The sequence below is a fragment of the Lissotriton helveticus genome, chromosome 6 (genome assembly GCF_964261635.1).
Source record: "Lissotriton helveticus chromosome 6, aLisHel1.1, whole genome shotgun sequence".
NCBI classification, from domain to species: Eukaryota; Metazoa; Chordata; class Amphibia; order Caudata; family Salamandridae; genus Lissotriton; species Lissotriton helveticus.
In genome coordinates, this window is record NC_136067.1 from 282,802,585 (window position 1) to 282,874,673 (window position 72,089).

A 72,089-nucleotide genomic window follows, 5' to 3' on the forward strand; every position below is an offset into this window, starting at 1 on the left:
TTTGAAATATGATAGTGAATGAAAAGGCAAGGACTGTTAAATGGTAAAAGTGCTCAAATACATGATAACAACTCAAGGGAGCATACAAGGTGTAGGGAGAAAGTATAGGCATGCAGCATTTTTAAGTTGTAATCGGAATTTGTTTAGGATAGGAAGAAAGTTGTTATTAAACATGGTTAGCAAAGAGAATATTGAGCTGGGGATAGTAAGCAGGTATAGAGCACTTTTGGACAACGCACAGCACTTTCTAGATATTAAACACATAAAATATGCAAGTAACATACTGAATGCATATAGATCCAGCATTAGGGAAAAGGGGGTTATATAGACACTCTAGATATATATCAGTAATGTAGAATGATTGCACAATATAAAGAATAAATTCGGACTGTGACATTAAATGCTAATGGCGTGAATAACAAGGACAAGGCTATCGCAATAGATATATGGGAAAGAGGGCATTCCCTAGATGTGGCCCTTATTCAGGAAACCCTTTATAGTGAGAAAAAGCAATACGATTTTAAAATGTTTAAGTAATGGGCTGGATACCAATGTCTATCATGCGCAAGTGCAGCACATAGAGGTGTCGCAATATATGCTAGTAAACATTTTCCCCTACAAGTCACTTTCTCTCGAACAGATAGAGAGGGAAGATGGGCCTTTATTACTGGTTATCTTAATAACAATAGACTAACTATATATCCCCAATATACGCCCCAATAATTGATGACCCGACCCCAATGGAAGATTTATATCATGCCTTGCTTGATATCCCAGGTTTTTTGATTATGGGGGGCGATTTCAATTTTTTACAATGCCTAGAGGTTGATTCATCCTCAGCGAAACGTAGCCAGAATAAACCACGAATGGCAGCGGTTACATCAGAATTTAAAAGAAGGTTAAGCCTATCAGATATATGGAGGGAAATGTTGCCATATAAATATGAATATTCATGCTATTCTGGCAGGCATGAGTCAGCTGCCAGACTTGGTTTTTTTCTCTCTACTCATAATTTGCAGCTAAAGGCATACTCTCATATTCAAAATGCTTTTTCTGACCACAACTTAGTAGAAATAGAGATAACAGGCATCAAGGTAGAAAGGCAGAAGGATAGGTGAACTTTTAACAAAGTGAATCTCAAAAATGAGGAGTGGTGTAATGAGATACATAGTGAGGCAGCTTACTATTTTCCAATAAACAATAACACAGCAAGTATTGAGAATATATGGGAGGCCTAAAAAGCTACAGTACACAGGTATATCACATCCAGATCACAAAGAGAAAAGAACACTCGTTCTTAAGGGCAGAACTGGACGTAGAGTTAAACTGGGCTAGTGCTGGAGTATGGATCCCACCAGCACTAGCCGATAAGAGCGTTCTTAAGAAAGCTAGATCTAGTATGCAAGCGTATTATTACACACAGGGATATGTAGCCAATCACGCATATTTACAAAAGGTGTTTGAAGAAAGTGAATATGCAGGAACTTTTTTGTCGTGTCAGACGAAAGATCGCCAAGAGAAAAATAAGATTGTATCAATAAAAGATCCAATGACAAAAAGAAGCATAAAGACACACAACAAATTCAAAAGGAATGTTTTAAATATTATGAATCAATATACAGTATCCAAAAAACGGGGAATTTGGGAGTGCTTATTGAGTTTTTAGAAAAACTGGATATCCCAAGGTTAAGACAAGAACAAGCACAAACATTGGTGGCAACATTTACACTTACAGAGATTGAAATAGTTGTAAAGTTGTTAGGGAATGTGGAAGATGGTATTCTGGCAGAATTGTATAAAAAAATTAGCATCAGTATTACATCCTGAATTGCTAAAGTTGGCTAATCATGTTCTGGAGGGAGGTTAAATCCTGACTTAATTTCGTTTGGCAATGGTTGTTGGTTTTTTAAAGGAAGGAAAAGATAAAGAAAATATCAATTTGTATGAGCCTATAAATATTTCACAAGTAGATTATAAGATTATCGCAAAATTACTTGCCACTCGGACCATTCAAGTTATGAGAATGCTAATCCAGCCAGATAAGTTTGGCTTTGTGCCGGGCAGACAGCAATTTTTTAATAAAGTTTTTTTAGCAGAAGCCCTAGATTATTTTGCACAAAAGAATCATACCTGCCTATGTGATGTTTTAGATGCAGAAAAAGTCTTTGACTTGGTAGGTTGAGATAGCCTTTTCATTATTCTTAAAAAAATTGGATTCCCTATAAAATTAATTGATTTAATATCTAGTCTATATAAGGGAGCTAAAGCCCAAATAATCATAAATGTGAAAAATATTGAAAAGTGCAATAAATAGGGAACAAGACAAGGCTGTCCTTTATCACCTATACTCTTCGCTCTTTGTATAGAACCATTGACTATCGCAATCCATACAACACCTAATATAGAGCCGTCTATAAGGGGGATGACTCTTATTAAGTTGTATGCAGATGATATAATGTTTTTGCAGCCCGATTTAGAGAATCAGAAATGGGATTTTTCAATTTTCCAAATATATCAAGACTTGGGGGATATAAGATTAATAAGGCCAAAACAGACACTAACTGCACAGAAGACACTTTGTTACATGAATTTTATCCATGAATTAATTCAAGACCCAAGTGATACTTTGGGGTGTATTTCACAGAGAATGTGGATAACTTATTTCAATTGAACTATACCCCGCTTGTTAGTAAGGTGAAGGCATTATTCACTAGATTAAACAAGTTGCCACTCTCTATAATGGGAGGTATTGATCTAATCAGGATGGACACGCGGAAACTCACCTGCACTGCTGATTTCGGGTGCCATGAGGGGAAAGGCCAGCATTTCTGCCATCGGGTGCCGTGAGGGGAACGGCTGGGTGCTCTCCTGCACGCTGTGAGGGAAATGGAAAACGGTAATTTGTTTATCTGAATGGCGCCAGTTTGTGGTTTGAAGGCGAGACACATCGATAATGGAGTAAGAAAAGATCTGATTCGTGAGGGCCATTATTTACTCGCGATTGAGGAGCCTGAGCCCTGTGAGGACTTTCCCATTTTCCTCCCTCACCTAAACCCCGAATTTGCTTGGAATAACGAAGACACTTGTTCGTTAAGGTTTGATCAAGATAGTGAGGCATAGCCATAGGTTGCCATTGGAGTAGCGATAGGAGTATCTAATCACCCAGTCCTGAGGAGGCCAGATTGGTTGGAAGGCCGAAACGCGACCGCCTCGACACTTTCATTCCGGAGGAGTCTTTTATGTTATCTTGTTTTGGAATTTGTATCCATGTGACACGATCCCATTGTAGGTTCTGTATAATTTTCTCTTAGAACCACTTGTGTCTGACTACCTCCAAGTGTATCTTCTAGATTGAATAGGAGGACACTAAAACTGTATTTTTTGTTGGGTGAACAAGACAATCCTTGTACATTGTTTTGTGTATAAACTGTGGTGGGGTTTTGTATATAATTGTATATAATTGTGTATATAGGAATGTATAATTGTGTATAGTGTGAAAAAAAAATTGATAAAGAAAAACAAAGTACTTGCGGAAAAATAACCGGTTGGTGATTACAGTAAATAAAACTTGTTATCACGTCCTCTATGTCTAGTGATGGCTTTGTGAAATAAACAGTAGTAACAGTGGACTAAGGCCACCTAAATAGGAGAATTAACAGTCACCTATTTGTTAAATATTTTGGTTATTTGTTCCTCCTTTTTCCAAAATTCCTTTTTGCGCTTTTTGAGGGAAATGGCCAGCGCGAGGATCACTACAACCCCCAGCAGCCCCCAGGGACTCAGGGCGCACCTTTGACGCTCCAGTCTGCGCCCGGAGGCGCTACAAATTGGGCGAGCACCCCGTGTAGCGCGGGACGCGCGCGGGTGGCGCCTGGCCAAAGCACGGGCCAAGGGCGGGCCCGTCTTTGCCCGTCAGTGACTGGGCTAGGCTGGGCCACCCCCCTTGGCTGGAAAATCGCGCCTAGTGAGAAGTGAGAGGAAGTGAGGGTTTCTGCACTGGGGTCTGGCAACGAAGAAGCAGGAGTGACTAACCACTACACCTGTAAGTCCTACCATTTACTTTGCCAACGCAAGTTGTTTCTGTGGGCTTGTCGTCATTGTTAGTATTAAGAAAGCCCCCACAATTGTAGCCAACACCACAGGGATGAGTATGGGCAAACAAACTGTAAAAGCCTTATGCCATGCCCCCCTCCTTGTTCCACCCCTCAACTTCTTCCCCAGACATCAATTGATCGGATGTTACAAAGGGCGATAGGAGTGGTGGCCACGGAAATCCAGCAAACTGAGTGCCGACTGTCTATAACTCCGGACCTTCCCCATGCCTTGTCACCATCCAACCTTTCCCTTCCCCTTGAAAGGGGTGACAGTATACAAAGTCAGGATTCAACGCCTAAGTCGCCTGTTCCAACTACAGAAGCTACACGCAGTGCAACCACTAGAAGTAAAGGGTGCACTAAAACCACAGCTAACGCAAGTGCGGCCAATCATCATCTTCAACCCAAAAAAGTGGAGCCAAAAAGAGGAAAATAATCAATGGAATGATGCCCCTAATCTAGCAAACAAGAGTATACCAGTAATGATGTTTGCAGACGACACCTTGCTTCTCTCAAAATCCCTTATGGGCCTGCAAAAAATCCTGGATGCCTTTTGTGAATTTTGTTGGGGTAGGGTTTAGAAATAAATATACAAAAAACAAAATGTATGGCTTTTAACCCCAGTAAGAATGTCCGTTCTAATCTCTGCATGAATGGTGTACCGTTGGAAAGGGTTTCAGAATTTGATTACCTAGGTCTTACCCTAAATGAAAATATGACATGGAAACCCCAAATGGCCAAATCTAATTTGAAACCTATCCAGAGAGCTGGGGGTTTGGCTAAACATTATAGAAAGTCCTTCCACAAACCCCTGACCCCACTCCGATGTTCATGTTTTTTTTATTTTTATTAAAACTACCCTTATCTTATTCCCTACGATTCCTAATTAAATATCTACCTTCTTACCTTACCTTACCTTATGCAGTTTGTTGTGTCCCTCTAGGCACACAGGAGGACAACCAACTGACTGTCGGAGTCTAATTATTTGTCCTTGGTACAATTAGGAGTGAGAACAGCCCTTTAGGTCTCTTCACGGGTGTCAAACAGCAGCGGCAGTCCTTAACTGTTCTTGCCCTCTAATTAATCTATATCTGTTTTTAAACTCTATAGTAACATTTTTATATAGTTCATTATGTATATTCAAATTTTCTATAGCTGTCAAACTATGCTGGTATCATCATTAGTTAATGGATGCCAATTATGTGTACACAAATTTGTTTAAATGTAACATATAGCTATATTACAAATATGGCAACAATGAAAACAAAAAGCAAATATTATTTTAAAATATTATGTCATGACATAATAACAATAGATATAAACGTCTAATACACTTCTCAAGCTCTATGCTACACTTTTCTAAGCTACCAATAACTACTACATCAAGCTAATACCTAAATATCTACATTTTAACATTTATAAACACATATAATCAGATCCTACATTAAAATCATCTGATAAGCATTTACTAACACATATATACATGCATATAATTTAACACATTAACCCAACACCCACTAATATATAACTATCTAAAAATTCTATTTTATCTAAAATAAAACCAACTACTATCTGCAACTTACATCTATAATAAAACATGATAATATCCACACAAATATGTGCAATTGTACTATATTATATAAACATCACATACAAATAAACATAGGTAGCATTATATTTGCATACAGTGCTATACAGTGGGTCTTTACAGTCATGTAAAGGTGATTATTTCTTCTCAGTTCTTTGAGGATATCTCTGTTCAATTTACATAGTTTCCTAAGCATGTTATTGTTTTTGGAAAGCAGTTTATATGTCTTCAAATTGCCTTTCTTTTTTGTGATTTGGCTGCTGCTCTGTAACTTCCACGTTGTTGTGGTAGTGGAATAACACATGGGCCCTTTTCTATAAGTTGTGGGGTACGGAATCTAGTTGAGCTTGATGATTTGTGGGCTTTTACTTGTTTTTGCTTCTCCTCATATACTACAACTATCTTCCTAAATCCTCTTGGTATTGACTTCAGCCGATCATAACGAGCCTTTCTGCTGCCATACATTTTTTCCAACCTCATTAAGATTATCTATAGTAAGAAAGTAGAAGTACATTATTGTCATAAATCATTAAAAGAAAATTCCTGTACAATATTAGTAAAACACATTTTAACAAATGTGGCTAAACTGAGATTCTGTTAGTGTTATAAGATAGTAATACAACTTGGGATTCCTTTTTGAATAGTAAACCTTGCATTGCTGTGTAACAGCTCTTGCTTGTTACAAAACTATTTTATTGACTTATAATGATTATCACTAGGACCAAGCTGAAGAGCCACATGTCATAGAAGAAATTGTGACTTTTCATCTCTTTTCCATTAGCTCAACACAGCACAGCTACTTTATTTGCTGCCCTGTGTTGAATGGAAATATGGCATCTGTTGTGACTTGAGTTGTTGCTATGCACCCTTTCCTTAGTAATACCCTCCCAGCTGCTAAACCCGGATGAGTGCTTGGTGATTTAGAGGAGTGCTGGAGTGCTTCGTGAGGTAATAGAATGCCTGAGTGTCTGATGAGGTGGGGCGTGTCAGTTGGAGAGTGTGGGCTGAGCAGCAAGGAGGCTGCTCCTGTTATGTACTTACCAACTATTTACCTGAATCTTACCATTGTAATAACCTGTAACTAAGTCATAATAAGTCTTATCCTACAACCTACTCTATGATGGTTGGACTTCTTTCTATTACAACTCTGGTGATGAGGATGGGATGTACTTACCAGCTATTTACCTGAAACCTACCATCTTAATAACTTGTAACTGAGTCATAATAAACCTTCTTCTACAACCTACTCCATGGCCATTGAACTTCCTTCCCTTAGAACACTGGTGACGATTTGGAGAAAGAACCTATGTGTTGTAAGAAACTGAAGCGAATCTGAACCTGCTGAAGAAACTGAAGTAAAGAAATCTGAAGCTTGAAGGAAGAGAAACGCCATGGTAGCCCAACTAGTGTCCCTTATTATCTGTACAGCATGCAGTCTGTGGTGTTTGACATTCTTTACATAAATGGACCTAATGAGCTGATTCCAACAAGCTTGCTTGCCTGTTTGCTATTAACAACAACGGGAGAGGGGTCCAAACATGCTGAACTGTGGCAACCCTTTTTGTCCCTCTTGGCCTCTGAGTTCCAAGAGGTCACTTGTCCCTATACCTCCGCCTATTGCGCCTCTCGGATGCACGACAGTCAGAGAGGTGAGTAGGGGCAAATACAGTATTATGTAGGTTAGTTATTAGTGGACATGGAACACGGGTGGGGGGCGGTGGGGGAGGGCTGGGCGGAGGGGTTTACAACACTTTTTCCCCTTTTCCTTTTTAACTCCATTACGTGGAAAGTTTTCCTGTTTTGGAACAAGCCCAATATTATGGTTGCAGACCTGACCTGGTCCTTTAAGCCCCATGCTATGCAATGTTGATGGTACAACAGCTAAACCTGCATGATTGTAATTGTGTTTGTTTGAAATTACAAGAAAGAGATTTAAACCAAAAATATGTGTGGGGGCACAAGGAGTAGCCTGCAGTCATATGAATTTTAGAAAAATTAATTTGAAGGCACGTTGATGGATCGTGCTATTGACTGCAGTTACAGAAGTCAATAGGAGAGAACTAGCACCTGTGATCAGCAGAACTGGATTGGTACCAACTTAGGGGCCTATTACGATTGCAGATTTCCCGCATCCTCCGGACCGGTGGAAGTCACCGCCGGCCCGGAGGATGCGGGAAAACCGCTGCGGAGGCTTGAAAGACCCACCGCCAAATTAGGATGGCTGGTGCGTCTTGCAATCTGTCCTCCGCTTTTCCGCCGCGGTCGCCTTCCGACCGCAGTGGAAAAGCATTAACATGGCTGGCAGTGTCTATCAGACACCGCCAGCCATATTAGGATGGAGTAGAAAGTATGCTTTTCCACGGCGGCTTTTCCGCCGTGGAAAAGCATACGGACCTTCACTTCGGGGGCCCGTTGCGGGCCCCCTGGGTGAAGGGGGTGTGGGGGTGCACATGGGGGGTACCTATGGTACCCCCCTGCATTTGCGTGCACAAAGCGGCAGGCACCGCGCGGTGCCTGCTGCTTTGTGCACGCAAATGCCGTGCATGCATTTTTAACATTGCTTGAAGCTGCATCCGCCGCAATGTTAAAGATAGCGGATGTGACCGCCACCCTGGCGGTCACATCCTAATCTGCACGGAGGGACCGCCGCTGCCCCTGCGGATGGTCCCTCCTGCTCTATGGTGGCGGACGAACTCAGGTCCGTCCGGCATCATAATCGGCCCCTTAATTTTGTTCTAGATTAATATCTATGTAAACAGGCCTGGATGTTGGTGAAATTGTTGACATGACCCCCCACCCCGCTTGACTGTGAGACAACACGGTGAGTGTCTTTACATTTACATCCTGTTTTGGGAGGCGGCATGCACAGGAGCTTGAAACGCATGCATGTGCTTTTCAGCCTGTCCAGCTTTTGTATTTGAAATTGCCTGGGCGGCTGTGCGGCTTTGCCAATGGAGGCAATGATCGAGCCTCGGCAGCGCAGGTTAAAGGGAGGCTTAAGTCACGGATCTTCATGGGCACACCAGTTGAGTGGATTTGAAATGTTTAAATATGCGCTCCCACCTTCAAAAGCAGAACCTCGGAAGATAAAATTGCTTTGGAGGAACTGCTGTGATGTCATGAAAGGCAGGTGGCATTCTGTGCACCCAAGCGGAGGTGGCTAGATGCCAGGAGAGCCGTCATCTCTGCATTATTTCCTACCTTGTAGAAGGTGTGCATGCATGCGCATGTGGAATGTCACAGTTCATTGATTCGGCAGGTTTGTGATGTGTCGTTGATGATTAGAATGTTGATCTGTCTGTGAGCCTTTGTTGTGATGCAATGTGCTGTTGGAAACCATGGAGTGTATTGACAACAATGTGGAACAGCAGGTCTATTGTGTCGCTTCATGTTGAAGGAGACCTTGGCAGTGCAAGCGTCTATGTTTTTTGATTTTAGTTACCAGATATTCTGTTGGATGCGTGGGGCAACGGTGAGTTCATGCTATTTCAGACATTCCAGGCCTCATGGTGGTTGAGGCTGGTGTGCACTATAAGGGAACGTCTGATACTGATTACCAAAGCATTTGCTGTGCAGTGCAAGTCTGTATGTATTACTGAGGGAGAAGTGGATTTAATGCACATTTTTACTGTCATACCATATTTTTTCTCTAGTTGCTGGTGATTTTCGAGCAATGTTGTCTCAAAGATAGCTCGCTAGGGGAACTTGAAGTGTTTTTGTGACTTTTAATACTTACCATCCCATGTTTGCTGATGACACTTCATTAGGTTTAATTTTTTATTTTTTTGTCATTCTGCCGCCATGTTTGTTTCATGCAATATGCAGTTTCTGCCCATGTTGGTTTGTGCAAGTATGATTTCTTGTTTGTGTTATCCTCTGTTGGTGGTGTATGGGGGGTATGCAAAGCTGAGTTTTTAAAAAATAATTTTTATTTGTTTTTTACCAAGAGTCAGAATAATCAATAACATTATTTGCTGCGGTTGGGGAGCTGAGGAGGCGGCGATGTATGGCGAGCACACTCAAATTTGGGGGCCAAAGTCATCAGGCATAATATCCACCCCTCGCAACACTGACCCACACTCAAAGGCATTCTGGGACTTGTAGTAACCAGACGACCGGTTACTAGCAGGAAGTGTATGCTGGGACTACTCACCTTGGGGGCGGACCTATGCATCATTTAACAGGATGGGGCAGGGCATTTATCCCCAGATGGACATCCTGTTTCATACCCCCGGCGCTGAAGAAGGCGTCATGGACGCCGAAATGCATTCGCAATAGGTGTGTTGCTGCTGAATAAAGGTGCCTCCACTGTTCTCCCCTGCTGTGGCCTCTATTTCTTCATTCGCTTGGAGGAGTTCTATTCATTTATCAGCGCGAGTTCCAGAGTCGCGCTTTTGGAGGTCCCCGCAGCACAAAGTCGGCTTCAGCAACTACTGGTCTCTGCTTCGGTGGAATCGTGTATTCCGTGGTAACGGAAGGACTGAAACCCACCTCTGTGCCTGGGAAAAGAAGAGGCGGTGTTGTTCTCATTGAGGGCACCCTGGGCTAGTTGGACTTCCGACCCGCCCCCGCCAAAGACTGACCCGGGTCAAGGAGGTTGCTGCGGTTGGGGAGCTGAGGAGGCGGCGATGTATGGCGAGCACACTCAAATTTGGGGGCCAAAGTCATCAGGCATAATATCCACCCCTCGCAACACTGACCCACACTCAAAGGCATTCTGGGACTTGTAGTAACCAGACGACCGGTTACTAGCAGGAAGTGTATGCTGGGACTACTCACCTTGGGGGCGGACCTATGCATCATTTAACAGGATGGGGCAGGGCATTTATCCCCAGATGGACATCCTGTTTCATACCCCCGGCGCTGAAGAAGGCGTCATGGACGCCGAAATGCATTCGCAATAGGTGTGTTGCTGCTGAATAAAGGTGCCTCCACTGTTCTCCCCTGCTGTGGCCTCTATTTCTTCATTCGCTTGGAGGAGTTCTATTCATTTATCAGCGCGAGTTCCAGAGTCGCGCTTTTGGAGGTCCCCGCAGCACAAAGTCGGCTTCAGCAACTACTGGTCTCTGCTTCGGTGGAATCGTGTATTCCGTGGTAACGGAAGGACTGAAACCCACCTCTGTGCCTGGGAAAAGAAGAGGCGGTGTTGTTCTCATTGAGGGCACCCTGGGCTAGTTGGACTTCCGACCCGCCCCCGCCAAAGACTGACCCGGGTCAAGGAGGTTGCTGCGGTTGGGGAGCTGAGGAGGCGGCGATGTATGGCGAGCACACTCAAATTTGGGGGCCAAAGTCATCAGGCATAATATCCACCCCTCGCAACACTGACCCACACTCAAAGGCATTCTGGGACTTGTAGTAACCAGACGACCGGTTACTAGCAGGAAGTGTATGCTGGGACTACTCACCTTGGGGGCGGACCTATGCATCATTTAACAGGATGGGGCAGGGCATTTATCCCCAGATGGACATCCTGTTTCATACCCCCGGCGCTGAAGAAGGCGTCATGGACGCCGAAATGCATTCGCAATAGGTGTGTTGCTGCTGAATAAAGGTGCCTCCACTGTTCTCCCCTGCTGTGGCCTCTATTTCTTCATTCGCTTGGAGGAGTTCTATTCATTTATCAGCGCGAGTTCCAGAGTCGCGCTTTTGGAGGTCCCCGCAGCACAAAGTCGGCTTCAGCAACTACTGGTCTCTGCTTCGGTGGAATCGTGTATTCCGTGGTAACGGAAGGACTGAAACCCACCTCTGTGCCTGGGAAAAGAAGAGGCGGTGTTGTTCTCATTGAGGGCACCCTGGGCTAGTTGGACTTCCGACCCGCCCCCGCCAAAGACTGACCCGGGTCAAGGAGGTTGCTGCGGTTGGGGAGCTGAGGAGGCGGCGATGTATGGCGAGCACACTCAAATTTGGGGGCCAAAGTCATCAGGCATAATATCCACCCCTCGCAACACTGACCCACACTCAAAGGCATTCTGGGACTTGTAGTAACCAGACGACCGGTTACTAGCAGGAAGTGTATGCTGGGACTACTCACCTTGGGGGCGGACCTATGCATCATTTAACAGGATGGGGCAGGGCATTTATCCCCAGATGGACATCCTGTTTCATACCCCCGGCGCTGAAGAAGGCGTCATGGACGCCGAAATGCATTCGCAATAGGTGTGTTGCTGCTGAATAAAGGTGCCTCCACTGTTCTCCCCTGCTGTGGCCTCTATTTCTTCATTCGCTTGGAGGAGTTCTATTCATTTATCAGCGCGAGTTCCAGAGTCGCGCTTTTGGAGGTCCCCGCAGCACAAAGTCGGCTTCAGCAACTACTGGTCTCTGCTTCGGTGGAATCGTGTATTCCGTGGTAACGGAAGGACTGAAACCCACCTCTGTGCCTGGGAAAAGAAGAGGCGGTGTTGTTCTCATTGAGGGCACCCTGGGCTAGTTGGACTTCCGACCCGCCCCCGCCAAAGACTGACCCGGGTCAAGGAGGTTGCTGCGGTTGGGGAGCTGAGGAGGCGGCGATGTATGGCGAGCACACTCAAATTTGGGGGCCAAAGTCATCAGGCATAATATCCACCCCTCGCAACACTGACCCACACTCAAAGGCATTCTGGGACTTGTAGTAACCAGACGACCGGTTACTAGCAGGAAGTGTATGCTGGGACTACTCACCTTGGGGGCGGACCTATGCATCATTTAACAGGATGGGGCAGGGCATTTATCCCCAGATGGACATCCTGTTTCATACCCCCGGCGCTGAAGAAGGCGTCATGGACGCCGAAATGCATTCGCAATAGGTGTGTTGCTGCTGAATAAAGGTGCCTCCACTGTTCTCCCCTGCTGTGGCCTCTATTTCTTCATTCGCTTGGAGGAGTTCTATTCATTTATCAGCGCGAGTTCCAGAGTCGCGCTTTTGGAGGTCCCCGCAGCACAAAGTCGGCTTCAGCAACTACTGGTCTCTGCTTCGGTGGAATCGTGTATTCCGTGGTAACGGAAGGACTGAAACCCACCTCTGTGCCTGGGAAAAGAAGAGGCGGTGTTGTTCTCATTGAGGGCACCCTGGGCTAGTTGGACTTCCGACCCGCCCCCGCCAAAGACTGACCCGGGTCAAGGAGGTTGCTGCGGTTGGGGAGCTGAGGAGGCGGCGATGTATGGCGAGCACACTCAAATTTGGGGGCCAAAGTCATCAGGCATAATATCCACCCCTCGCAACACTGACCCACACTCAAAGGCATTCTGGGACTTGTAGTAACCAGACGACCGGTTACTAGCAGGAAGTGTATGCTGGGACTACTCACCTTGGGGGCGGACCTATGCATCATTTAACAGGATGGGGCAGGGCATTTATCCCCAGATGGACATCCTGTTTCATACCCCCGGCGCTGAAGAAGGCGTCATGGACGCCGAAATGCATTCGCAATAGGTGTGTTGCTGCTGAATAAAGGTGCCTCCACTGTTCTCCCCTGCTGTGGCCTCTATTTCTTCATTCGCTTGGAGGAGTTCTATTCATTTATCAGCGCGAGTTCCAGAGTCGCGCTTTTGGAGGTCCCCGCAGCACAAAGTCGGCTTCAGCAACTACTGGTCTCTGCTTCGGTGGAATCGTGTATTCCGTGGTAACGGAAGGACTGAAACCCACCTCTGTGCCTGGGAAAAGAAGAGGCGGTGTTGTTCTCATTGAGGGCACCCTGGGCTAGTTGGACTTCCGACCCGCCCCCGCCAAAGACTGACCCGGGTCAAGGAGGTTGCTGCGGTTGGGGAGCTGAGGAGGCGGCGATGTATGGCGAGCACACTCAAATTTGGGGGCCAAAGTCATCAGGCATAATATCCACCCCTCGCAACACTGACCCACACTCAAAGGCATTCTGGGACTTGTAGTAACCAGACGACCGGTTACTAGCAGGAAGTGTATGCTGGGACTACTCACCTTGGGGGCGGACCTATGCATCATTTAACAGGATGGGGCAGGGCATTTATCCCCAGATGGACATCCTGTTTCATACCCCCGGCGCTGAAGAAGGCGTCATGGACGCCGAAATGCATTCGCAATAGGTGTGTTGCTGCTGAATAAAGGTGCCTCCACTGTTCTCCCCTGCTGTGGCCTCTATTTCTTCATTCGCTTGGAGGAGTTCTATTCATTTATCAGCGCGAGTTCCAGAGTCGCGCTTTTGGAGGTCCCCGCAGCACAAAGTCGGCTTCAGCAACTACTGGTCTCTGCTTCGGTGGAATCGTGTATTCCGTGGTAACGGAAGGACTGAAACCCACCTCTGTGCCTGGGAAAAGAAGAGGCGGTGTTGTTCTCATTGAGGGCACCCTGGGCTAGTTGGACTTCCGACCCGCCCCCGCCAAAGACTGACCCGGGTCAAGGAGGTTGCTGCGGTTGGGGAGCTGAGGAGGCGGCGATGTATGGCGAGCACACTCAAATTTGGGGGCCAAAGTCATCAGGCATAATATCCACCCCTCGCAACACTGACCCACACTCAAAGGCATTCTGGGACTTGTAGTAACCAGACGACCGGTTACTAGCAGGAAGTGTATGCTGGGACTACTCACCTTGGGGGCGGACCTATGCATCATTTAACAGGATGGGGCAGGGCATTTATCCCCAGATGGACATCCTGTTTCATACCCCCGGCGCTGAAGAAGGCGTCATGGACGCCGAAATGCATTCGCAATAGGTGTGTTGCTGCTGAATAAAGGTGCCTCCACTGTTCTCCCCTGCTGTGGCCTCTATTTCTTCATTCGCTTGGAGGAGTTCTATTCATTTATCAGCGCGAGTTCCAGAGTCGCGCTTTTGGAGGTCCCCGCAGCACAAAGTCGGCTTCAGCAACTACTGGTCTCTGCTTCGGTGGAATCGTGTATTCCGTGGTAACGGAAGGACTGAAACCCACCTCTGTGCCTGGGAAAAGAAGAGGCGGTGTTGTTCTCATTGAGGGCACCCTGGGCTAGTTGGACTTCCGACCCGCCCCCGCCAAAGACTGACCCGGGTCAAGGAGGTTGCTGCGGTTGGGGAGCTGAGGAGGCGGCGATGTATGGCGAGCACACTCAAATTTGGGGGCCAAAGTCATCAGGCATAATATCCACCCCTCGCAACACTGACCCACACTCAAAGGCATTCTGGGACTTGTAGTAACCAGACGACCGGTTACTAGCAGGAAGTGTATGCTGGGACTACTCACCTTGGGGGCGGACCTATGCATCATTTAACAGGATGGGGCAGGGCATTTATCCCCAGATGGACATCCTGTTTCATACCCCCGGCGCTGAAGAAGGCGTCATGGACGCCGAAATGCATTCGCAATAGGTGTGTTGCTGCTGAATAAAGGTGCCTCCACTGTTCTCCCCTGCTGTGGCCTCTATTTCTTCATTCGCTTGGGGGAGTTCTATTCATTTATCAGCGCGAGTTCCAGAGTCGCGCTTTTGGAGGTCCCCGCAGCACAAAGTCGGCTTCAGCAACTACTGGTCTCTGCTTCGGTGGAATCGTGTATTCCGTGGTAACGGAAGGACTGAAACCCACCTCTGTGCCTGGGAAAAGAAGAGGCGGTGTTGTTCTCATTGAGGGCACCCTGGGCTAGTTGGACTTCCGACCCGCCCCCGCCAAAGACTGACCCGGGTCAAGGAGGTTGCTGCGGTTGGGGAGCTGAGGAGGCGGCGATGTATGGCGAGCACACTCAAATTTGGGGGCCAAAGTCATCAGGCATAATATCCACCCCTCGCAACACTGACCCACACTCAAAGGCATTCTGGGACTTGTAGTAACCAGACGACCGGTTACTAGCAGGAAGTGTATGCTGGGACTACTCACCTTGGGGGCGGACCTATGCATCATTTAACAGGATGGGGCAGGGCATTTATCCCCAGATGGACATCCTGTTTCATACCCCCGGCGCTGAAGAAGGCGTCATGGACGCCGAAATGCATTCGCAATAGGTGTGTTGCTGCTGAATAAAGGTGCCTCCACTGTTCTCCCCTGCTGTGGCCTCTATTTCTTCATTCGCTTGGAGGAGTTCTAAACATTATTTATGCATACAACATTTCTCCAGTCAGCTTTAAAAAAAGTGAGTTGAGATAATATACAAGGGACTTAAGAGTTGATTAATACATAAGTCTAGGAGGAATAAATTAGCTTATAGCTGGCTATGACCAATGCCAGTGAGACCATAGCTTCTCCATTTTTTTGTAATTGATCAAGGTCCCTGGGCTTTAGCACTAGCAGTTTCACATTCGTAAATGTGACAGAGAATAGTCTAAAATTCTGACATCTTAAGAGGTGTGGAATCTATCCATGCCCTGGTGACACAAAAGCAAGCACTAACAATTATAATCAAAATGAATGTTCTCAAACTGGGAGCAAATCCATCTTTATCTCCCAACACAATTTCCTTATCACTCCAATTAGTTTGAATCCCAGTACGCACTGTGATCAACTCAAATACGCTATCCCAATCATCTTTAAGCTTAGGGCATTTAACAAACATATGTAGTACATCTGCTGCATATAGCTTACATTTGGGACAGTATGAGCGTTCTGTGGGCTTAACCGTGCTTTATTTTGAAATACTATCGGGTGTATAATATAGCATACACATTGTTTTAGGATCATGTAATTTTAGATTAGTCGAGCTAATTGACTGGTCCAAAATGGTCGATGAATCCTTTAGCTCGGCCAGTCATCAGACGTTGGCCAGTCATCAGACGTTGGCTCCATTTTAAAGTAAGTTGAGGGCTATCATCGGAGACACAGAGCATATACTTTTAAGTTGTACTTATACTGACCATCTTTGCTTCCTGTTCTGAGCAATACAAAGTAAGAAGGGCAGTCGTTACCACATTACTCCTATACTTGAGATTATTAGGAACATGGGGCCAGATGTAGGTAGCCAAATACCGGTCGGTAACGGCCGAAAATACCGATTTTCGGCCGTTACCGACTGGTATTGAGCATTCGGTATGTAGGTGATAGGAAAGAGGCCGAATCGGTAAATTTACCGAATCGGTAAAATTACCGATCGGTAAAATACCGATTATGAAAATATACCGATCGGTAATATTACCGATCGGTAAATTTACCGATCGGTATAGTTACCGATCGGTAAACTTACCGATCGGTAAAGTTACCGATCGGTATAGTTACCGATCGGTAAATTTACAGAATAGGTCAAATTGAACATTGAGATGTAGGGAGGCTCTGAAATACCGATTTTGCCTCATAATCGGTATTTAAGAGTCGGTATTTACCATGGATTCAAATCAGGTGGTAACCAGGTGCAGCCTATAAAAAAGGACCCAAAATGCAATTCAGTTTGCACAATGGCGGCATTTTATGTAATAGCAAGACGGCTACGGCTACGGGAGGAAGGAGAGAGGGAATGGCTGAGACAGGAGCAGGTCTACAGGCAGAGGGTGACCCTGTTCATGCTCACAGAGGAGGAGATACTTCAAAGGTACAGGTTGGCTCCAGACACCATCATGGAGCTCATCAGGAACCTCAAACCACTGTTGGAGCACCCCACCCCAAGGGCACATGCAATTCCAACACATGTACAGGTGCTGTGCAGCCTCCACCTGCTGGCGTCAGGGAGCTACCAGAGCGTGGTTGCTGTGGCGGGAGGGGTGACCCAGAGCAGCCTCTCAAGGTTTTTTCACAGATTCCTTGACGCCATGTTGCATAGGATGGATCATTACATTTCTTTTCCATCCACCCATGCTGAACTTGTGCAAACAAAATCTGAGTTCTACCAGATGGCAAGATTTCCCCATATCATCGGATGCATTGATGGCACGCACATCCCCATTTGTCCCCCTGCTGCCACAGAATACATTTACCGCAATAGGAAGTCAAGCCACACCATCAACATCCAGGTGATTTGCAACGCAAAGTATGTCATCACAGACCTTGTCGCAAAATTCCCGGGAAGTACCCACGACTCCTATATATTTCAGAACAGCGGCATCTATGCACGTCTGTCAGCAGGGGAATTTGGCGAAGGATACCTCCTAGGTAAGACAGAGTCTGCGACCCCTTCCACACCTATTGCAGTGAGAATTACAAGTATGCATGTGAGTAATATATTCCCATTTCCCTTTTAGGAGACAGTGCATATGCCCTACGTTCATTTATCCTGACTCCCTACCTCAACCCCTCCACACCCAGCCAAAGGAGGTATAACCGGGCCCACAAAAGTACACACAATGTGGTAGAACGGACCTTTGGCATATGGAAAAGCCGATTTAGATGCCTTCACAAGAGTGGAGGCGCAAGGCAGTATACCCCCACCACCTGCTGCAAGATCATAGCTGCCTGTGCCATGTTGCACAACTTGGCTGTGAGGAAGGGCACAGAGGTCGAGTTGTCTGACTATGAGGATCATGACGACGACAATGCTGTGCCTGAGAGACAACTTGCTGGAGTCACAACACCAAGTGATGACAGATACAGGCGTGAGGAGATAACAAGCAACTATTTCTGAGTAAGTAATGAGACACAGACAGGTTGTGTATGGAACTAAAGTATTTATATGTTGCCACAAACTTAAAGCACTAAAGTGCAACTAATGAAATTAAACAAAGGTGGGGACAACATGTCCTGGCAAAGTCACTTTCGCGCCCGCTTTCCAGAGCCACTGGGATTTTCCTCACTACCTTCCTCCTGGCCTGCAGGCTCAGCTGGGAGCCTGCGGCTCCTACGAGGTGGCAACACAGCACTTCCCAAGCTGCTGCGGCTACTGGTGACCTCTCCTTCAGGCACATCCAGGGCAGGATTTTGAGCTGTTTGAGAGATCATCATTGCCTCTAGGGCACTGGTTATTCTGGCCATGCCCCTGGTGACCTCGGCCGTGTTTTGGGTGAGGCTTTCCTGCATATTATTGCCTCTACGGCATAGCTGTGCTGTGGCAGTGGCGAGGCGATTAATGGCCCTATTGGTTGCTCGGGCGTCCCTGTGCCTTGTGTGCTCTATGTTGTTCATTTCAGTGCACAGCTGCGTGATTGCAGAAGTAATTCCTGCAGCTAGGTTATCATTTGATTTGACAATGTCCCTGTTGCTCTGTGCGATGTCAATAATGCCCTTCCCCATTTCTCCTATTGTTTGATTTAGGGCACGGATTTGGCGGTGGCAGGCCTGTAGAGATTTGCCCTGCATGCGCTGGATGCGCACCATGCTTCCCTCCAGCCCACGGAAGACAGTGCCATCTCCAGAGCCACCTGCAGTGCTGGGCATGCGGCGACGTCTGCGCATGGTGTCAGGATCTGTGTTGGGCTGCAGTGCAGCTTGACGCCTAGGTGCAGTGTCCTCATCCTCAGCTTCTGTTGTGTCCATAATTGTCAGTGGGGCCACGAGTCGCCTCCTGGCTGGTGGGGTTTTAGGTGCAGCCTGTAGCATTGATGGGGATGTCTCAGGAGAGAAGTGCAATACTGGGGATTGGGAAAGGTGTGGGGAGTGTGGACACTCGGGGGTCAGGACTGTCTCCTCTTCCTGTGTGATGGCAGTTGTATCCTCCTCATCCTGCGATGCATGGACATGGCTTGGCCCTGCCTCTTCACTCTCCCTCGCTGCTGCTGTCCCTGTTGTCGGTGTGCCTTGACTGGCTGATGGTGCCCCTAGGTGTAAATAAGCGTATGTCAACTGAGTGCTACTGTGTCACAGTGACTTAAAATGAATCTTTACACATTTAACTTTCATTAATCTGCATTACTTTCACTGCCTTGCCTTGCTGATGTCTGTTCAGTTATACATGGTCTAATATTTGCTGACTACATTTCCCATAATGCATTGCTCCTGTATAGTGCTAGCAGTACTGGACTGGGGTTGGCCTGTGCACAAAGGGTTAAGGGATGCTGCTCGGTATGGGGTGTTGTGCTGCGCATGCTTCTTACCTTTTGCTTTGGCTCTGGCAGAGCTGTCCACTTCTCCCAGTCCACCACACTGTCAGGCTCGATGGTAGACGCCACCAACTCCTCCAGGTCAGTCAGGGGGGGTGCTGGATTCCTGCCTCCCCCGGTGAGTCCAGCCTGTTTGTGCAGCTCAGCCATCTTTTTCTTAGTGTGGCTCCTGAGGTCATAGAACCTTTTCTTCAATTCTTCCATGCTCCCGGTGGTGACTCCAACAGCATTCACCCTTTCTACAATGTGCAGCCAGAGCTTTCGTTTTGCTGACTCTGCTAGTGTGAGGGACAGCTTTCCAAAAAGTTGGGTGTGCACTCTAACCACCTCCTCAATTAGTACCTGCAACTCCATGTTGCTAAACTTTATTTTTCTCTCAGCCTTCTGGCTCTCTGTGCTGCTTGCCATTCTTTCTGTGTTTCACTCAAAACAACTCTCTCCCTGCTGCTCTGTCTGTCTGCTCAGCTCTGCCTGCCTCCAGAACTTTCTAATGAGTTGCAGCTGGCTGGGCAGGCACTTCCTGGTAGGAAGGGGGAGGGTGGCTGTTGTCTTAAGTTTCACTTTTGTTTTCTGCACGTTTTTGTAAATACCGATCGGTATTTACCGATCGGTATTTACCGATCGGTATTTACCGATCGGTATTTCCAATGCATTCCTATGGGCCAAAAGGCCCATAGGAATGCATTGGTAATGCCGATCGGTAAATGCCGATCGGTAAATACCGATCGGTAAATACCGATCGGTATTTTCCGATCGTCCGATACCGACTTTTACCGAATCGGTAAAATATACCGATTTTTTACCTACATATCCTTTACCGATTTTTAAATACCGAATCGGTAAAATTCGGTATTTAAGAATCGGTAAAATCACATTACCTACATCTGGCCCATAGTCCTCACCTGTAAAATTTTTAAAAACCATTGTTGTGGGAGTCCAAATACAGCTTGCAAAAAAGTGAATGTCCGAAAACCATGCTCATCAAACAGCTGCTAAGTTAACTATACCCACCTGGCCCCAGAGTTGCCCAATACTGTCATGAAATATATTGAGAAAAGACGAATTGCCTCAGAGAGGAACCAATGAGTAGACCATAGGTAGTGAAACTCTTGTACATATTTCTTGCCAAATTTGGACTATATCCCTTATTACTTTGAACATCACCCGCCTAAAATAGTTGGGGTCCATAGATTTATACATACAAAATCGGGAATACCTAATGTTAATTGATACCCATATTCAATTGATCCAGCCTTGTATCCCACCAATAGACTTCAAATGAGACCAGTGAATGATGCTCTAAAAAATTGCTTCAAATCCAGTAGACTAAATCCTCTTGTGTATAAGGTAGCTTCATCAAGAGGATAGCACGACTGGGTCTCTTATATCCCCATATGAAACTACTGACTGCCCTGTCCAATCATTTGAAAATAGAGTCTGAAACTCGAAGTGGTATTGAACTAAATAAGTTCACCAACTTTGGCAGTTTGCTCATTTTCACGATGTTACATCTACCCAGGATACTCACCGGAAGTTTGTGCCATTGACGAAATTGCCCTATGACTTTTTTCAAAAGAGTTTCATAGTTTAAGGGAATGATTCTTTCAATATGACTACACAGACATATGCCGAGATATGTAGCAACATCTGCCATTCCTGCCAAAGAGGCTTGCGGCTTAAAGCTTAAAATAGCCTGCGTCTTAGAAAGGTTCAATTTATAGCCAGAGAAGAGGCCGGACTGTTCAGCTTCCTCCAGATTACTGGAAAAGACTGCGACATCATCCGCGTATGCCATAATTTTCAAATTGATGCTATTCAGTCGAACGAGTTCTATACCCTTATTCTGATCCAAGTGCCTTATATAGGGCTCAATATACAGGGCAAACAGCAAAGGGGAAAGTGCACACCTCTGCCATGTATCCCTTCTAATTGAAAAAGACGAAGATGAATTGCCTTCACTACAGGGCTCTTATAGAGTTCCTGAACAAGAATGATAAATCAACTGCCTATGCCACATTTATCCATGATCAACCAAAATGCTTCACAAGTAACACAGACAAAGGCCTTCTCCATGTCCAACATAATCAAACCAATACTATCCTTAGCCTTACTGGCCACATCAAATGCCGCAATCGCAGTATTAATTTGGACCATAGTGTCCCATGTTGTTGTTCTGAGACCACATTGTGTATAACTGAAGCAAGACGCCGAGCTAGAATCTCAGAGAAGACCTTTCCATCAGCATTAATATGGGAAATAGGTCGATAAGAACTCCGTTCTTCAGGAGGTTTGTCTTTTTTGAGAAAGACGACAATATTATTACTTTCCCAAGATAATGGAGTTGCCTCTTCATTACTCATGGCAGTAACCAGATCTAAAAATTCAGGTGCCAAGATATCCACAAAAAGTTTATAAAACTCTAATGGTATAGAATATTTCCCCACTGTTTTCCCTGAGGTTAGTGAGTTTGTGGCTGTAACAACCTCATCCAAGATTATCCCCCCTTCAAGACCTGTTGCTGTTGAAAATGTAGTGTAGCATACCACATTCCTGCAGATACTTATCCGTAGTTTGAGTATCAATACTATCAGGTCCCTGATACAATTGCTCCATAATTAATTGAGGGTTCATATACACTATACCATTTTTCCCTTTAATTCGATGGATAGTATTATTAGATTTTTTATCAGAAATCGGATATGCCAACATGCCCCCACCTTTTCCCCATACTCGTATTAAAAAGCCCTACTTTTCTGAAAGATGGTGGCCACCTTCTCCTTCAGCCCCCTGCTAAGTGTTTGACATTTCTCAATGAATTTCAGAAATAATGACTAATCCTGTGTGTCTTTTAAAAGGATTGCCTGGGCATGATCTTTTTCCAAATTCAGACATTCCTGCCGAATTTGAGATTACTCCAATAGTTTATTCCTATTTGTAGCCAGGATGAACCGCAGCGTTACCCCCCCCATATAAATGCTTTCATACAAACCCAAACTATTGAAGTTGGAGCAGTGTTCCTATTCTTTAAAAAATATTCTGAGAGTAATTGTCCCATATACACCCGATATTCCGTACTAGTCAACAGTTTCCGGGGAAATGTAAATGATTTTAGGACAGATCTCAGTTAATGCCCCTTCCAGAAGTTGCCCCTGGACCAATATCAAATCGATCCGGGAGTATTGTCTATGAGGTGCAGAGAAATAGGTATAACCGGACTCTCCACGCATCTACAAGACAGTGAAGTCTAATTAATTCCATGATAGATGCACGTGTTTTAGGCATTCGGATGCTGACTTGCCAATTAGTAGTCTCTATTCTGTAGTCTCTATTCTGTAATCCATCACACAATTAAAATCCCCCATTATGATCAGCTTCCCCCCCATTCCAGCAATTCCAGGTTTAAGTAATCAAAAACTGCTGGATTGTCAGAATTACGGTCGTATACTACACATATAGTTTAGATCTTCCCATCGATATCCAACGGTACTATAGCCCATCTACACATGCTATTAGTGGAGGTTCGCAGTGTCCTAGCCACATGTTTTCTAGCTTTCATAATGGCAACCCCTATATCGTTACAGTTTGAGTTGTACATGTGAGTAATTCATACCCCAGTTGCTTCAATACTTGTCGGCCCTTGAATGCCAGATGTGTTTCAGTAACCCCGGCAATTTGTGGCTAATATGCGGCTAACTCCCCCATTCCATCTGTTGCTTCCGTATCTGATTTAAGCCTGCCACATTCCAACACAGTAATTTAATACTTGTCATTAACTGGCCAAACGTATCCGTTAAAACTACCTTGCCACCATCTCAAACTACCAAGCTACTCTCTCCTAACACTCAATATTAGAAACAATTTCAAGTTATTCTGGCCCCTATAGCTACCCCACACCTTACTTCTCTTCACTGTGACACAAACCAATTTATTGACCCAGCAACCCTCCTCCAACCCTGAAACCCTCCTAACCCAACCCAACCTACAGGCGGAAATCACCCACCCCCTAATGCTGTTGACTGGTTTGATAGCACACAAGGAGCACTAAGCACTGTATAGAGTGCCCCCATGCCCTCTTAGCCACCTCCCACCCCCCACACTCCGTACCACTCAAAACATAATCCAGTCCCCCTTTACCTAATAGTGCAACCCCTCCAATCATACCTCTCCTTCTTGCATTAACTTAAAATACAACATAAGATTTAACTAGAAGACAGTGAAGTCTCTTGTCTCCATTGAGTGACAGCTAGTGAGGCTTTCTGTTCAGTAAGAAATATCTGTGACCGCCCATTCTTGATGCCCTTCAATCACGCTGGCTCCTGCAAGAATACCTGCACCCGATAGCTTTAAATGGATCTATCAGCTGGCTCAACTTCCAGCACTTATCCTTTGACGTTTTACAAAGATCCGATCAAGCAAAGAAAGAGAAAGAATCAGCTGACAATGAAGCTGTTTGATGAGCTTTAAGATAGATCACCTGCGACAATGAAAATACCCAACATAAATAAGTATGGGGTGAGGATGAGGATGCCTGGAGTTCATTGCTTGCTTAGAGTTCAATGGTAGCCTGTGTGCTCCCTGTACCTGGGAGTCCATATCCCAGTCTGCCAAATCCGGGAGTGCTTTCTGTAGTAGGCTGACCACAAAGGCTCAAGTGTTGTTGCCTTCTTTACCTTCCGGTATTCCAAATAACCTAAGATTATTCTGACGTTGTCTGTTCTCAAGATCCTCAACTTTATGTAAGACATACTCTAGTTGGTGTCCATGCTCTGTGATTTCATTGGTAGTAGCTGTGCCGACCTCCTCAACCCCTGCAACTCGTTCCTGGAGCTCCTTTACTACTGCTGCTAAGCTGGCCATCTTTCTGGTGGCTTCCATGAGAGCATGCTGCATGTTTTTATTGTCTTCTTTGACCTGAGCATAGTTTTCAAGGTACTCAGTTCTTTGAATCTGTAAAAGCCACACAATGGATGACAAAGAAGGCTCAATTGTCTCCATTAGTCCACCCTACTCTGTGGGTTCAGAATTGACAGGGGATGTATCTTGATATGATGAGCAGCTTGAGGACTCTAGGGGAACATCGGTCACATTGGTACTAAAGGTAGTATCCATTCCAGATTGTGCTACGCCCCCTGCAAGCAATATGTAAGATGAGGGGGGCAAACACCCTAAGTCAGCATTGAGATCAGGGACTTTACCTCTCCTTTAGAGGTAACCCACTTCCTTAAGGGGCTCTCCCTAGCCCTTCGAGCAGATCTTGGGGAGCTAGGATCAGCCAACTGAGGTTTCCATCCACCTTAGCGAACTCTCCCAGATTTAGCCTGCAATTTATCCATGGTCCCTTTTTTCCCCAACAGTCTCCCCCTCTTGTGAGGAATTCCGGGTGGTTCGACCTCAAGGGGACCCCACAATATCTCAGGACCAGCCGTTTACCTTACTGGAGGTCAGATCAAATTTGCTGTGAGCTGCAGTGAAAGTCAGAGCCTGCTGCTGTCTTACCCTCTGCCACTGCAATCATCAAAACATACACCAACAGGGACTATGTGGTTCCAGGGCTGCCAGCCTGCAGTCGATTACACAATGCACTTTCAGAATAGGGCGACCAACCCTTAAAGTAGTAAGCTTTGATTTTGACTGGTTCTTTAACTCTCCTTCATCCATACCAGGCATTCTCTGTTGAGACTCAACCATTGTGGGGTCTCATGAACTACGACCCCCTTTTCCACCTCGCTGGGCTTTCACTCGTGGGTGGTCCATGCCAAACTCCAGGCTGCCCTGCTTTCACTCCACCAATAGACTGCAGGTGTCAACGCTATAAGCGCTGCAGATGCCACAAAAGCAGACACAATAGTGAGTGAAGGAAAACAGCCATCGGGGCTGGGCCAGCGATATTTGGCCCCGCTCCAGACTGACTGCTAGCCACTGCCTGCGAGGTCATCACCACCCGCAACCTGGCCCCCCCAGATCACCCCTGCACACAATCAACATCTACAGGGATGACAAGATCACACGGTGAGCACCGAGCGTAGATCGCAGAAAGAAGCCGGAAGCATAGCGGGAGCAGTCTCATCGCGTACACCTCAGCACGGGTTCAGCCTGCCATATTTTTCCCCCAATGGATGCTTAAGTGGATGTTAATGTGGGTCTGAACTTCCTACATATACTGTAAGCTGGTATTGCATGCTGAGTGGTTCTTTTTGGATGCGATCATTAATTTTCTGCCTACGTGTATCATGCTTGTGTGGGTTTTTGGCCCCTGTCTTTTAAGGTTTGTTGCATGTGTTATACTGAATGATTGTAGAGTTGTGTACTCTGGCATGGGGTTGTCTACCCCACCATGCTTTGCCGGAGACATACGGTCCTGTCATGTGTGCAAAATAGTTGTGTGCATTGTAGGGTTGTGTACCCTGGTACTGAGTTGTACGGTTGTATACCATAGTCATGCGTTGTAGGGTCATGTACCCTGTAGTGCATTGCCTGAGACTTTTGGCCCCACCAGGCATACAGTGTGTGTGTGCATTGCAGGGTTGTGTACCCTGAAGTGCTTTGCATGAGACTTTTGGTCCCATCAGGCAGTACAGTATGTGTGTGCTTTGTGTGTAAATATATCATTAATGTCAATAGATTCCCTAAGAGAAGTGGATGGGTGTGATTTTAACCTCTTCCATGCTCATGACGCCCCCCGGCCGTCATGAGTCACGGTGGGCGTATGCGCACGACGGCCGGGGGCCGTACGAGCCCCGCCCAGGATTGGAATATCCCAGCACAGCGGCGGAATTCGCGCCGCAGCGAAGCAGTTAATTTATTTTATGTTTTAGGAATATTGATCATTGTCTTCCACCTCCAGTCCTTTGAATTAGCAATTCAATAGTTCAATCTGTACTTTCATTTCTTATACTTATGAGTTTGGATGTTATGTATTGCATTTGTACTTTTGCATAATTTGTGTCAAACGTTTCCCTAAGGAAAGGAGATGTGTTGTGACTTGAGTCGCTGCTATGCACCCTTTCCTTAGTAACACTTTCCCTGCAGCTCAGCCAGGATGAATGCTGGAGTGCTTGGTGATGTAGTGGAAGGCTAGAGTGCTTGGTGAGGTAATGGAATACTTGAGTGTCTGGTGAGGTGGTGAGTGTGTGGGCTGAGCAGCGAGGAGGTTTCTCCTGGTGGGGCTATCCACTATCTGCTATGTACTCACCCGCTATTTACCTGAAACTTACAATCATAATAACCCTAAACTAAGTCTTATTAAACCTTCTTCTACAACCTACTCTATGGCAATTCCATTAATTATTCAGGTATTTGAAGCTTGCTACTCACCCATATCTCAACGAGAGAATTTCCTTCCACGTACCCAAAGAGGAACCTCTGCTCTGCCGACCTTGCCCTGGCAGAGGTCCCCCGCATCGCTGTAATAGAACAGGCGGGAGGGCTTTCTCCCGCATCGCAGCCAAGACCTGAAACAAGCTCCCTGTGAACAGCAGAGGCTCCCCAAACCTGCACACATTCAGGAGGGACCTCAAGACCTGGCTCTTCGGCTGATCCGCAGGTGCAAACTGGCCCTCTCAGTGCCTTGAGACCCTCACAGTTGAGTAGCACGCTTTATAAACCCCCTGATTGATTGATGAGGGTCTCAAGGTGCATGGGGAGGAGGGGTTCAAGCAGCTCGAAGGTCATCCAAAGAGTCAGGTCTTGAGACCTGAATAGGTGCAGTGTCGGGCTTCATCTTAAGCGGAGGGGGAGTTTGTTCAAGGTCTTGGTCATGGTGTAGGAGAAGGAGTTGCCAGGATGTGAGGGACAGTGTCCAGGACTAGGTTGGCAGAGCGGAGGTTTTTCTTGGGAGAGTGGAAGGAGATTCTTTCATTGAGGTATTGGGGTCCGGTGTTGTGGAGGGCTTTGGAGGTCTACAGGGAGCCAGTGGAGGTCGCAGAGGTTTTGGGTGATGTGGTCATGTCTTGGGATGTCGAGGGCGAGTCTGGCTGTGGCACTCTGGATGGTTTGGAGTTTGTGGAGGAGAGTTTTGTTGGTTCCAGCATAGAACGCGTTTCCGTAGTCCAGTCTGCTAGTGATGAGTGCATGGGTGACAGTCTTCCTGGGGTCGCGGGGATCCATTTGAAGGTCTTGAGGAGTATGCAGATGGTGTTGAAGCATGTGGAGGACAAGGCGTTGATCTGGCGGTTCATGGTGAGTGAAGAGTTGGGTATGATGCCAAGGTCGTGAGCATGGTCCCTAGGGGTGGGTGGGTTTCCGAGAGCAGGGGGCCACTGGTTGTTTTCCCATGTGTATGGGGTGGAGCTGAGGGTGAGGACTTCTGTTTTCTCTGAGCTGAGCTCCAGGCAGCTGCTGCTCTTGCAGGTTGCGACGTCCTTCATCCCTTCTTGGAAACTATGCTTGGTGATGTCGGGTTCCTTGGTGAGGGGGAGGATGAGCTCAGTGTTGTCGGCGTATGAGACTATGTTGAGTCTGTGTTTTCTTATGATGGTTGCATGGGGGGCCATGTAGAGTTTGAAGAGCGTGGGGCTGAAGGAGGATCCTTGGGGTACTCCGCATCTGATCTCTGTAGGTTCAGAGAGGAAGGGCAGGAATCTTATTCTTCGTATTCTGCCTGAGAGGAAAGATCAAATCAGTTCCCTGGATGCCAGCGTTGTGGAGTCTAGCTGCTAGTGTGCGGTAGGAGACAGTGTTGAAGGCTGCTGAGGGGTCTAAGAGGAGGAGGGCTGCTGTGTGACCTTGGTTGAGGAGGGAGCGGATGACGTTGGTGGTAGCAATTGGGTGGTCTCAGTGCTGTGGCTGCTGTGGAATCCGGATCGAGAGGTGTGCGCTAGCTGGGTATCAACGACTTTCTCAATGACTTTGGTGGCGAAGGGGAGAAGAGAGATGGATCTGATGTTCTTGAGGACTGTAGGGTCTGCGGAGGGCTTCTTTAGGAGAGGTTTGACTTTGGTGGGTTTCCAGTTGTCAAGGAATGTGGCAATCTTGAAGGAGCAGTTGATCGTTTGTTGTAGTTCGGGTGCGATTGCGGCCCTGCAGAAGATGAATGGCGGGCAGGGGTCAGTGGGTGCTCTGGAGTGGATGCTTTTCATAGTCTTTGCAGTGTCTTCTGTAGTGAGAAGGGTCCAGGTGAGGAGGGCGGTTGGGTGGCATTGCTCGTGGGGGGTGTTGGCTCGGTACCATGGTCTTGGTTGTCGAAGTTGTCGTAGAGCGTTTTGATCATAGGGGTGGAAGAAGAAGCTGAGTTTGTTGCAGTGGTCTTGGGAGGGAGGGACGTCAGTAGTTTTTCTGTTGGGTCTGGTGAATTCTTGTATGATGGCGAAGAGTTCCTTGGAGTTGTGGGAGTTGGAGAGAATTCTGTCTTGGAATAAGTTTCTCTTAGTTGATTTGATAAGTTGATGGTGTGCCGTGGTTGCAGACTTGTAGGCAGAGTGTGCTTCCAGGATTTGGTTGTTTTGACATGTTTTCTCCAGTCGTTGGCAAGAATGTTTAGATTCTAAGAGGTCCGTGGTAAACCAGGCGTCTTTTGCGTTGTGTTATCTGATGGAGGGGGGAGGTTATTTGCTGCTGTGTTGGCATCTGTCATGGTAGGTGGGAGTGCATCTGAGGGAGGAGGTAAGGTGTTCTTTGGTGATTTTGTTCCAGTTCCGTGGTGTGATTGAAGCGAATGTTGTTTTCTTCAGCGAAGATGGGGCCAAGAGTATGTCCTACCATGTGAGTAAGGGTGGAGACAAGTTGCTTCAGTCCAATGTTGGTGAGGTTCTCTAGGAGGGCGGCGTTATTGGGATCCCTAGGGTTGTCTAGGTGGTAGTTCAGGTCTCCGAGCAGTATGTCATCCAAAGGAGGCAAGGGCGTAGGGAGTGTGGTAGTCTGCAATGGCATTGGGGAGCAGGGTCTGGGCAGTCTGTAGACGAGTGTTCCGCAGAGCCTCATTCTGGGATTGGGCTGGATTTGGAAGTGGATGTGTTCCATGAGGGATGGAGCGTCGTCTGAGTTGGTGGTTGTTAGTCGGAGGGAGCTTATGTGGATGATGGCAAGGCATCCTACGGGGTGGTTGGGGTGGTCTTTGATCAGGATCTTGTATCAGTCAGGGATGGCATATGTGATGTCGGGTGCAGAGCTGGCATTGGTCCGGGTCTCTGTGAGGAAGGCGACGTCGGGCAAGTGGGTGTTGAGGAGGTCCCAGAGTTCTACGTCATGTCTCTGCTGGGAGGTCATGTTGAGGAGGATGCAGATCAGGGGCGGCGTACGGTGGGTTGGGGGTGGCTGTCAGGGCCTGGGGTGGGTGAAAGTGCAGTGGCATTGTCAACAGTAGAATGGGCCTTGAGAGTTGCTCAGTGTCGAGGGCTGGCAGTTGTTGTCATGTTCAGGGTTGAGAGCGTGGAGAGTGCTGGGGTCATAGCGGCGGGGGGTCCGGGGACCAAGGTCCATTGTGCTGATCGTGCATGGGTCACGGACTTGCACAGGCAAAGATGAGCTTGCCTTTGACGCACCCACTGCTTGAGGCCACACAGCAGCCGCCATTAACTAGGGGTCAGGGGACCAGCTGGGAGCGGGAACATGCTGGGGGTGACACAGGGGCAGCAGCAGCGGAAGTAAAGGCAAGAAGACAGAGGCAAACAGACAAAAAGCCAACAAAGGGAGAATAAGGCCGAAAAGGCCATTGGACTTCCTTCCATTACAACAGTGTCCTTTTATTACAATGTAAAGTATCCTCTAATTAGTATTTAAGCAACCCTTAAGCCAGGGTGGATAGTATGTAAAACTAGAACATGTCCAATAATTTATGCATGTACACATCGTTATAAAATTACATTTGCCCTTTCCCTTGTATTAAGGATACTAATCACATTTGGCAACATGCAATTAAAATCTTACAAATCATCTACCTATCTCACATTTATGCATCACTAAGTAAACAAGTTCCCCCCTGTGGTCCCAACTATAGGCCTCTTAGCTCGCCTGAGCACATTATTAGTAAATTGCCCATTGAGACTACACCTGTTAGCTGGTTGGGTCTTTCGCTGAAAGTCCTTAGCTGGAATATTGCTGGCATAAGGGATAGGATGGTGGACCCAGAATGGCTTTATTGTGTCATTCAATTTGACATTATTATGCTCCAGGAAACCTGGGTCCAAGAGCCGGTTGGCTGGGATGTCTATGAAAGCTTTAACGTGGCAGCAACCCACCTCTCCTGGTCCTAGATCGCGAGGTGGACAAACCACCCTGGTTCATCTTTCCAAGCATGTAAGGGTCTTACCAGTTTCCCTGAGTCACAATCAGATACAGATTTTATGGGTGATTGTCTATAAAGATTTCCATTTTTTCCAGGTAAATTTTTAGAACTCTATCAGTGATCTTGGGTGTCAAATTGAGGCTCTTTTTGAAGTAGTAACTATTCTAGAGGCTAGATCATATGCCTATTTCAAATCTTTTAACATCATAATAGGTGGAGATTTTAATGCTAAATTAGGAGTTAATCCAAATGATTGTAACCTCTTTGTGGCTAAAAATTCTCTGATCAGAGGGGATGTAAGCTACTGAATGCACTTGGTCAGGCCTGTTTATGAAATGGTATGGCTAGGGGGCCCGGCTCGTCCAGGGAATTACCCACTTTTGTGAGATGGGGTAAGGGACTATTATTGACTATGTTTTCACATCAAGGTCGCTTGATGACTATGTCAGCCCTGGGATGGTACACAAAACCTGTTTTAGCTACCATGATCCCATAGAAATTAGACTAGAAGTAAACGCCACTTTGGGTGCAAACTCCGATCCAGGGCAGACTTGTTTAATTGTGAAAGATAGAGGATTTAGGGTGAAGTCGCGCAATCTCCCAATCCCAACTCTGTCTAAGTCTGTAATTAGTTCAAACTTAGGTATCATTATGGAGCCCCTATTAGCTCTTGAAACATAACCTGCCACAATTTTGGAAGCTTTTGACAAATTAAATAGCTCTACTAATAACATTATGAGGGATATGTCGAGCAAACATAGGGGGTCAAAATTGGGCTATTTTGAAAAAGCATTCAGGCAGGCCACCAAGTACCTGCTTGAGGCTCTGAATTCCAGACCTCTCAAGCAGGATACCATCAAGGAAGCAAGAAAGGCAAATAAATTAGCTTACGGGAAGCGGAAAGTTGAGCTCAAGGAGGCCTCTTGGGAACTAGGGAGATTATGTGGTTTGGGCAGTAGTCAATGGAAGGCAGCCCAATATGGCCGTTCAGGATAATATTGGTTCTTCCATCTCCCCAGCAAAAAGGGTTGCTCACTATCATAAGATATATACGGTTGTGCTCATAGCTACGGAAAAAGAGGGTGGCTTGTACCCACTCAAGATCAGGTTTCATATCGAGGAGGTTAATGCAGCTATTATCGGCAGCACCTCAAACAAAGCGCCTGGCCCAGATGGGATACCTATGGATTTATACAAGGCAGAACCTCATCGCTGGGCCCCTGTTTTGGCTAAAGTATTTAATGCTGTGGCCCAGATAGGTTTACCCCCTGTCTTAGAAATCTGCAAACATAGTCCCAGTCTTTAAAAAGGGGAAGAGGCAGGATCCCACCTGTGATAGACCAATCTCTCTGTTAAACTCAGTCATGAAGGTGGTAGGTTATATAGTCCTAAAGCATGTAGAAGCCTGCACCCAAGCTAATGTTATTATTTGCCCTGTACAATATGGATTCTAAGAAGGGATGGGCACACTATATCAACATATAAACCTCAACTTCTTGATAGGTAAATATGTAGTGGTGAAACAGGGGTCCCTTTTTCTTGCATTCATAGAGCTCTGTAGGGCCTTTGAACGGGTAAACAGGTCAAAGCTTTGGGACAACCTGGAAGTATTAGGACTATCTTCCCACCCGGTTAATTCTCTTTGAGCCCCACATATGGACGTCAATGTTGTGTCAGATATGGTATGGCGGGGGAGTGTACCCAAGCATTTAGTCTCCCGCAGGGGTAAGGCAGGATTGTGTGATGCCGCCAATTTTATTTTTGTTATATATAAATAGTTAGAATATCTGTCTGATAGACAAAGGGGTTGACCTGCCCCAGATAAGGTCTGTTAGTGTGCCCTCCCTGCTCTATGCTGATGATGCAGTATTGATGGCTAGAATGGCTAATGGGCTAAAGCTATTGGCTGATCTCTTTGTTGATTTTATGGATGATTTGGACCTGGACACAAACATTTCCAAGACTCCCTATATGGTTTGTGGGAGGACGACTGCAAAAACTAGACCTACTGATATCAAGGGGGTGCCTTTGACTACCAGAACAATTGGCTTACCTGCATATGTAACTGATGCTCCAAATGTAGGCAAGCATGTAGCGTTCTGTTTAAATTGTCCTTGTCGATAGACAGTAAACCTATTCTGTCCCTACTGCAATTTTATAGAATGAAATGACTTACGGTGCGGCAATTTGGGGGTATCATAAATGTAAGGTGATCGAGCTGGAAGAGGACTGATTTTCTCAGAAATTATTGGGCTTGGGCGTAAATAGTGCATCCTTTTCCATTCACGAAGAATTGGAATTGGACTATGTGGAGGATCAAGTTACTTTGTTACTTTTGATCTCAGTATAATGTGATGAGAGATTGAATCTTAAGAGCGTGATTGAGGATTGGCTCAAGTGTATATATGGCCGATGCTGTGGTTAAATTATATCAAAACTGTCACCTTCATTGTATGGACCTTTTTAATAGGCCACAGTTTCTTAAAAAAAGATATTGAAGCCTCCTCAAGGAACGTTTTTTAAATCACGTGAAGGGTGAGAGGAAAGCCAGGGCCCTGGAGAAACACACTAATAGATCCTTTTTGCTCTTGAAAACTGTAGCGGGTATCGAACCGTACGTCACAGCTGTTAGACATCCTTGGGACAGATTACTGCTTACAAAATGTTGTTTGGGCTCTATCCGTACAATGATTTGTGTCCCCCAGGGTCAGTATGATCCCTATGCACTTTTAACTTGTACTTGTGACAATTGCTACTCCCAAACCTTCACACATTTGGTTTTATTTAGTAAGTGTTATGAATTTTTATGTAAAAAGTATTTAATACCGCTTTTAAAATCCTGGGGTTTCATCCTATTACGACCTGCCTTTTTATCGTCATAGCTATTACCTGATCATGTGGTGATACTGGTGGTTACGCGTAGCTGCGTTTTTTCCCTCGTTTGCACTCGTCAAGTTGGCAAGCGCATGTGAGGAAAATCCACCTCCCGGCGAGATTTTTCCTTGCTCGCAATCATCAAGTTGCCGAGCGCGAGAATGAGAAATCAACCTTCCAGCGAAATTTCTTAAAGTGGGCGGTCGGATTTCTCATTGCGAGTGCTCGCATATGCTTGCGACAGCTCGCATTGCGAAAGAGTCTGTATGTGTTGAGAAAGCTGCTGCTCGAGTAAAAAATCTACTAGAGCGACCGAAAGTAAGCAATGCCCACTTGGGCTGTGAATAGTGCCATTCGCGATGATTGCACAGTGCGGACAAACACCTAGTACTGAAAATCACTGTGAACTGCATTTATCTAACGCACTCCGCTGCTTGTGGAGCTCCGCGCAGTGGAGTTTTTTATGCATGTCGCAGAGTTACGCATAGCGGAACTCTGGGAACTCCACCCAGGCTTACTGATAATTAGCAGTGCTGGAGTCAGATTTATGACCTAGGGCACAGAGGTGAAGAACTGAGCACTGAGGTATTTAATTCTTTAATAAAATCCCTTGTCAACTCAGTATTGGAGTGTGAGAACAAAATGATGTTTCTAAATGTTTTAAAAGGAAGAACATTAAAATGAAAAGTTACCTAGATGATTGTCAGTAGTAGACATGGAAGGGGTGTACCATACACAAATGGAGGGAGTGCAGACCCACAATGGGTAGGCATAAGTGGCACACATAGGGGATGGGATCACACCACACACACCATGCCATACAGGAGGAGAAAAGGCACCATGTGCATGCAATGCATGAGAAACACAACCACAATGGTAGTGTAGAGCAGCAGGGCCACACAGTCTACACAAACACACTCAAGACACATTGATGATCAAACAAACACAACACTGATGTGCAAATCACACACTTTGCACATTCATAAGTGACCAAAACAACAAGGAGGAGTCAGACAGAACAGCATGGACACACCAACACACTGCACAGTGCACAACAGACAACTCACACATGTGCATACAACCATATCCACAGGGCGCAACAATTCAAAAAACAGGCACACAACTCCTGGGTGACACATGTGTGTCTTTCACAATCCAGGGGCACACACACATCCACACACACTACAAAGTCACACCCTTCACACTGCACACCTATTGACTACCCAAGAGCACACATCTCATGTAGGCCATGGGACCAGTACTAAGGGCCAACACAGGATGACCATACACATACACAGCTGGGCACACATAAAAGGAATAACATACATACATCATGACAGTGCCCAGCCTGCATGCAAACCTGTGCACAGCATCACACCCTGTGCTGGCAGTGTACCCCAACCTGACATGTGAACAATATACACAACAATAGCAAACCACTAAAAATAGAACTGCATTACAGGTTAAAGAGCCATCACAGATAACACCAGTATCAGTGTCTGAATGGCCTGAAGACCCTGTCACCCCTGTTTAAAAATGTGATGCGGGCAAAGATCTTGGCAAGGTTGAAGTGACACATAGAGCATGGCGCACAGGCAACCAAATGCACACACCAAAATAACCTTAATCAGCAAGGACACTGACAAAACAGACAACAGAAGTAACTGTCTTTATTCACATATTGCACAGATGTGACAGTAAAACAACAGTAGAAACAAGCAAGGCACAAAATGCTGATCATATGCAAGATAATCTGCACAGGCAAACTCCAAACAGGAAGGCCAGTGTCCATGGCAGGTGGCACAGCAATTACATGAGAGGCTGCACAGGGGATACTCCAACACAGCAGAGGATCAGGGCCAGTGTTCATGGCACAGGGGAGAGTCCAACACAGAAGAGCAACAGGGCCAGTGTCCATGGCAGGTGGCACAGCAAGTACATGAGAGGCTGCATAGGGGATACTCCAACACAGCAGAGCAACGGGGCCAGTGTCCATGGCACAGGGGAGAGTCCAACACAGCAGAGCAACAGGGCCAGTGTCCATGGCAGGTGGCACAGCAAGTACATGAGAGGCTGCATAGGGGATACTCCAACACAGCAGAGCAACGGGGCCAGTGTTCATGGCACAGGGGAGAGTTCAACACAGCAGAGCAACAGGGCCAGTGCACATGGCAAGTAGCACAGCAAGTACATGAGAGGCTGCACAAGGGATACTCCTACACAGCAGAGCAACGGGGCCAGTGTTCATGGCACAGGGGATACTCCAACACAGCAGAGCAACGGGCCAGTGTCCATGGCACAGGGGAGAGTCCAACACAGCAGAGCAACTGGGCCAGGGTCCATGGCAGGTGGCACAGCAAGTACATGAGAAGCTGCACAGGCAAGGCCAGAACAGGAAGGCCAGTGGGCATGGCAACGTGTAGAGTCAGGACATGAGAAGCTGCACAGGCAGGGCCAGAACAGCAGTGAATGACAAGGTCAGAGGGCAGGGAGAAGTGTACAGTTAGGACATGAGAAGCTGCACAGGCAAGGCTAGAACAGCAGTGAATGACAAGACCAGTGGGCAGGGAGAAGTGCACAGTCAGGACATGAGAAGCTACACAGTGAGTGTGTTTGACTGTACCCTTCCAAGGCCAGCAACACACCCAGGTTGTAAACAATGGGCAGTACTAGCACACCTGTATGAGAGACAGGTGTATGAGGGGGACTACCACTCACTCGTGGCTGTCAGGCGGACTTGGAGCTGGCTGTGTGTCTGAGAAAGCAGGACCACTTGACTGGGGAGACAGAGGCCCATGTGATGTAGGGCTATCAATGGCTTGGCAAGCTGGAGGGCTTTTTGGACCAGGTGGTGTAGTGGCACGTAGAGGTGGAGTCATGCAGACCTGTGACACAGTGTGGGTGGGAGAGGTTGGAGGGGTGCCTTTCCACTTCTTGGGAATGCAAAATGGCTTTCCTGTACTGGGGTTAATGGGAACTTGTGATGACACAACAGGCACACACACCAACAGAGCCACTTCAGGTGCAGACACTGGCACTCCCTCTGGTGACGTGCTGGATCCTGCATGACGCTTTGTCTGGCTACGCCTCTGGACCACCTTCCCTTGTTTGCCAGGTGTCCCGCCTACAGTGCCCTCCTTTGCCTGTTTGTCAGGGGTAGCCCCTACAGTACCCTCCTTCACCTGCTTCACTGGGATTGGATTTGGAGTTGATGTGGTGGGGGAATGCGGCCCTGAGCCCTTCCTAGGTGCACCCTTGCCAGACAATACCTCCTCAGTGGGCTTAGACACTGCACACCTAGCTCTGCATGAAGTTTTAGGGCCTGGAGAGTCCTTCGCTGGTGAAGCCTCTGAGGCATGGGAGCCTGATGCCTGCTTCCTTGCTTTTTCGGCATTGCTCTTCCCTGACGGGCTCTTGTCTTTGCATTCTGGGCTGGCTCTGCTCTTCTGTGGGGATGGTGTCTGTGGGCGGGACCGCTTGCGTTGTTTCTGCTGGGTGCTTCTTGTGCTGTATCGTGACTGGGAACCGTGGTCACTATCATCCGATGTGGCCACTGACTGGGGGGTGGACAAAGGCCCTGGAGCAGGAATGGGAGTATGTGCCTGTTGATGGGCAGGTGTCACTGTGGACGACAAAGCCTGGCCTGTACGGTGTAGCCCACTCACGTCAGAGTGTATGCCCTCCATGTAGGCAACCACCTGGCCTATATTTTTTGTCTTGGTCACTGAAGGGCTATATGGCCCATACAAAGCTGGCGCAGGAGCTCTACAGACTCACCACTGAGGGCAGCAGGGGGCACAGGTGCAGGCTCAGCAGTGCCTTGTGTGAATCTAACTCATCCCCTCTTACTGACACGGACACGGGCAGCACCAGAGGAAGTGGATAGGAGGCTGGCCACTGGCCGGGGTGTGGTAGAGAATAATGCAGAGTCCCCCTGTGCCTGCCAACATGGATGCATCACCGCTGGCATCATATGATTTCGTACTTTGTGTCTTAGGCACGGATTCCTCCTGCATACTCCGGTCACCCTCAGATGCGCTGGTGGGCTCTGTGTCACTGGCCTCCGGTGCAGCTGTAGTGCTACCCTCGCCACCACTGGTTTCCGGCTCCTGTTCCTCCGTGTCCACTGTCGATTCTGCATGAGAGAGAGATGCAGGATTGTGTTAGGGTCATCATCAGGAAAAAGCGAACCAATTAATGCAGTACAGGAAATGCCCAAATCTACATGGTGACCACCACACTCTGCAATCACATTGCAGCAACACACTACATAGACCACAACAGTGCCTGTAACCCTGAACATCTGCCATGACTGAGCCATGTTGAGGCCACACAGCACAACACCCTGCCCGTGGATGAAGTGTACCAGACACACAACTTGCTCTGCCCACACCTAGGGACATGATGTGGGGACACCACTTATTACCACTGACAGACCTTGAGGGAACAGGAGGGGACAACGCACACACCTATTAGGACATGACAGTCCACATTGGCAAGTAGGCCATACCAAAGACCATGTGGTACTCTGGGGCACATTGTTGTCAGATGTGTGTGCCTCACCGTCCATGGTGCATGCAAAGTAGGCATACATGCAGTAACACTCAGATAGTGGACACTGCTGATCACCCCCTAATAGATTCCCCACACTATCCCAATGCTGAATGATCATGTAAATCCTAACACATCTGGCAATGGGAAAGCACAGCAGGGAGGCTCACCCTTGTAAGGGCAGTTTGGGCTAATGCATGACACTGGCACCCATCCCAGCAGCCACTCACATGACACAGCACAGCACCACCCCACGAACATAACATGGGCCACCGCTGCCACAGACACCGTACACATGCATCCGCTCCCAGCCAAAGTCACCCTCCCCAAATACTCACCCCTGCCTTGCTGCCGATGCTCCTTCAGACGTGCATCCAGCTCAGGATGAGTCACTGCCAGTATGCAGCCCATCAGTGGTGTCATGTTGCACTGTGCCAAATACCCAGTGCCTGGTAGCAGCCCCAATGTCATCTCTGCCACGTTCTTTGCCAGCCGGCTGATGTCGTCCCACCTCTTGTGGCAGTGGGTGCGTCGTCGGTTGGATACCCCCAGGGCTCGCACCTTTGTGTCATGAACCAACATCTATCAGTACACTAGCAAGACACCGACTCATTACCAATTGTAATCTCCCTCCATCCCAAACTGGGGTACAGTTGTCCATGCTGCTGGGGTGTGGGACAGGGGCCATGGTGGGAGTGGTAATCCAGGCTGACTGTGCTCATGCTCCCATGGTTACATTGCAAAAGATGTTTAGGGTACATGGGAGTGGGTGTCTGTTGGATCTGTGGGACAGGTTTTTTGGGTGTGTGGTGCAGATGGATGTGATTTGTCTGGTGTGGTGTGTGTTTTTGGATGTGCAATACAGTACATATCAATGTGTTGTTTAACATTTGTTTGTACTTACCAGCCTCCACTCCCCCGGATACTCCTGTGAGACTCTCAGGATGCTGTATGGCAAGCACCTTCTCCTCCCATGGTGTGTATGTTCTTGGTGGAATGGGAGGGCCACCGCCAGTCCTGTCAGCCAGCTCCCGGTTCTTGCTTCTCCTCTCCTTGACAACCCTCTTGAGATCATGCCACCGCTTCATGATCTCCTTCTTGGATCACGGGGTGGTCCCTACTGCATTGACCCTTTGTACTATCCTTTCCCATATTTTTGTCCTTGTGGCTAATAGTGTCTGCTGGACCAGGCTACCAAACAGTTGTGGTTCCACTCTGACTATCTCATTGACCATGACTGTCAACTCACTCTCTGTGAATGTGGGCATTTTCTGTGATGCCATGGTGTGTGGTGTTTGAAGTGTTTGTGAGTGCAGGTGTGTGGGCGATGGCTGTGGTGTTTTTGTGTGAGGTGTGTTATAGGCTGGGGGATTGTTGGTGCTGGTGTGATGGTGGTGGTGGTGTGTGTGCTGTGTTCTCTTGCCTCTCCTGTGAGGTCTGGTGTATGCCCTTCTCTTCTGCAGTGTTGCAAAGGATTGTGGTCAGTAAAGGGGCTGGTTTTATACTCAGATGTGTGGGTGTGTCATAATGGGGTTTTGCTGTCAGGTGTGTTGTGGGAGTTGTCCTGGAAAATGTATGTTTTTTGTTTGCCATTTATTTATTTCATTTGGAAGGGTTTTGTGTATTTGGGGGGCATGGCTACTTTTTTGTGTGCAATGTTTGCCTTTGATGTGGTGTTTTTTGCATCGTCCGCCATGTTTTGTGAGGATCGTCCGCTGCGGTGGCCATGCTGCAGCTCTCCCGCTGGCTCTCCCATTCACTGCAGTGTGCGACTGCGGCGGTCGGAAACAGCGGTTCATACCGCGGGACCATCGGGGATATACTAATTTCCCATGCTGTGTCTCCGCTTTGCTTGCGGCGGGTTGTAGCTTTTCCGCTGCGTTTCCGACCGCCGTGGTCGGTTTTTGGACGTCATCGCCCGCGTTTGGTGGCTTTTGTTGGCCCGCTACCGCCTGGGTCGGTCTTTTTCGGCGTTGTTACTAATTTGACCGCCAGTTTATCCGCGGTCCGGCAGGCGGTTGTTTCCCGCCTCCATGGTGGTCGGGGTGGTTTTACGACCACCATCCTAATGGGGCCCTTTGATTTAAAAAAGAAGATGCTATCATGAGATCTTTACTTACTGACTGAACCAGCAACCTCCAAGCCAGTATGATGCAGCAGGTCAGCTTAATTGGAAATAACATCATCCCAATGGTGTTGGACCTGCAACACCATTCTGTCTGTTTTGCAGATCTCCTGAAGAGATGTTAGGATCTTCTCCCAACGTCTATGTTTCTGTTGGAGTGGGTACCCTTCAGCCACTCTACACCCTGAAAACTACATGTAAGGAAGGTAGAGCATAACTAGCCATTTTGAAGCTCCTACTACCTCTCTTCAAAATGTACTTTCCTCTATTTTTCTCTCATTATCCTACCGCTATTTAAAATACCCCTCCTAATAAACTCCAAAAAAGAATTAAGCTATTTCTAATCCAATACAAATCCTAGATACAGAGACTCTAAAAACACAAATTATCAGCAAAACACACAAAAACACATGACAAGACTTTACCAAAAAAGACACTCTATATTAAAAATATAGTTATTAAAAATATCGGGTTGTTTTGTTAAAAACAATATGTAAAATAAACTAAACAATACTTATAAATAAAATAAACATAGTTAAAAATATTTAATAATGTTTAAAATTAATAAGTAATACATATATAATAATAAAACATTAATTAAACATATATGTATAATATATAATATATATACTTACTTAATAATCAGTTTTAATAATTATTTTAAAAACTTAAAAGTTATTTAAAAATATTATAAATTACAAATACATCTATACACATAAAACTATCACATAAATAAAAATTAAATAATCAAGTGTAATACATTTAAAAATTTAAATTTACTTTAAATATTTTTTAAATTTATAATATACTACATTCGCTAAAATAATAAAAAAATATATTAAATAGCGGAGGGAATAAAACTACTATTCCAACTCCCAAAAAAACAGCAGTAAGGAAGATGTTGGATAGCGTAGGGCTTAAAATTATTATTCCCACTCCAGAGAGTACAACAGTAGGGAAAGTGTTGGATAGCATAGGGTTAAAAATTACTATTCCCACTCCAGAGAGTGGAACAGTAGGGAAAGTGTTGGATAGCGTGGGGGTAAAAATTACTATTCCAACTCCAGAGAGTGCAACAGTAGGGAAAGCATTGGATAGCGTAGGGGAAAAAATTACTATTCCAACTTCAGAGAGTGCAACAGTAGGGAAAGCATTGGATAGCGGGAGGGTAAGAATTACTCTTCCAACTCCAGAGAGTGCAACAGTAGGAAAGCATTGGATAGCGGGAGGGTAAAAATTACTATTCCAACTCCAGAGAGCGCAACAGTAGGGAAAGCATTGGATAGCTGGAGGGTAAAAATTACTATTCCAACTCCAGAGAGTGCAAGAATAGGGAAAGTGTTGGATAGCGTAGGGGTAAAAATTACTATTCCCACTCCAGATGTGGTACTGAAAATTTTGGACCTGTGTCATAAACATATTCGTATCATGATGAATTTGATATCAGCAGGCCGAGAATGACTAGTGGACTATGCACAAGCATTTTCGTCATATTCGAGTGACAAAATCACCCTGTATTCTGAGTTTTTCGCCCAGAACCCTCGGGTTCCATTTTGTGAATGGCAGCCATTTTGTGATTGCCCTTTACATAGGCCGGTGACTAAGGCCAAAAAGGACACGTACACCTTCGCTGACTCCTGCACGACCTGGGCAAGCTGACTCCACTGCCCAAGGCCAAACCTGTTTGGGCAGTTCCTCTCCCAGTGGCCGGTCGAGATAGTATCAAGGCACAACATGCCATAAACCCTTCACCACACACAAACCCTTCCTAATCTTACACACACCTGCCTCTGTTTCTTTTTTTATGGCTTGCTTTACGAGGAGGAGGCGCCCGTTTTCATTGGGGTTTCGTCGATATCTGATGAAAATACTGGGCCTTGCCGGGTAATTGATTGTGAGCTGAACAAACTGAAATATGGGCTTGTCTTTATGACTCTTCTTTTTCTTTGTATTGAAAATATGTGAATGGTCAACTGTAAAATAAGGAATGTTTGCCTGAAGCATAATATTTTGTATAAAAAGAGAAGGCTGGCTTTGGAAGATTGAGCAGTCTCCTGAGAATATACACCGTGTTGTACTTCTAGGACGCCTGTTACTTGGTTGCAGCCAATAAACGCGATCTTTGACTTCACCTAGAAGACTCTATGTTTCTGTTGTCTAAACAGGAAGGACCCGAAGTCTTAGGGTGTGTCCCTGGCACCGCTAGGTTCCGAAAAACCCAGTACTTCACAGAGACTGCAACAGTAGGGAAAGTGTTACTTCGCGTAGGGCTAAAAATTACTATTCCCACTCCAGAGAGTGCAACAGTAGGGAAAGTGTTGGGTAGCGTAGGGATAAAAATTACTATTCCCACTCCAGGAAGTGTAGCAGTAGGGAAAATGTTGGATAGCATAGGGGTAAAAATTACTATTCCCACTCCAGAAAATGCAACAGTAGGGAAAGTGTTGGATAGCGTAGAAGTTAAATATAGCATACTTATAAATACATTTTTTATTTAAACTAATTAATGAGTTAATTATTAAATCACTCTAAATTATTTACAAATACCCATTTATATTTCTTAAAAACATAATTACCAATGAATCATTCATTAACAATAAATTAATAATACATACCAACAAATATTAATTAATAAACAATAATTACCACATAATAAATATTGAACAATAAAATAGTTGTCATAACAAAAACATATTAATTAATAAAAAGTAATTAACACTAAAACAAATTGAACAATTAAATAATTTTTATACCACACAATAATAGTTATTAAATAATAATTACCAATTAATAATTACTTTTTAATATACTAATAAAAAATAACAATACATAATATTTAATAATATTTAATTACCAATTAATGGTTAATCAACAATAAATTCATTTTCCTATCCCAAAAAATTATAATGTAAAACATTTACCAATTAATGATTAATTTCCAATAAATTAATTATCAATACCCACCATTAAATGTAATAATTACTTAATTAGATTTCAATTACTTCCAACACTATTCCCCTATAAACGCACAACTCACTCCAATAATAAAATAATACACTTAACATAATTACCAATTAATAAATCAATAAAAGTTAATTACCAATAAATAAAAATGAATTACCAATTAATAAACAATGATTACCAATTATAAAAATTGATTACCAATTAATAATTATTTAACAATAATATGAATATGAATACCAATAAATAAAAATAAATCATGACTTAATTACAATTAAATTACTTCCCACCCAATTCCCCTCTAAACAACAACCCGCTACAGAATGTAAACGCAAAAAATAATTCAAATGAATTTATATTTCCTAAAAATTAATAATTAATTTAGAATAATTAAATTACATCCCACCCTATTCCCCTATAAACCCACAACCCGCTCCAGTACTGAAACACAAAATTGACTTAAAAAAAATATTAGCATATAAAAATAGTATACATATAAATTAAAACCAGTAGAACACTTAACAAAAAACATATAACACATACATATTAAATACATAATAAAATACATAACAATAATATAAATATCGATGTTAGTATCATCGAGATTAGTAACATCGATATATTTGATATCGATATTACTAACTTCGATATTAATTACATCGATATAAAAAAAATCGATATTACTTACCTTAGGGTCGATATTCTGTCCATAGATATTCTTGACCTCGATATTCTGTCCCTTCGATATTACCAACTCGATATTTGTGTAGGTCGATATTTAGGATTCAATATTTAGACTGTGCACCATTTGCTTCTCAATGCCACACAGTGTCAATGTGTCATGAAACAATCCATCAACACACAAACAACATTTAAATGTGTAACAAAGTCGAAATATATGTCATTCTAAAAATTGTATTGACCCTCTAACATTAATGAGTAGAATGACTTTTTTGCTTCCCATTTCTCCTCATACGACCCACGCATCGCCAAAACACTATCTGCCCAGACAGAGGCAGAATGGTTGCACCAAGAGATTGCTAACGCTCTGGATCAGTGCACCCCTAAACTAGAATGCACTTCTAGCAGGCACACACAATCAGAGAAATGGTACTCATTAATACTGAAAGTACTGAAAAGGAGATGAAAATCTCTGTAACATAAGTGGAGACTATCTAAAGATAGTAATGATAGGCAGATCTACAAAAGAGAGCTGAAAACACTACTATTCAAAACGAATAGAAGACAACTGCAAATCATCTAAAGAACTATATAAAATAGTGAGAGAACTCTGCAAACCAACTTGTATTTCCCATATCATGACTCCTACAATTGATAATTGCGAGCTAATTAACAGCTTTTTCACCAATGAAGTCTCCAAAATCTACGCTTCCTTTAATAGACAGCCTGTTGCTAACAATTCTGATTGGGAAACATTAGCATAATATCCCCAAGCACATGCTTCTTTAAGCAATCTGGACCCTTTTTCGGAAGAACAGGTTGCAAAAGCCATGATTGAAGTTAAAGCAGGATCCCCACTTGATCCCTGCCCTCACTTTATCTTCTCATGACTTGTATCGGTCTTATGCCCGCATGTTGCTCGTATCTTCGATAAATCCCTGGTTTCAGCTTCATTCCCAGCTATATGGAAGGAAACAGTGGTATTTCAACTGTTAAAAAAAGCAGGCTTGGAAATCTCTGATGGCATACAAAATGACCCAGCAACAAACTCAGCGATTTATGAGATAAGGAACCAACTTGCGATTATTTGAAATATTATTTCCTGTTTTTGTTTCTTACAATATTTATTTATATGAGCACCACAAGAATATTAGAAGATCAACACTCACTAATTTTTGTTGCAAGATTACAACTCAGCCCTGAAGAAGTCCCTGGTGGGATGAAACGCGTTGGTGACAAGCAATCATGTCATGTTTTAATGAATTTTGAAAAATAAAGAACGTACCAATCTACAATCAAGTCTTTGAAATTGCTTACTTTTGAGAAGCCATTCCTGTGACACTGTATATGTTACTATAATATAAATAATATATTTGTTCACTTTTGTACTGATATCATCTGGTGCTGGGTAATTTTGTATGCTGTTGGTAAAAGTGATCTTTGATCGCTGAATTCGGGGATGTTTAAGGGTCAAATCCCAGACGCCATGCACAGATAAATAGCTAGGAATTATAAGGCTACATTGAGTAGTGATTTGTAGTGCCGGTCTAGTATAGCTCTGACCCTTGTTCCAATTTATTGTTGGAAATCTGTGATCCTGCAAACTTCCAACCAATCTCTCAACTACCGTACAATCTGAAGTACAGGAGAGATTGGTCAATAAACAACTGGTCAATTTTTAGAAACTAATGACCTCCTAGATCACTCTCAGATAGGATTTAGAGCTGCCAATAATACAGAAGCCACCTTACTCGCCGGGCCAGACAACATTAGATCCTTGGTGGACTAAGGTAAAGCCGCTGCACTGATCGTTCTGGACCTAATGGCGGCTTTTGATACTGTATCTCACGGCCACCTGCTGTGCATCCTTCATGAAAAAGGAATACATTCACCAGCTCTTCAGTGGTTCACCTCCTTCCTACAAAATAGAACAAATAAAATTCAAATGGGCCCCTTTTCGTCCAGTTCAAAAACTATCAAATACGGAGTCCCGCAGGAGGCCTCCCTGAGCTCCACTCTTTTCAATGCCTTTGTCTGCTCCTTAGCTGTTATTAGCAGGAAATGGGGCTTTGATATTTGCTCCTACATAGATGACCCACAGCTGCTAATTGCCCTAAAAGACAAGCATGAGGACACCAAAAGTAACTTACTTAACTGTCTCACTGAAATAGCAACCTGGATGATGGAACGTTGTTTAAAGTTAAATGCCGGAAAATCAGAGATTCGGCTTTTCGGTGGCGCACACTTTATATGGGAAAACAGCTGGTGGTCCCAGGCATCAAGAGCCTCCCTAGAACCCAAGCAAGTTGCAAAAGTTTGGGCATACTCATCGATAATGCACTGACCATGCAAAATCAAGTTCAAACGATGAGCGGAAAAGGCTTTGCTATACTGCTATACTGAAACTACCTCAAAGACTTTTCTCCTGGACCCACTTAAACTGTAGAAAGTCCATTAGCCAGGCTTTATTTTCTTGTAGACTTGACTATGGGAATGCGCTGTATGTGTGCATGCCCGAGTATCTTTTCTCCCGACTGCGGCTAAAGTACTGGTTTGTAATAAAAGCAAATACAGCTCGGCATCTGAAAGTTTGAGAGAACTGCACTGGCTGCCTATCCACCTAAGGGCTACGGTCAAGCTCCTTTGTTATGCACACAGAGCGCTACACAAGAGTGGCCCCCGCATCTTGCAAGATAAGTTAGAATTCTAAGCCTACCCACAAAACTTGAGGTCCCGCCATCAGGCCCTGGCCAAGATCAAATGGACCAAAAGGGTTAGAGCAGGAGACCGATCCTTTTCCAAACTAGCAGCTGTCCCCTGGAATGAACTTTCACTAGATCTACGCCTAATGGACGAATATCTGTCCTTCAGGAAGAAATTAAAAGCTTCCTGTTCCCTAGATTATAGTCATGTGATTCACTTAAGCTATCAAAGTGCTTGGTGCTACTGTGTTTGAGTTCTACTACACCAGAGAACAAAATTCAGATAGTCAAGCAATGTTGAAGACAAGTTGATTCTGTGTTTTGAGAAGGATGATATGATTAATTCCACTGGAAGGACAACAGTCCAGTTGTTCCTTTTATGTACTCTGTGTTCCACACTGCAAGGTACATGATATATCCAAAATGTTTGCACGTTGTCCTAGTGCAGAGGCAACTGCCACAGTGGACCTCAAGAGCCAACACGTCTCAAATGACAACACACCTGATGGAAATATACTGACTCCCAATACATAGGCACACCCAGTAAAGGTACTCACTCGCACATACAAATCATTACACATTAAACGCACAGGCTAGCTGACCAGCACCATGCTGTTCAAACAACCCTTTTGAAAAGTCTGATCCTGATGGGCTTTAGGAGGATGCTTGTTTCTAGGGTGGTTACAAGGGTAGGGAGCTCACATGCTGCTAAAACACCTTGGGCTTATTTCCGGGGCTTGAAAAATAGGTGAGTGGGGAAATATTCCCCGGCTGAAATTGGAAAGAAATAGGAAAGTTCAATGTGTGATTGACCAAGAGTGTCAATCTTAGCGTCCTGACCCAACAGTATTTTACATGGTCTATTTACATACATTTTTACAATCACAGATTGTAATCATCTGTGGCACGTAATGGTTAAGGGCTGGATGGGTCCAGGTACATGGGTATATGTTCATCGACGTTTCGACTCGACTTGTGTCATATGGGACAGTTGAGCCTTTGCCTGCAAGTCTTACTCAGGATGGGATTGGTGGGGAATGGGAGGCAACTAACACTTGGTTTTAACACCTCATCCGCACAGGAAACTTGCGGGAGAGTATAGCTGTGTCAATGGTACAAGTTTAAATCCATCGGAAGCCCAAGAGACAATCCGGTTAGCAACTCAATTGCACAGGTTCTGATACCAGCCGATACGTCCGACGCATGCATCTGATGCATGAGTTGCTAACCTGACTGTCCCTGGGGCTTCCGATGGATTTAAACTTGTGCCATTGACACGGCTATACTGTCCCACAATTTTCCAACATCAACTTGATGTTGATGATCGCGAACGAGAAAAAATCTATCTGGGAGGTGGATTTTCATCACTCAAGCTCACCAACTTGACGTTGGCGTATGCGAGCAAGGAAAAAACCTCCGACTTGCGAGTTTTTCGGAACTCCGCGTAACATGGAGTGCAGTAAACTCCGCAAACTCCACGAGCGGAGCAGAGTTCACTGCCCAGACTTTCAGGGGGCCCTTAATAGTCACAGTTCTTTTCTCCACACAGTCCTCCCCTGATGACCTTGTATGATTCTTAAACATAGATTGTTTTAAATACCCTTTTACTTTAATTTATTTTTAAGACTGGTGATGTGTGGACGTCTATTACAGACATTTTGAAGATCAGAAAAATGTTGTTTGTTTTTTAACACCATGCAACACATGGGGGCGTGGCCACGGACGCGACCAAGATGGCCGCATCCAACTGAAGCTTCGCCAGTCGGGCGATTTAACTCACTTCTCCCTTGATGCAGCTGTGATTTTTCCCCCCAGAGGCTCTCCGCCAGTGCCCAGAGTCTTGTGTGACGCGATGTGAGGCCTGAAATGGAGAGGGGCCCTGCTGGAAGAGACGCCGCGGCCCGACTGCGCTGGAGCCTTCCTGCGGCCTACTTCGCCTGAGCGCGGCACCGCCGGGGACAAGGTGAGCCTGTGCCCCAAGCTGCCCTTTCCTTGCTGCAACACCCTCCGCCGCCTTGCCGGGTTTCCTCCCGCTTCTTGCCCCTCGGCCGCTGCCGGTCTGGTCTGGTCCCGGTGACCGGTGCGGAGCTCGGACCTTACTGGGCCTGTTCCGTGCCGTGCGGCCGGGGCCTGGAGTTGTTGGGCTGCAGGCTTTGGGGGACGGGTTTGTGGGGAGGGCTCCGAGCGTTGGGCGGGGGTCGGGTGGTTGAGGCGGGCGTGCGGCAGCAGGGTGGCTGGTCTCCCACCCTCAGCCCCCCCGGGGGTGCCCTTAATCCGGCAGGCTTTGCGAGACGGTTCTCGGCTCCTTCCTTCCCCCATGTGGGGCTCCTCTGCGGGCACCTGCAGCCTGGCAGACTGGACTGGCCCGGCCGTTACCTGGCATTCTCATTCCAGCCCTGCAGATGGATAGGGCTCTGCCCCTTCGGCCGGCTCACTGCTGCCCCACCATGGTGTGCTTGCTTGGTGCTCCAGACTGCGGCAATGCCTAATCCCTCAATGGCTCCTGGCTCCTGATTCCACTACAAATCCTCCACGCCGAGATTGCCTCTGGCCTCCCTCACTGCTACAGCGACACCACTGAGGGGCCAGCTTCCTGGTGGCTCACCGACCCTTGCTTTTTTCTAGACACAGTTGGCTGCTGCTCGCATCCTGTTCTAAATTAGCCCCATTGTGGGTACAACTGGGCCCGCTCTCCTTCCCACTTGGTGTTACCTACCTGGCCTCTGGATCTACAGTCCACTTCACCTCGACTCGCCCGCCCTGCTATGCTGCCCCTCCTTGGTCGGCCTTGCCCGATCCTAGGTGCCACGTACCTTCAATCCTGCGTCGCTGCTGCGCCTTTTGATGGACCATTCTAGGGACAGCACTGCCTCACCCCCCGACAGTAAACCACACACCAGACGGGCACTTAGAGAGATTTGTACTCAATACTGCGGCAATGCCTGATCCCTCAATGGCTCCTGGCTCCTGATTCCACTACAAATCCTCCACGCCGAGATTGCCTCTGGCCTCCCTCACTGCTACTGCGACACCACTGAGGGGCCAGCTTCCTGGTGGCTCACCGACCCTTGCTTTTTTCTAGACACAGTTGGCTGCTGCTCGCATCCTGTTCTCAATTGGCCCCATTGTGGGTAAAACTGGGCCCGCTCTCCTTCCCACTTGGTGTTACCTACCTGGCCTCTGGATCTACAGTCCAGTTCGACTCGCCTCGCCCGCCCTGCTTTGCTGCCCCTCCTTGGTCGGCCTTGCACGATCCTAGGTGCCACGTACCTTCAATCCTGAGTCGCTGCTGACCCTCTCTCCATCATGCGACAATGGTGAAAAAGGATCCCAAGCAGACCAAGCTCCAGTTTGATAAGGCACAAGGAGCGACAGCGGATGCCCTGTCGGATCAAGTCACGGACGCTACACTCAAGCAAGCCGGGCCGAAGATGGCTGTAATGCCAGAAACCGGTCCCCGGAAGTAGGGAGAGGTGTGGCGCCGCGGCCAGGGCGACTGACGTTGGAATCTGGGGATCACGGTTCGATTCCCGGCTCCGGCGGCAGGTTAGCCCAGCACCATGTGACTCTGGGCAATAGCTTGCTTAATCTTCCTGACGGCCCCCAGCGCCTAGAGACCCTTACGGGTGATTGTGAGCTTAACAAATGTGGATTATTATTATTATTATTACACTCCCTCCAGAAACGGATGGCTCGTCCTCCATGGCCACCGCCATGATGGCTGAAATGAGAGCGGGGTTCAAGGCTTTGAATGCCCGGTTTGACGACCTCGACAGAAAATTGGCCGACATGAACACGAAAATTCAGGGCCATGACCGTCGACTGGATGTGGCGGAGTCCAGGGTATTTGACCTCGAAGACGGGGCGTCCTCCTCTTTGAAACGGCTGGAACGGGTGGAGAAGATTCTTAAAGAAGAGGTAATCAAGAATGAGGACTTGGAGGCCAGGGGGTGGCGTAACAACATACGCATACTGGGTGTTCCGGAGACGACAGCCACTGGTCGCATGGATTCATTCGTGGAGCAGCTGCTTTCCGATCTTTTTGGCAGAGAGACATTCACCCAGCGCTTCGTGGTTGAGCGCACCCATAGGTCGTTGGGCCCACGCCCCAGGCCTGGTTTACCTCCTAGGCCCATCATCGCTCAGCTCATGAACTTTAGGGATAGAGACACTGCTTTGCGTTCTGCTCGTGAGATAGGAGAGGTCCAGTGGCAGGGGAACAGGTTGTCGTTTTTCCCAGACTTCCCCATCATGGTACAGGAGGCCAGGCGCAAGTTTCAGAGCGTTAAGGCGATGCTTAAGAACTTGGGAATCGGCTATGGAATATTATGCCCAGCTCGTCTTAAAGTGGACATTAACGGCAGACTGCGGATTTTCGACACTCCAAATGAAGCACAGGAGTTTTTCAGGGACTACAGGAAAGATCACACCGGTGCAGCAGGAGGGTCCAGATCTACTTCCCCATCAATGCAGGCGTCGCAGTCCAGCGTTGACCTCTTCTCCCAGACCGGGGCTGGCTAATGGTCGCTCACATTGATATGCTCCTTTAATGTGTCTTAATATCGATGCTGGTTTCCTTTTTCCTCTTCCAATTTTCGCACACGCTGCTTTGTACAATGCTTAATTGTTGATATGCCCAACTGGCGTGGCGCTGCCACGCTCCATGGTGAATACCTTTGTGGTTGGAGTTATGGTTCGTTATGTTTGGGTCTGCCTCTTTCTGGGGTGTAAGAGGTTGGGTGGGGGATGGCGGGGGTTGGTTTTTTGTTTTGCAATGGTTTTTCCAGTTTACAATCAATGCCGATTAAGATATGTAATTTGATGCATGCATACACAGCTATGACAGGTCTGATGCAGTTTGGATGGCACAGCTAGGGAATGTGCCCGGTCCTTCCGGGCTCACTTTGTTAACATGGAATGTACGTGGCCTAAATAATACTAGGAAGCGCAGGCAGGTCCTGAATTATGTGGCTCGGCACAAGGCAGATATCATGTTTATGCAGGAGACCCACTTATCTGGCACGGACGGTGCTCCGATAGCTTCAGGCTGGGGCCCCCACAGGTTCTTTTCCAACTATAGTAGATATGCGCCCGGGGTTTCTATCTTTATTCACAAGAGAGTTCAGTTTGCGCACTTCACCACATACCAGGACCCTGATGGTCGCTTTTTAATTGTCACTTGGTTATTGATGGGACACAGGCAATACCTTGATGGGGGTATATGGCCCAAACACTGATTCCCCCACCTTTTTTCACTCCTTATTGACTCGCCTCCTTTCCATCGACACCGGACTTTTGATCATGGGTGGTGACTTTAATCTTTTGATGGCCCATTCTAGGGACAGCACTGCCTCATCCACCGACACTAAACCACACACCAGACGGGCACTTAGAGAGATTTGTACTCAATACTCCTTAGTTGACGTGGAATTACATCTCCACGCTCAACATCCTGCATTCACTCACTACTCTGGGTTCCACAACACTTGGACGAGAATAGACTATTGGCTGGTTTCTCCTGGGGTGGTGGGTTGGTTGGGGACTGTCCTGACTCTTCTTCGCACCCTCTCTGATCACTCCCCGGTGATCCTCCAGTTCCTCATTCCTCAGGCGGGTGGCTTTGAGAGACAGTGGCGATTTCCAGGCCGTGCCCTGCTAGATTCTGTTTTTAACGAAGAAGTCCGAAAGGCGATCGAAGACTATTTTGACTTGAACACCGGTTCTGTTGACACATGGGCGGTCTTGTGGGAGGGCTTCAAAGCCTATATCAGAGGGGTTTGTATCTCAAAACACCCCGGCATCTTGCGGGATCTGCGCTCTACGCTTGGCCGCATTGAGAAAGATATTGCTGCTAATTGATCGTGAGATGCTTGACTCCCCCACTGAGTCCTTGACTACGCGTAGGCTGGAACTGTGCATGGAGTTTAGAGACGCCGCTGATAGGCATTGTGTGGCGCTGCGGTACGGTGAAGGGGAGCCCGGGTAGGGTCATGGCAAATACATTACGCCCCCCCCCCGAGGCCCCACCTATATCGTCTCTATGGCTGGGCCGGATGGCACCCCTTTACCGTCCACCCCCGAGGTTTGTGATCTGTTTATTTTGTATTACAAATCGCTGTACACCTCTCGCCTGTCTGGAGACTCCGGAAATCAGGATTCCTATTTATCTGAAGTGGCCCTGGTTTATTTAGAAAAGTACATGCAAGATTTCCTTTTGACTCCCATCACCCCCGATAGTATCGCCGAGGCTATCGACTCCTTGCGAGCATCTTCTGCCCCCGGTCTTGACGGCTTCTCTGCCGATTTTTATAAGGCATATAAAGACATTTTAGTGCCCTGCTTAGTGGAGGTTTATGCTGAGGCTCTGGAAGTGGGTATCCTCCCCCCGACCTTTCGAGAAGCGGTGATTATTCTGCTGCCCAAACCTGGGAAAGACCCCATGCTATGTGGCTCTTACAGACCGCTATCCCTCTTGAATCTGGATTATAAAATCCTGGCCAAAGTCATCGCCATCAGACTATCACTATTGATGGAATTCATCATATCTCCGGTACAGTCGGGCTTCGTTTCTCACAGATCCACCTCGCTTAATCTGCGGACGTTATTCACAGTATTGCACCGAATCGAGCCCTCCACCCCTGCGACCGCGATCTTGCCCGACACTGAAAAGGCGTTCGACTCTCTCGAATGGCCCTTTTTCCTGTCCATCAGGTGCCGTATGGGCATGCCGGAATGCTTTGTCACGACGGTTGCTTTATTATTCACTAACCCCACGGCCCGACTTCACCTTAACGGCACGCTATCTGATCCGTTCCCTTTATCGCGCGGTACACGGCAGGGCTGCCCTTTATCCCCTCTTCTTTTTATTTTGGCCATGGATCCCTTAGCTAGGCAATTCCAGGAGAACCACTTGCAGCGCGGTCTGCAATTTTGCACGGGCCCCCTGTTGTTATCAATGTACGCAGATGACACTGTGTTATATGTTCGTATGCCCCAAGACACGTTAGCTCCCTTAATTCGTGAAATCATTCGGTTTGGTGAGTTCTCCGGCCTCCATATTAATTGGCATAAGTCCGTTATTTTCCCCCTTACGACTGGCACCACGCCCTTTCAGTGTGAATTTCCATTGGAATGGTGTGATGACTCTGTCAAATATCTCGGGGTCCACATTCATCCTGACACCAACTCCATCCTCCGCCTTAATTATGGTAGCACTATTGGGTCATTGGAGTCGCAGGCCACGAGGTGGCTTCGCCTGCCTTTGTCCAAGGCAGGTCGAATTGCCATTATTAAGATGATTGTATTTCCCTGCTTTTTGTATTATTTCAACAATATTCCCATCCCCCTCACCAAGACTTTTTTTTGCAGCTTCGCTCAATATTGCTGCGCCTGGTTTGGGGGGACAAGACACCCCGGGTCAGTTGGAAGATACTTACATTGCCGCCAGACAGAGGTGGACTGGGTGTCCCAGATTTTTATTTGTATTATTTAGTTGCGCAGTGTTGCTATGCATACTCCTGGTTCCACCCGGACGCACGCATCCCGTATTTGAAACCGGAGACCGATCTAGTACTTCCACGACAACTTCCAACACTCCTCCCTTCTGGTTTCCCTCGAGATCCCCGAGATGTCCAGACGGTTTCTACCACGTGCTGGGCTTGGAGCAGACTGCGCCGATTTTTGGGACTTGACTCCTTATATTCCCCTGCTTTGAGCTTGCCTAATTGCTTCCGATCACCGGGGAAACTTTGGTCACGCGCACGTTGGAGAAATTTCATATACACGCACTTGGGGACCTGTTCAATCAATCAATCAATCAATCATAGACATTTATAGAGCGCTCTACTTACCCGGAGGGTCTCAAGGCGCTAGGGGGGGGTGCTGCTACTGCCCGAACAGCCTGTTCCCTGATGGACATGCATTTTCACTGACCGAAGACGCTCGCTTCAGTGAGCGTTCTTTTATGGACACATTTATCCTGACCCGGAAGCGCTCGGCTCTGAGAGCCGGATTCGGGTCCTTTCCTGTTGCCCCGGATTTGGGTCCTTTCCTGTTGCCCCGGTTGAAACCCCTCCCCTCACCCTATTGATTCAGAACCCGGACGGCGCCCATCTAATTTCCAAGCTTTACAGGATGTGTGGAGCACTTACACCCTTAGACGAGTCCAAGACCTGGACTGCTTGGGAGGCGGACTTGGGAGGCCTGATACTGGACAACCAGTGGGAGTTTTGCTGCAGGGCCACAATGGACATTTCCTTGAATAGTCGACATAAATTACTCCACTTTAAATTCCTTCACCGGATGTATTTCACTCCAGCCCGCGCACATAGAATTGACAGTTCCATGCCCCACCATTGTCAGAAATGTTTAGCTCCCTTTGCTGACTTTGCGCACCTCACCTGGACCTGCCCTAAGATCCACCAGTATTGGTTGAGCATTCATTCCACTTTGGGGGACATATTATCCATGCAACTCCTACCAATCCCTGAGATCGCTCTTCTGGGATATGTGGCGAACTTCCCCAAAAAGGTCCGTAAGCTGGCTGCGCTGGGTTTCCTCTTGGCCAAGCAAGAGATTGCACTGTTATGGGGCAGTAGACGCACCCCCATGTTGCACGCTTGGTTACAGAGCCTTGCTTTCTGCAACGTAAATTGCGAGGAATTTAGTGTCCTGCTTCCCCGCTCATCCAGGCCTGTTGATACTTGGGATCCATACAGGGATTACATCTCCAGGCGTCAGGCGATGCATGATTCACAGGTACAGGCTGGCATTTCCCCAGAGGGTGTGGGCTAGTTCTTCATTGCCCTGGTGACCTGCTTATAGGGCGCATATTTGAAAGCTATGTGTATTGCATTTTCTGTCATCATGTCCAGATGTGTATTCTTTCTTTTGGTCACGGCATATTATTCTTTGTGAACATTTTTGGTACTTTTTGTATATTTTGATATATGTTTTATTAATCCTTCACAAATTGTGATACAGCTGACTGCATCGTATCTTTCTTGTCATGCCTTCATTGCAAAAAAAAACACCATGCAACATCCATAAAAAAGTTCTTTTTGGATCAAAACACATATGAGAAATGGCAATGGTCGCAGAGTGATTTTCAATAATATTAGTGAACTGCTGCTCTATTACATTACTGAAAGCACACATCACTATCCCTGAATATTAATGGAAACACATTTAAAAGTTGGACCTGTGTTGTGTCAGCGAGCTGGCCCAAGAGGGTATTAAAAGGCTGAAACAGGATCATAAATTAAAAGCTGTTCCGCACAGTGGCCCCCAAAGTACGTTTGGTCCAGGGCCCCCAAAATCCTGAAGGTGGTGCCTTGCTTAGGACCAAGTCTCCTGTCTGGATCTTCACAAGCAGTCTCGTATGTTTACTAGATTGCACAAATTGTTGTAATTACTGCATGTTTTGTCACACTTTAATTGAGCATTAGGGGGAGATTTTTTTGGTGGACTAGTCAGTGAATTGTCACACCAGTAATTTATTCTTTCTAAGCTGGCACTTTAATCTTTCTAAGCATTTTTAAGTCTGTTTTGTCAAGGGAGCTCTTAAAGGGAAACTAGATGAATGTGTACGTATTGCATTTTCAGTGAATAGAAGTTCTCTGCTTTTTAGAAATTGGAACTCAGTTGTGTTTATTGCCAGTATTGGGACAGATTAGAGATGACTTTTTGGTAGGGACTCTCATTGTTATTCGTAGACACACCATAAAATAAACACAGAGGTTCAGATTCTTCCTGCTGGCACTCTACTGCTGCCCTGAAGGCGCACCAAAGGCAAGCCTGTCTGTGCCCATCAGTGTTTCGGCAGGTATCAAGGGCTAGAACCCCTGGTTGTGCATCATTAAGCAGGATATTGTACTCCTCAAAACAGCTTCATGCTTTGAACGTCAGTACTGATTCTAGTTGCCGTCCTTCTATTGACCCCACTAATGCATCTTTGTTTTGAAAAACATGCAATTGTGACTCTGAGCTGGAACAGATGTATCATCACCAGTGCTCACGGGAACCACTTCTAGTAGAAAAGAGCTGTAGCATACATTTCTGATTAATTATAGATCATTTCCGCAACATAAAATACATTTCTATGCATTCCTCAATGAGCAGAAACCGGAGGCTCTGGGGCATATTTACAAGCCCCTATCGTCACCAAATCGTCAATTTAGTGACGTTGTGGTGGTGATAGGGGCTTCACCTTACCTACAAGGCACCATTAACCCACTTAACGTGGCTTAATGCTGCCTTATATATAAGGCACCCTTTCACCCGGTAATTAGTGTAAAAGGGGAATGGGTGTTGCGGTGGGCGTTCCACCGCAACACCCATTGATTTTGGGGCTGCCCCCTATTTACAAGGGTGGCATAAATGGAAGGCAGTGCCCAAAATTAAGACCATGAAAAACTGGTCTTAAACAGGTGAAACAAGCAGAAATGCTTTATTTCTCCTCACTTTTGCTGTTTCCATGTGTGCTGCTTTGTGCAGCACACATGGAAACAGCACCTAGCCATTGATTTTTTTATGTGCAGGAAGGCGACCCTTCCTGGACATAAACAATCACAGAAAAAAATTACGTTTTGCAACCTCTATTTGTGCTGTATTAAGCTCTGAATTCCGTCCATCATCTGTGTGCCTTTTGCTTTGGCGCTGTAAGTGTGCTGGGGATGCCCAGACGTGGGTCCTGTGCTCACTGTGCCACTGGATTCAAGCTAGCCTGGCTGATGAGTGGTAAAGCCCTGAAACCAGTCTCAGGATGCTTATTTCTGTTCCAGGGAGTACCTGGCTTGGCAGTTCGGGCTAGACTGTTCCCATGAGGCACAGGGTCAAGACTGATTTGCATATGGCTGGGTCAAAACTGGGGTGACATGGTGAGCAAAAAAACAATGGATTTAACCCAGATCTCTTGACTGGGGTGATAGTTTGGTTTGCTCTGCATTCCATCCATCATCTGTGTGCCTTTTTCAAGCTCAACTTAGACATCATCAGAGTCCTCATGCTGGCCTCCAACCACTCCACCTGGGATGACTCTTAGTGGCCTGCAGTGCTTGGAACCCCCTCACACACCCAGGGACTACGCAAGAAACCTCTGCATCATCTTGGGCTCCACACTCTCAATGAACCTCCAAATCAAGGCTGTCTCATCCTCCTGCTTCAGCACACTCCACCTGATTCAGAAGATGCCCACGAGCCCAGAAAAACGGTCAACCATGCACTCGTCAGTAGCAGACTCATCTACGGCAACGCACTCTTCGCTGGCACCACCCAAAAACTCCTTCAGAAACTGCAAAATATCCAGAGCGCCTCGGACTGACTCATCCTGAACATCCCCCACCGCAGCTACATCACCGGCCACCTGAGACACCTTCACTGGCTACCTATCAACAGAAGAATCACCTTCAAGCTCCTCACACACACCCACAATACCCTCCATGCCGAACCTACATACATCAAACACCCCCTCTCTTCTACACTTCCATGAGAAATCTCTGGTCTGCCCAACTGGCCCTTACCACCATCCCATGGATCCGCAAGACCACGGCTGGAGGGAGATCCTTATCCTACCTCACTGTGAAGACCTGGAACTCCCTGCCTCTTTATCTCAGGCAATCACCGTTGCTGCCTCAATTCAGGAAAATCTCAAGACCTGCCTCTTCGACTGAACTGCAGATCCTCCCCCCCCACTCAGGTCCTTCGAGACACTAACAGATGTATACTCGCACTTTACAAGAATCCTGATTGATTGACCGATTGAGGAGGTATTTAAGATGGTTGAATCTTTTATGAATCCCACAAGCATGTACATCACACCCCTTCCATCACTGTTTCGCTTTAATGAATCGGCCAAGTTCTTTCTAACTAAAGTTGCTGCAATATATGCTACTTTTTCAGATAAGGCAGAACAATTTAAGATTTCTAATGCACCCTACCCTGCTGGTTAAGAAAGAATATTTGGTAGCATTAATGAAGGTAGTTAATTCAGGTGCCCCACTTGACCCTGCCACCAGGCACGGCCTGTGCAGGGCGTTATACCGGGGCGGTGACGTCAGGCGGGGGAGTGTCAGGGTGGGGGGTTGTAAAATGCGGGATATGGACCATTACAGGTACGTAAGGGCAATTTTTTTTTTTTTTCTGTACTTACCTGTAATGGTCCATATCCCGCATTTTACAACCCCCCACCCTGACCCTCCCCCGCCTGACGTCACCGCCCCGGTATAACGCCCTGCACGGGCCGTGCCTGGTGGCAGGGTCAAGTGTGCTGGTGGCACCCCTCAAAAATGTAGGAGTGCTAAGTCTTTGAGGATTCCCTGGTTTTGGAGAGAGAGACAGCAAGGTGATACCCATTGAATTTATAAATGCTTGTTTTAAATGGGTTAGTCTTGAACTAGAATGTCCTTGGTAAAATTATTTAAAGGATGTAAATAAGTAATGTGTTGCGTGAGATTTCAAGAACCAACTCCTCCATGTTTACCCTGTTTAGTAATCGACCTATTATATGGGTTGGAGGAAAATGTATTTGCTCTGCTCCTTATTACACAAGTGGTAGCACGTTTGTTACAAAAGGATTTGCCATGTTTTCCGCATCTGTGCAAAAGTTCTGTAATATTTTGCATGGTGTCTACCTGCCTGGATTGTTAAGGCAGATGCCGTCAACGATATGAAAAGGTCTAAAGCATTAACATAAACTCACTGGGCCTGATTCACAAAGATAAACTTGCACTTTTGCGCAAGTTTTGTGTAATTTTTTTGCATTAATAGACTAGAGTCAATAGTAGGTTTACGACTGCGGAGACTGCGCAGTCGTAAAAGAAAACTCCGAACATAAAAAGATGGTACAGTCTTTAACATAAAAAAAGATAGGACATGCTTTTCTTTTTACGTGTGGAGTTTTCGTCACCGATTGCGGAATCATTAACTTGCTGTTTTAACGGAGAACCGATATGTCTGCTGCACTTTTCAAACCATTATGACAGCAGAAGATACAAACAAGATGACCAGCAGTAGACACACCACTGCGTCACTGTTTGACGTCAGCTCATTTTGTAAGAATAGACAGGCTTTTAACGGCGTCGAGAAACCCGGCCCTCCACATTTAAAAGCCTTTAAAGGAATAACATGCTTCTTCACTTCCGGGGTTAGGCGTCATCAGGGTGAGGGATGACATTCTTGAATGTCAAACTGACCAAACCGAGTCGGAGGTGATCTCAGATGAGGAGTTGGAAACTAGTTGTGTCACTACTAGGCTGCAGCTGCGCTCTTGCACGTGTCAGGGTGAGAGGTGTTTTTCTTTTCAGACCCTGTTCTTTTTCCAAAGTGAGGCATTTCCCCCAAACCTTGTATTCTTCTGATCTTGACTAAAATAACAGTTTTTTTATGAAGAAGGGGAGGGACACAGGGTAAATCATAACGAGAGCTTTGAGATTAGGAGGAAAATGTAAAAATAACAGATTTCTTTGTTTCAAAATTGAGCTTTTAAAATACTGTGGGGCAGATTTACAAGCCCCTTGCGCCACTTTTGCTTCACTTTTCCCATGTTAAAAGTGACGCAAAAGTGGCGCAAGAGGCTTGTAAATCTTCTGTGCGTTTAGGATTGCTAGATTACTTTTACACGTAGTCGCTCTTCATATCTTTGTTTTCGCTGTTTAATGCCTCTTGCTGAAGACAGTCCATGCACTGGCAGGTGTCACACACAGCATTTTATTGCATCTTGGAAACCGTCCCAGGCACTATCCAAGTTTTCTGAATAATAAAAAAGCGTTCCTGGTTGCATACGGCCCATGTCAGGAACTAGTACGTTATAGGAACCTCCCTGAGTAAATTGCAATTTGTAATTGATGTATTTTTCTTGTTCTTTGTTTTGTTACTCCTGTTTTTATTTATTTGCAAGAACCTTTGTAAAGTTATGGTATTGCAACCAGGGTCCATATCACATAAAGGGAGCATTGCCCAAGCCAGTGTAGCGGCAGACCTTTGACTAGGTGTGCCAGGGTCAATGTGGCCTATTGAATAATGCACAGCCCCAGCTCAACTTCGAACCCGCACTTACCCTGAGGGTAGCACATTAGTGAAAGGTGGGACAGCTGTGTAAAGCACTAGTTTGCCTTTCACTGTACAGGCATCAACCAGTCTGCACTTCAAAGAGGGGAAGAAATCCACCTGTCAACAGTTGCAGTGAAGGTTTGCACCTAAGAGATGTCGGGAATCTATACAACCCACTTTCCGCTCTTCCAAGGGGTGTCCTTGGGTTAGAACTGACAAAGTGCTATCTCTTTAAGGCGCATCCTGGCGGCCTCTTTGCCTTTGCACCAACATTTGGGGGTCGATTCCGATCCGGAAAAAAGCGCTCCGAATCGTCGTACGGAGCGTTTTTTCCCTGTACGAATCGTACCTGTAAACCAGCCGTGAATCTCCGTACGATTCTCCCTCGGAACCCGCTGTACGCGACATCTGTACGGTTCACGGCTGGTTTTTACGACCCAGCAAGTACGATACGTGTCGGGTACGCACCGTACGACCCTTTTTCTACGGGAGCTGAAAACAGCCGTAAAAGCAGAGTTCGTGCCGAAACAGGTATGGAACGGCCCCCCCGGGTACGGTGCGTACCCCACATGATTGCAGGGGTACGGTGCGTACCCCTGCGATCATGGGGTGTATGAGCCGTACCCCATTGTACGATCGGTGTACGAGCCGTACCCCCATTGTACGATCGGTGTACGAGCCGTACCCCATTGTACGATCGGTGTACGAGCCGTACCCCATGAGCGATCGGTGTACGAGCCGTACCCCCATTGTACGATCGGTGTATGAGCCGTATCCCCATTGTACGATCGGTGTACGAGCCGTACCCCCATTGTACGATCGGTGTACGAGCCGTACCCCATGTACGATGGGTGTACGGCTCGTACACCGATCGTACAATGGGGGTACGGCTCGTACACCGATCGTACAATGGGGTCGGCTCGTACACCGATCGTACAATGGGGGTACTGCTCGTACACCTATCGTACAATGGGGGTATGGCTCGTACACCCCATGATCGCAGGGGTACGGTGCGTACCCCTGCAATTATGGGTGGTACGGACCGTACGGTGTGTATGTGTTTGTGTGCTTTTCCGTACGACTCGCCCTTACCTGATGTGGATCGTACTAATCGCGTCCTCATACCCCGGTCCGGATTATACTCGTCGGGTCGTACGGCATGTGTACGAGTCGTACGGTATGTGTACGAGTCGTACGGTTCACGGTTTCAGCTTTGCAATACGTACGGATCGCGACGATTCGGACGGATTCACGGAATACGGATCGTACTTCGAGACTCGGACGGACGGGTACGATTCGTACGGAGAGGGCTCCGGATACAAATCGTAGGGACGTTTTTTTCCCCGAATCGGAACTGACCCCCTATAGTACAGCACAGAAGAAGAGAAAAAAAAGCTTTGTCATTTTCATGGTATCCATGTGATGGGCTTTCTGTTGTGAAATCTGCATATGTTTAGTGAGATTCATCTGTGATTTTTGTTTTATGGCACAATGCATTGACTACAGATTATGTCAGCTAGGAGTCTTCCGCTCATATTTCAATTGAAGTTAAACCTATGAACCACATGCTTTTTTTTAAAATAAAAGATGAAATAAGATGAACTTCATCCCCCTGATGAAGGTTCTGTGCAAGGTCTAAAATCCATAATGTTTATGAGAACATCAACCAATGGCTATATGTGAATAAAAATATTGCTGTTGGTCCTGGCCATCTTTAATAAATCATTTATGGCCCTTTATAATTCGTTAAAGAAACAAAAAACTACATACAAAAGTCAAATTGGTTTATTTTGACAAAATAATTTCACTAAAGATAAAGAAAACATGGGCAGATTTTGCAACATAGAACTATGCCTTCTCACAATTAGCTTGGATTCCATGTTTGGCTCCATCCCTGGACAGGATTATAGTAAGTGGCATGCATCTTACATAGGTTGTATGATGAAATATCAGTGACAACAATATTGCCAACAAACGTGGCAAACAAATATGGAGGACGCAAATATCAACTTTACATACGTAGGGGTCGATTCAGATTCGGGAAAAAAAACGTCCGTACGATTTGTATCCGGAGCCCTCTCCGTACGAATCGTACCCGTCCGTCCGAGTCGCGTAGTACGATCCGTATTCCGTGAATCCGTCCGAATCGTCGTGATCCGTACGTATTGCAAGGCTGAAACCGTGAACCGCACGACTCGTACACACGCCGTACAACTCGTACACATGCCGTACGACCCGACGAGTATGATCCGGACCGGGGTATGAGGACGCGATTCGTACGGTCCACATCAGGTAAGGGCGAGTCGTACGGAAAAGCACACAAACACATACACACCGTACGGTCCATACACCCCATGATCGCAGGGGTACGCACCGTACCCCTGCGATCATGGGGTGTACGAGCCGTACCCCATGTACGATGGGTGTACGAGCCGTACCCCATGTACGATGGGGGTACGAGCCGTACCCCATGTACGATGGGGGTACGAGCCATACCCCATGTACGATGGGGGTACGAGTCATCATCCCATCGTAAATCGGGACCGCCCGCCATAAGGGCGGGGGTCCCGGGGGTGCTATTAGGATGTGCCCGCCACAGTGGCGGGCACATCCTGTATTTTCAGCATTGTTGCGGGCAGTGCTCTCTGCACCGCCCGCCACAATGCTGAAAATGCACTTTCACATTGTCATTTTCAAAGCGGCAGGCACCGCGTGGTGCCTGCCGCTTTGTAAATGACAATGAAGGGGGGTACCACAGGTACCCCCCATGTGCACCACCCACCTGTATTTCACTCTGGGGGCCCGCAGGGGGCCCCCAGAGTGAAGACCGCATGCCTTTCTGTGGCGGCATCGCCGCCGCGAAAAGGCACTGAAAACCAGACATCATAATATGGCTGGCGGTGTCTGTTAGACACCGCCACCATATTATTCCTTTTCTGCCTCGGCCGCAAGGTGACCTGGGCGGAAAAGCAGTGGACAGTCTTTCCGTACGCCGTGGTCCCCCCCCCGCCATCCTAATATGGCAGGGGGGAAATCTGGTGATGATATCGGGCGGATTGCCTCCGCCAGGCTGGCGGTGGCTACCGCCAGCCTGGCGGAGGTAATCCACCCGATATCATAATGGACCCCTAAGTATCCAATACGCCACACACAGCACCTTCGCTTACCAAATTAAAAAACTAATTTCCCTAGCCTATGTTCCTGTAACAGATGTTGCTGAACACTATAACCTATTAATAGATAGCCCTTACTAAAAAAAGAAACGAAGAAAGACTAAGCCCAATGCTTGACTACTTCGAAGATACATGGGTAGGAAGGCTACACCGATCTGGTCACAGAAGACAACCTAAATATCAAATTGCCTGGTGGAACGTCTACCTTAGCACCCTAAATAAACAAGCAAAAACAAACAATGCAGTTGAAGGGTGGCATAATGCCTTCCAAGCAACCACAGGCAGAGGGACACCTACCCTTCACAAATTAATACAATCCCTACAAAAAGAGCAGAGTTACCAAGAGCTTCGAATGGAGCAATCAATAACCCTGATTGGATCGAAATTAACTAAAGAAACAAAAAAAATGTATAACACACTCCAAAGCCAAGCAGTAGCGGTCGACAGTAGGAGTTACTGCAGGGCGGTGACGTGGGCAGCGGCAGGGGCAGTGTGGGGGGCAGTAATGTATGGATTACGGAGTTTTACAGGTAAGTAAACATTTAAATAAATAAAACGAATTTCATTGCGCGCACTGGATCACATTTGGTGATGCAGTGCGCGCACTAAAATTTGTTTTATTCATTTAAATGTTTACTTACCTGTTAGGATGGCGGAGGGGACAGCGGCGGACGGAAAGACCGTCCGCCGCTTTACTGCCCCGGTCGCCGTGCGACCGCAGCGGTAATAGAATAATATGGTGGCGCTGTCCAATGGACACCGCCAGCCATATTATGATGGCACAAAGTAGGGGCCTTTCCGCGGCGGCAATGCCGCCACGGAAAGGCAGGCGGAGATTGCTGCGGGGGCCCCCTGCAGGGCCCCCCGGTTGCCACCACTGTCGGGGGGCACATGGGAGGGTACCTATGGTACCCCCCCACATGTACATATGCAAAGTGGCAGGCACCGCGCGGTGCCTGCCGCTTTGCATCTTCAAAAGCATCAACATATGTTTTGCATTGTGGCGGGCGGTGCAGAGAGCACCGCCCGCCACAATGTAAAACATATAGGATGTGCCCGCCACTGTGGCGGGCACATCCTAATACCCACAACGGGACCTCCGCCCTTATGGTGGGCGGTCCCGATCTCCGTTAGGGTGACGGTCATCCTAATGGACCCCTTTGTTTGTAAATATGTTAATGTCATTCTAAAAAGTTACCTATGGTTGTAAACATTTTTTTGATTATATACCTCTGTAAAAATTAATATTATTAATATTTTCAATATTAATTTCTAGATTAACATATTACCATGTTGTAACCCACAAAAATGTTACTATTTTTAAATCTTTATAAAAATGTATCTATCAATGGGCTCTAGTTTAAAATATAAAAAATTGTATGTACACCAAAAATAACAATTATTTTCAACATGTTTATAATTAAAACATTTCTATATTGTATGTGATTTAAAGTAATTGTTATGAAATAAAATGTACACTAGGTAATTATGTTTATTATGAAAAATTACATTTTGAACATATGTGAATAATCATAAAAATTATTTCAGTGCAATTTATCAATTTTGATAATATGTAAATATTTACATGCTTTAAATTTCTTTTTTATAAAGACTATGGGGTCCATTAGGATGTCGGGCGGATTTCCTCCGCCAGGGTGGCGGTGGCCACCGCCACCCTGGCGGAGGCAATCCGCCCGACAACCACTCTCGTTTTCCCCTCCGCCAGATTAGGATGGCGGAGGGGACAGCGGCGGACGGAAAGACCGTCCGCCGCTTTACCGCCGTGGTTGCCTTGCGACCGCGGCGGTAATCAATTAATATGGTGGCGGTGTCCAATGTAGGAGCCTTTCCGCCACGGAAAGGCAGGCGGAGATTGCTGCGCGGGCCCCCTGTAGGGCCCCCAGGTTGCCACCACTGTCGGGGGGCACATGGGGTGTACCTGTGGTACCCCCCACATTTACATATGCAAAGCGGCAGGCACCGCGCGGTTCCTGTCGCTTTGCATATAGAAATGCGTCAACTTATGTTTTGCATTGTGGCGGGCGGTGCAAAGAGCAGCGCCCGCCACAATGTAAAACATATAGGATGTGCCCGCCACTGTGGCGGGCACATCCTAATGGTCCCGATCTCCGTTAGGGTGGCGGGCGGACAAAGTCCGCCCGCCATCCTAATGGACCCATATGTGCTTATTAAATTATACTGCAAATGAATTTTTTTTATAATTACTACTATAGTTATTATATTTTAATACAAATATTTATTAAAAATATTCTACCAACAAAAATTAGCTTCTCTACAAAGTTTTTATTACTCCCACTACACCGAGTATAAACTCAAAAAAGATGCTAAACAGTAAACCAAAAAAATGTACTATTCCCACTCCACCAAGTACAAACTCTGAGAAGGTGCTGGACACTAAACACATATCAATTATTATTCCTACTACACCAAGTATAAACTCAGGGAAGGTGCTGCACACTAAACCTATAAAAATTACTATTCCCACTCCACCAAGTATAAAGTCAGGAAAAGTGCTGGAAACTAAACCCATATAAATTACTATTCCCACTCCACAAAGTATAAACTCTGAGAAGGTGCTGGGCACTAAACCCATATAAATTACTATTCCTACTCCACCAAGTATAAAGTCAAGGAAGGTGCTAGACACTAAACACATATACATTACTATTCCCACCCCACCAATTATAAACTCTGAGAAGGTGCTGGACAGTAAACCCATAAACATTACTATTCCCACTCCACCAAGTATAAAGTCAGGGAAGATGCTGGACACTAAACCCATATAAATTACTATTCCCACTCCACCAAGTATAAACTCTAAGAAGGTGCTGGACACTACGCGCAGCGACCGCGCCCAACCCGCGCCGAAGGTGCGCCAAAGGTAAGCCCGTCTACGCCCGTCCGCGCCTGGACCGCGCCTAGCGCCAGACCCCCTGCCCCTCGCGCTGCCCAACCCCCCCGCATTACTTACGATGCTGCCACCCTCCTAGCCCTTAACCCCGGTCGCGCCCCCAACTGCGTCCAAGCCGCTCCTGGACGCACCCATGGCCCTTTCTCCTGCCTCTCCTGCAGATTCATCGGCACCGACAGCATATCCGCTGCGTCCACAACACAGACTCCCGACCCCAACCACCTAGAATGCATCCTTCTCAACACCCGCTCGGTCCACAGGCACGCCATTGACCTTTGGAACCTACTAGACACCATCTCTCCTGACGTCGCCTTCCTAACGGAAACATGGATGAACGCCTCCTCCGCCCCAGACTTCGCCATCGCTATCCCTGACGACTATAAGATCACACGCAAGGACCGCACGGACCATACAGGAGGCGGAATCGCTATCGTCCATAAGAAAACAATCCGCATCTCGACCAGCTCTGACGCCAACCTCGCTAATTCCGAACACCTTCACTTCCAGATCCACATCGACCCCAAGACTACTCTCAGAGGCACCCTCCTCTACAGACCACCAGGACCCCGCGCAAAATTCAGTGAAGACATCACGGACTTCATCACCCCACACGCGCTCCCCTCTAAAGACTACATCCTTCTGGGAGACCTCAACTTCCACCTTGAAAATAGCAAAGACCGCAACACCACCACCCTCTTGGACAACCTAGCCAACCTCGGACTTAAACAACTGGTCACTTCCCCCACCCACATCGCAGGCCACACACTCGACCCCATCTTCACCTCCAGCAACCATGTCTCCTTCAGCCACACTACGAATCTCCTCTGGACTGACCACACCTGCGTTCACTTCACCTACAACAAACCGAAACCCATCGCCCACCTTCAACCAACTCTACAAAGAAACTGGAACAAAATCACCACGGAGCAGATCTCCACATCGCTCCTTCAAACCTCCCCAGCCCTCTCTTCTAACGCCAACGAAGCCGCATCTAACCTCACCCTCTGGCTTTCCAACACCGCCAACACCCTAGCACCAATGAAAAAACGTCAACACAAACTTGGTATCAAGAAGGCCTCATGGTTCAACGATGACCTCAAGAAGTCCAAGAAACTGTGCCGCTCCCTTGAAAAGGCCTGGAAAAAAGACCCATCCACCAGCAACAAGGACGCCTTCAAAAGCGCCATCCGCACTCACCACCAACTGATCCGAAAAGCCAAGAAAACAGCATTCAAAGATCGACTTGACAACAACGCCCACAATAGCAAGGAACTTTTCAACATCGTCAAGGAATTTTCCAACCCCTCGGCCAACTCCAACGACATCTCCCCCTCTCAAACCCTCTGCGATTCCCTAGCCTCTTTCTTCCACAACAAGATTGCTGACATCCACAACAGCTTTGACAACCAACCCGGAAACCAACCCACCCTACCATCAGCCGACCATCTTCCCCCCGTTAACACCCTTAACGCCTGGAACCCCATCTCCACGGAGGACACCATCCGCCTGATGAATTCCATCCACTCTGGATCCCCCACAGACCCATGCCCTCACCACATCTTCAACAAAGCAGACTTCGTCATAGCTCCGCACCTCCGAGACGTCATCAACTGCTCCTTCAATTCTGCTACCTTCCCAGAAGATTGGAAACACGCTGAACTCACCGCCCTTCTGAAAAAACCAACAGCAGACCCCACCGAACTCAAAAACTACCGCCCCATCTCGCTTCTTCCATTCCCGGCCAAAGTAATCGAGAAAGCTGTCAACAACCAACTCGCCGCCTTCCTCGAAGCCAACAATTCACTCGACCCCTCACAATCTGGATTCCGAGCCAAACACAGCACTGAGACCGCCCTCATTGCAGCAACAGATGACATCCGTACTCTACTGGACAATGGAGACACAGTCGCCCTCATCCTCCTCGATCTTTCTGCAGCCTTCGACACAGTCTGCCACAGCACCCTTTTACATCGCCTCAGAAACATCGGAATCCAAGGAAAGGCACTGGAATGGATCACCTCGTTCCTCACCGGAAGAACCCAGAGAGTCCGCCTCCCACCATTCAATTCAGAGGCCTCTGAAATCATCTGCGGCGTACCACAAGGATCCTCACTCAGTCCCACCCTCTTCAACGTATACATGAGCCCCCTCGCGGCCATCGCCCGCCAACACAACCTCAACATCATCTCCTACGCGGACGACACTCAACTGATCCTATCTCTCACCAAAGACCCCAGCACCGCCAAAACTAACCTTCACGAAGGAATGAAAGAAGTCGCCGAATGGATGAAACAAAGCCGACTGAAACTGAACTCAGACAAAACAGAAGTCCTCATCTTAGGTAAATCCCCCTCTGCTTGGGACGACTCCTGGTGGCCGGAAGCCCTCGGAAATGCACCCATCCCGACAGACCACGCACGAAACCTTGGCGTCATCCTGGATTCCTCACTATCAATGAACAGACAAGTCAGCGCCGTATCCTCCTCCTGCTTCAACATTCTTCGCATGCTCAGAAAAACATTTCGCTGGATCCCCACCGAAACAAGGAAAACAGTCACCCACGCTCTGGTCACGAGCCGACTGGACTACGGAAACACCCTCTACGCAGGCACCACCGCCAAACTCCAGAAGAAACTACAACGAATCCAAAACGCCTCAGCCAGGCTCATATTAGACATCCCACGCAACGAACACATCTCTGGTCACCTTAAAGATCTCCACTGGCTACCCGTCAATAAGAGGATTACTTTCCGACTGCTCACCCACGCACACAAATCACTCTACGACATCGGACCAGACTGCCTCAACTCCCGACTGTCCTTCTACTCCCCCCCCCGCCTACTTCGATCCTCCAACCAAGCCTTCGCCACTGTACCCCACATCAACAAGACCACCATGGGAGGCAGATCCTTCTCTTACCTGGCTGCCAAAACATGGAACTCACTCCCCGCTTACCTTCGCCTCACCCAGAATCACCTAGCGTTCAGAAAGCAGCTTAAAACATGGATATTTGACATATAATCCTCCTCCCCTTCCTAAGCGCCTTGAAACCCTCTGGGTATGTAGTGCGCTATATAAATTGTATGACTTGACTTGACTTGACACTAAACCCATATCAATTACTATTCCTACTCCACCAAGTATAAACTCAAGGAAGGTGCTGGACACTAAACCCATATAAATTACTATTCCCACTCCACCAAGTATAAACTCTGAGAAGGTGCTGGACAGTAAACCCATAAAATTACTATTCCCACTCCACCAAGTATAAACTCTGAAAAGGTGCTGGACACTAAACCCATATAAATTACTGTTCCTACTCCACCAAGTATAAAGTCAGAGAAGGTGCTGGACACTAAACCCATATAAATTACTATGACTACTCCACCAAGTATAAAGTCCGGGAAGGTGCTGGACATAAACCCATAAAATTTACTATTCCCATTCCACCAAGTATAAACTCTGAGAAGGTGCTGGACACTAAACCCATAAAAATTACTATTCCTACTCCACCAAGTATAAAGTCTGGAAAGGTGCTGGACAGTAAAACGCTAAAATTACATATTCCAACTCCACTAAATATTTAGTCATGAAAAGTGCTGAACATTAAAACTATTACACATTAATATTTTCAATAACACTAATTTTTTTTAATATTTTGCTTTTTAAATTATAATACCTAAATGTTAAAGATATTTTTTTTATTATTATATTGTTTGTAAAACTAATTTTGAATGTTATCAATTTTGTCAAAATATTTATATATCAATATTTTTTTAATATTTAAATTTTTAATTTTTTAAAAACATTATCTAAAGTATTCACACCCTATTCCCCTAAAAACTCACAACCCACTCCTAATAGATATTAATACAATTTAATTTTTAAATTTATTTTGAATATTTAAATTTTACAATTTTTTTAAATTTCAATAATTTACTTTTAAATATTGTTACAAATGTCCCACTCTATTCCCCAAAAAACACACAATCCACTTCTAAAACATATAATTTTTCTAAATTATTTTATTTTAAATTTAAAAAAAATTAAATTAATTTCTAAATTTGATTGTAACATTTTTTTACAAAAATTAAAAATTTAATTTCAACTTATTTTCAAAATTTTAATTTAAAATATTGTAAACACTTCCCACCCTATTCCCCTAAAGAAACAAAACCCACTCCAAAAACATTTTATTTTTAAAACATTTTTAAATTAACATTAAACAACGTAATAATTTCATTTTCAAATTTTGAAAATAAACCTTTTTTTAAATTATTTAAATGATAAATTTCTAAATATTTTGAAAATTTTAATTTGAAATATTTTTATACACTTCCCCCCTATTCCCCTAAAAACCCACAACCCGCTCCTAAAATATTGATTTTTCTAAATTTTTTACATGCAAATATATTTTTTTAATTTATTTAAATTTTCAAAAATTGAATTTTTACATTTTAAACCACTTCCCACCCTATTCCCCTAAAACCCACAACCCGCTCCCTAAAAAATAATTTTTATACATTTTTTACATGCAAATACATTTCTTAAAATTTTTTTTACATTTTCTAAATTTGAATTTTAACATTTTAAAACACTTCCCACCCTAATCCCCTAAAAACCCACAACCCGCTCCTAAAACAAAATACATTTCTTAATTGTTTTAATTAATTTTATTTAAAAAATTACATTAGAATTATTTTAAAACACTTCCCATCCTATTCCTCCAAAAACCCACAACCCGCTCCTAAAATTTATTATACATTTTTAACTAAAATATTTTTTTAAAACACAATATTTTTATATCTTTACAAAAATTTCATTACAAACTTAAAAATTAATTTAGTCCAAAATATAACTATTGCAACATTAAAAACAGTGTACTTTTCGAAAATCGATATTCTAACACTCTATATTTTGACTTTCGATATTCTAACACTCTATATTTTGACTTTCGATATTTTTAACTAATACAATTAAACGATATTTTGAACACTCGATATTAACTACTTGATATTTATTACTTCGATATTTTTTAACACACTTAAAAATCGATTAAAATAATTTCGATATTACTTACCTCGATATTACTTACCTCTCGATATTCTGGAGTCGATATTCTGTCCAGTCGATATTAAAAACTCGAGATTTAGACTGCACACCATCAGGGGGTTAGGCTAAGGTTAATTCAGGGACTTTTAGTGGTTCACCCGACAAGGATTATGGTTGTTGCTAGAGTAGGGTTTGACTCTCTCAACCAATTACCCAATTTCTCACA